Below are 72,089 nucleotides of genomic sequence, written 5' to 3'. Positions count from 1 at the left end.
TGCACAAACAGTGTTCAGTTTAGGGCTATCACGAACATGTTGCAATGTTCGATGTGGATTTTTACTGCGCCAAATCCTACAATTATGTGTGTAAACGCTCCCACTTAAGTCCGCAGCTCGTGGTCGTGCGGCAGCGTTCTCGCTTCCCACGTCCGGGTTCCCGGGTTTGATTCCCGGCGGGGTCAGGGATTTTCTCTGCCTCGTGATGACTGTGTGTTGTGTGATGTCTTTAGGTTGGTTAGGTTTAAGTAGTTTTAAGTTCTAGGGGACTGGTGACCATAGATGTTAAGTCCCATAGTTTTCAGAGGCCTTTGAGCCGTTGCCACTTACGTGAAAAGTCGACTCGTCAGAAAAGATGATTTTGTCCAAGGAATCTTCATCATGATGTAACCGATTTAACACATCCACACAGAAGTTCTTGTGAGCAATTTTATCAGTGTCTTTTTATTGCATGTACGATCTTCAGTCCCTACAGTTTCAAATGCGAACAGTTTCTCAACACACGCCGTATAGTCGTATGTGGGATTTACCGTTCGTGAGATGCACACCAGATCGATTTCGTAGAACTGCTGACAAAACGTTGTCTCGCTGGTTTAACGACTTCGTCAGATGTGCCTTTACGATCTGATGATTTACCGTGTCTTACCGAGCATCCTGTTTCTACAGAACATTTATGCCACTCATAAATTGTAGCCTACTAGGAGGTTCTTTAGCGTACTTGGTACAGAAATTACTCTGAACTGTGACGCCGACTTTGATTCTAGAAACCAAAACACACAGCGAGCACACTCGGGTCCAGTGAAGGCAGTCATCTTCAACGCAACTGCCGCTAGCGCTCCTTATGGTGCGATTCGGCACTAGCGAACTACGCACAACAAAACTCGATGTAGTTGCCTACAAACTGAGACTACAATCACCTCTGTAGGTACTATGTGATGTGTCGACAGAAGTGCCGACACAGTGTGATTTGAGGGGACCGCAATGCACGCTATAAACACACGAAGGATGGCGTGAGGTCTGAAACAGGATACGTAATGAATGCTATAAAGAAAAGTACGTAGCTTTTGGAATACTTAACTTAATCCATCCTTGTTGTATACATCGTTCTTGATGAGACATACTTTATACAATGAGTATCAATTGCTATGTAAGGCTAATGGCGCCTTGCTAGGTCGTAGCCATGGACTTAGCTGAAGGCTATTCTAACTATCTGCTCGGCAAAGGAGCGAGGCTTCGTGAGTGTAGTCGCTAGCAAAGTCGTCCGTACAACTGGGGCGAGTGCTAGTCCGTCTCTCGAGACCTGCCGTGTGGTGGCGCTCGGTCTGCGATCACTAACAGTGGCGACACGCGGGTCCGACATGTACTAAATGGACCGCGGCCGATTTAAGCTACCACCTAGCAAGTGTGGTGTCTGGCGGTGACACCACACTATGAATTAATTTATATGAATTTCCAAAATTGTAAACCCGTTTTTGAAACACCCTGTATATAGTTTACTGGTCTAGCTCGTATATAGTTGGTTCACCATAAGATTAACAGATGTCAGTAGCATGCATCCATGTTACTATCTCAAAATCAACAGCGGTTACGGTTCTCAGCGCTTCTTTTTATTTCACACATGTATGTTTCCTTTTTTTGTTGTTACTTTCTTTTCCCTCATCTCAGTTCCTTTGCAATATAATTTGTGGCTATGTAATTAATTCCGTGAACTGCGGTGGTATTCTATAGCCTGTATATGTATTATCTTTTTCTCTGTGACAGATTAGCTTGTTTGCAAGTAAGTCTCATTTACTTCTGATATCGCCTCTAACAAGGGAAACTCCTCAGCGCACCAACTCGTTTTTTGTGGTTTGATGGTTCAGTGGATAGCCCGACAGAAACAGGAAGGAGGTGTACTGAGATGTGAAAAAGAAAAGCAAAAATGAGAAGTGAATGGTTGAAGCTTAACGAGTGTAATACTGAGCACAGCTAATTTTCTTCACAACATTACGAATTGCCCGTTCGGCCTTTGAAGTGTTTGTTCTCTTTCTGTTGTTTCAACAGTTGTCATACAACACATTGGTTATAGGATATGAGTCATGTGGTAAGAATACGTTACCGTCACAAGTAAACGTGACGAGTAGTGAGAGCAGGCGAGATACCATACAGACACCTAACAGAAATGAAAACAACAAATAAACGCGCGTGGACTATGTCACAACAAAGAAATTCAAGATTCAAAACTTCCAAAACGGAACACAACTTCAAACAACGTTAGAAACATATGTTTCGGCGGAGTACAGAGAAACTGTGTGATTGTGAAACTGTTGCGTTCATTTGTTGCAGCTTATGTGACAAACTATTATGTTTTCGTTTCCTTAAGAGTGATCACATTCATATGAAGACCTAAATCGGGCAAGGAGGCGTATCTCACTCACTCACCAGGCGTACAAATTACATATCACACACGTGCTGTCACAAATGTCGTGTATGACACACCAGACGTGTTTTCCGGGGAGGATTCGGTTGACTTGTCTCCTTGTCATCAAACGCTTGCGGTTCTCATTCGAAAGCCACTTCCTTGCGGCTGCTAATAGAGTAGTTGTGCAGAAACTACTGTCGTTATAGGTCTCGTCCTTACACCTCAGTGTTGCAAAGGGACGTTACACCACGATACGGACACAAATTTGAATAAGGCGAACAGTGGAAAAAAAAAAAGAAGAAAATTTTTGGCACGTGGGAGGATCGAACATGGCTCGCCTGCTTGGTAGTCCAACACCGTGGTCACTTTTTTTTTTATGCAGGTAAAGGAATAGAAGGAATGGTCTCGGGGACACGACGACGTTTCCGTCGTCAAACAGGATCATATGGAAGGGGTAAATGGCCACAGGAGAATATTCACTTATTTATTGACAAAAAGCAACCCACATTTCCCGTTACTTGTCTCTGAAAGAAAGAAAAATAAAGACAAACCTACACTTCCGTAACAGTTCTCAAAAATGGCTCTGAGCACTATGGGACTTAACATCTGTGGTCATCAGTCCCCTAGAACTTAGAACTACTTAAACCTAACTAACCTAAGGACATCACACACATCCATGCCCGAGGCAGGATTCGAACCTGCGACCGTAGCAGTCCCGCGCTTCCGGACCGTGCGCCTAGAACCGCTAGACCACCGCGGCCGGCCGTAACAGTTCTGTTACACTTCTGTAACACGCGGCGTCGATACTCTACGGATGCCGCCGTCTCCCCCATTTTCATGGCATGTTCTATCGTCATCTGTTCGTCTCCTTCTTTGAATGTATCAAATTTATCTCTTGCGATGAATAATCCAGCTACGGGGCGGATCGTGGAAGATGCTCCGCAAAAAGTTCGAAAAGTGTTGACTGTACTTACGGTTCCTCACAATAGCACAATGAGGATCGTTTGAACAGTTTCAAAAATCCATGAGTTCTATAACACCACCTCCAAATAAATAATGAATCGCGTGACCTCCGATCCACATGACAGCGTAGTCTTTCGTCCACGGGTAATAAACAGCGTCCGGTTAGAGGAGAATGCGGGGGATCGACATAAGAGGGCGTCATCCGTAAAAAGACAGACGTCATTAAATGTTTAGTGTCAATCGTCAGCATCGATTACATCATCTTAAAAATTCGTATGATTTTATCGTAATCATAAATAAGATGGACAAAATTAATTGAACTATCGATTTGAAAACAACTAACAGGGGAGGCCGTGACGTTTGCAATGCGGATTTACTGCAAACTTCGTACACTCGTAGTACTCCATGAGGACAACAAAATGTGTAAGCAGTAGCGCGTACTTCTCAAGCGTTACTGAGAAAATCGCAAGATAATTTCGGTAGTCAAATATGTAACCTGTGCGTGGCAGTTATTATCACAAAGCGGCGGTCGTTCTTAACACGAAGCGGCGGCAGCTAAGTGGTTAGGGTCCAAACCCCGTAATTTTTTTTTTTGTGCTTCACAGTCATATATATATATATATATATATATATATATATATATATATATATACTTGTCTGTCTTTATGCGTTTATATGGTGCAGAGACCTGGACATTGAGGAAGGAAGATGAAAGAAGATTGGAGGCACTAGAGATGTAGATATGGAGAAGACTGGAAAAAGTGAAATGAGAAGACCGAGTAACGAATGAAGAACTATTAAGAAGGGTTGGAGAAGAAAGAAACATGCTGAAAGTCATCAGAAAGAGAAAACAGAACTGGATTGGACATTGTTTGAGGAGGGACTGTTTATTGAAGGAAGGAATAGAAGGAATAGTGGAGGGAAAAAGGGGAGGAGGAAGAAGAATATATCAAATGCTGGACAATATCAAAGGAGACAAATATTCAGAAATGAAAAGACTGGCTATGAACAGACAAGCGTGGAAGAGGCTTAACCCATGACAAGACCTGCCATAAGGCAGAATACCATACCACTACTACTTATGCGTTTGGTCGTTTACAAGTCGGTAGTTACGAATATTGTATTATCTGTGATAATAAAACTTTGTAGACTGCCAAATAACATTGTAAATGTAATAAAAGTTCTTCTGATTACACGTATTTTTCCCGTTATATCAACTGTAATATAAATAGTAAAGAATATGACTGTGTTGGAAAGAAAAGAAAAAAGGTCACGAACAGGACTCGATCTAGCGACCAACTACCTACGATTACGGGGCTTGGACGCTAACGACTTAGCTGCCGCCCCTTCGTGTTAATAGGATCTGCCACTTTGTGATAATAACTGCCACGCACAGGTACATATTTGACTACCGAAATTATTTTGCGATTTTCTCAGTAACGCTTGAGAAGTGCGCGCTACTGCTTACACATGTTGTTGTCCTCATGGAGTACTAGGAGTGTACGAACTTCGCAGTAAATCTGCGTTCCAAACGTCCTGGCCTCCCCTTGTAAGTCGATAGTATTAGCTCTCTCCATCCAGTATATTTACACCTCCACCTTTATCCAGTTACTGTCGTTTCACCCATTATGAACAAAAACATTAGATAATCGAACCTGTATTTGGACATACTGTCATTCTCACTACGACAAGATTAAGTACACGTATGTTACCATTTTTTATTAGTTTGCTATGGATAACGTTAATTACATTTACAATAAGTTTCTCACACTGATCGGTCTGTCACCCTACACTCAACGCAAAACATTTTCTACGAGACGTACTTGTTACTGCATTGTACTTTTTTCTCTGCTGTGTGCGTCTCTACGTATTCCGAGTAGACACAACTGAGACAAAGTACCTGATGTTCTCTGCAAGCATAAACAGAGATGCTAACGCAGTTGCACTACGGATGGTACTCTATACCAAATGAGCAACAGTGAAACAGCCAATTACTCTGAAGCGCCAGAGAAACTGGTATAGGCATGCATATTCAAAAACAGAGAGATGTAAACAGGCAGAATACGGAGCTGCGGTCGGCAACGCCTATATAAGACAACAAGTGTCTGGCGCAGTTGTTAGATCGGTTACTGCTGCTACTATGGTAGGTCATCAAGATTTAAGTGAATTTGAACGTGGTGTCATAGTTGGCGCACGAGTGATGGGACACAGCACCTCCGACTTAGTGATGAAGTGGACATTTTCCCGTACGACCATTTCACCACTGTTCTGAATATCATGAATCCGGGAAAACATCAAATCTCCGACATCGCTGCTGCCGGAGAAAGATCCTGCACGAATGGGACCAACGACGACTGGAGAGAATCGTTCATCGTGACAGAAGTGCAATCCTTCCGCAAATTTCTGCAGATTTCAGTGCTAGGCCATCAACAAGTGTCAATGTGCCAACCGTTCAACGAAAAATAATCGATATGGACTTTCGGAGCCAAGGCCCACTCGTGTACCCCTGATGGCAGCACGACACAAAGCTTTAAGCCTCCTTTGGGTCCGTCAACACCGACATTGGACTGTTGATGGGTGGAAACATGTTGCCTGGTCGGACGAGTCTCGTTTCTAATTGTATCCAGCGGATGTTGTGTACAGGTATGGAGACAAGCTCATGAATCCATGGACTCTGCATGTCAGCAGGGGACTGTTCAAGTTGTTGGAGGCCCTGTAATGGAGTGGGCGTGTGCAGTTGGAGTGATATGGGCCCCCTGATATGTCTAGATACGACTCTGACAGGTACATAAGCATCCTGTCTGATCGCCCGCATCCCTTCATGTCCATTGTTCATTCTGACGGACTTGGGCAGTTCCAGCAGGACAATGCGCCACCCCACTCGTCCATAATTGCTACAGAGTGGCTCTAGGAACAATCTTCTGAGTTTATACACTTCAACTGGCCCCAGATTCCCGACACATGAACATTACTGAGCATATCTATGATGCCATGCAAGGTGCTGTTCGGAAGAGATCTGCGCCTTCTCGAACTCTTACGGATTCATGGTGTAAGTTCCCTTCATAACTACTTCAGACATTAGTCGAGTCCATGACACGTCGTGTTACGGCACTTCTGAGTGCTTGCGGGGCCCTACATGATATTAGGCAGGTGTAACAATTTCTTTGGCTCTTCGGTGTATTTTGACGGTAACTGCTTACGGTCGACTTCGATACTCGTCAATCCATAACTGCTAGTGGATTAGACTGTTACATACACGTAAGACGCTTCCTCTTTAAAGTACTTTAAAGAGGACACGAGTTCTTAGCAGCCTTGAAAATTAATAGTAAACGTGGATGGGAAAGAGGTTAAAAAAAGAGATAAGTTGTTGGATGTTGGTGCTAAGCTTAGCAGACCATACTCAGTCCTATCCAACACTAAACTGTAGCCGCGACGTAGGTCTGATCCAGATGCCGACATTAGATCTCCAGTTTCGCATCGAGACGGGGGCATTGGGCTTTGTTACAGGGATCCGGAAGGTAAGGGAAATGGTGGAGGAAGATCAGTTGATCTTGACCATACAAAGTAGAAGGAGACAAGGTTAAAAAAAGGGAAACAGAAATAAATACTGACACACTGTCTAATTCAATAGGGGAGACTGCGACAGAGTGGACACATGTTTTATTTTGGAATATTTTGTGAGCAAATTTGATGATATTTGTGGATTATTTCGGGTCATTTAGGAAGCCTATACCGTCTAGTAGCTATATTAATTTATACGTTTTCTTCTGACAAAAACTTTACAAATTGAATGGCTCTGAGCACTATGGGACTTAACACCCATGTTCATCAGTCCCCTAGAACTTAGAAATACTTAAACCTAACTAACCTAAGGACATCACACACATCCATGCCCGAGGCAGGATTCGAACCTGCCACCGTAGCGGTCACCCAGTTCCAGACTGAAGTGTCTAGAACCGCACGGCCACACCAGCCGGCTGAAGTATGTAAGCGGAGCAGACACGAACGGGGGATCAACATAGCGAAGATGGGCTGCAAATGCGGAAATCCACTGAGACAAGCGACGTGAGAAAGGGGATATTATGATTACACAGACCTGTGAACGAGTATCTTCGAAACGGCGAAGCTGGTCAAATGTTCACGTGCTACTGTCGCGAGCATCTGCGGAGAGATGTAGGAAGTGACTACTGCGATTCTACCCTGTCACTAACTATCGCCAAAATACCCGAAAAGTACCGTGATAACTAATGCAGTCAAAATCAAGTGGTATCTAAATAGACGTTTCTCCAAATTTTACTTCCCACCACAATATGTGACCGAGCATTTATCCCAGTTTAGCATAGAATAACCGTATTAAATAAGATTTAAGGACATTGAAAAAAAAATTTGCTTCTAACATCAATAAACAAAAGAATACCAAAGTTGAGTGATGAACCCACAATTTTACACGTCTCTCATTCAAATTAATCACAACCCGTGTGATTTGACAGCTACCCACCTTTGAATTACCCACTATAGAATGTTAGCACCAATAGCAAGCGAGCTTCACTGTCATTGGTCGATGTTCAAGAAATTAATGGCGGGCGCCCTTGTTCAAGTAGCAAAACATTACAATACTTCTGGTAAATGTTACGGCACACGGATTTAGACACATACCCTCCAAAAGTTATAAAAAATACACATGCAGCGGAAGCGGATTTAAAATGTAAAAAAAAGGAAATAATTAAAAGGGAAATGGCTACTGCTAATGAAAGTCAACAGTGTCTACATAGAACACACCACTTCGTGGAGAACAGTTTTATTCTAAAGAAGACAAATGTTATGTGAATGTCATCCAAAAGGAAAAGAAATTACAAATTAAAATTGTTTGCAATAATTTTGAGTCTATGACAGGAGAGCGCTGCTTTTAAATCTTATCTTGTGTGTTGTGACGATGGTCGCGATATCGACGGCAGCTGGCTGGTCCTGGTGAAACGCTGACATCTGCTCCCACGGTCGTGTGATTGCAGCTGATGATGTTTTCCTCGTAATCGGGCGGGCGGTGGTATTCATTAAGCTGTAAATCTGATTACAATAGCGTTTCACAGGCCACAGGCTGGTCGATGTAATTGTTGTTACGGATGTTCGTATGTGCACAGTTTTAATGTTTCTGGCGCACGCAATTTAAGTTTACTTATGCCACACACAGTTTATAAAACTTGCCGACCGCGAATTCTGTAGAAAGTCAATTCGTTTTAATGGAGCGCCGCGATCGCGAAAACGCGTCTTGGGCGGGAATGTACTCACACACAATAGACAGTTCGCGTAAGTTCAGAAAAACTGTTACTGATTATAGGCGCCCGGTAGTTCATCGAAACGCGAATAAATACGTAAGTTCACAGTACTTGAGTGTACGAAAACACAGTCAAAATACAAGCGCAGTTCAATTCACAGACACAGACCTGCAATACCGTCCATTCTCGGTTGCACTGTCATAGTTACTTCGTCTCACGGCACAGTCTCAGTATTTACTTCTCCCAGTTTCTATACTCACTATTATCAAATCGCGTCCTGGTATAAAACAGTCATTAAAAACATACATCGATTTGCCACTAAACTTAATCTTCACCAGCTCGTAAAAGTCACGACTCCCACAGTGAAACATGTGTCCGCCTCTCTCGCTACCCAACAACACACCCCCGCTTTGTTGGATCGACTATCGATATTTCTCTCTCTCTCAATACTCTCGCCCACAGTTTATTCAACATCAAAGTAAATTACATATATCTTTACACATCTATTTTATACCAAACTTATTACAGTAAACGATAAACAAAAAAAATTAAAGCTTTCCACAATCAATAAACTCTAAACATATTTACCCACTTACAAAAAAGAAATAATTTCCAGTTACATATTACATCTAGAAAACAACTTTTATCTCTATAATACAGCACAAAAGAAAAATGCGCTACAACATCAAAGATGTATGAACAGATGGGAAAAAAAGATAAATATATATATCTATCGCAAAATAACGATGTCTTCACAAGGAGGACAGTAAAACTACCACTAAGCGCTAAATGGTTGGACGCCCACGACTCTTCGCAAAACGTGCGGTTCGGAGGCTTGTCTGCTCTGTAGAGCGGTATAGACGGTGATCTGTGGCATCTCTGCCGAAAGAGCATAATTCTGGTGCCGCACATTTGTTTCGGAGCACACCGTCCATCGTACGTTGGTGAACATGCAGCTCCGTAGCAGACCACACCTGCGTGTTCGCATGTTGACCCAACATCGTCAGCTACGATTGCAAAGGGCGCGGGACCATCGGGATTCGACAGTCGGTCAGTCAATCACATTTTTGCTACACTAGGTCGATGATCGTCTCCACAAACGAAGTCATCGAGGTGAACGGCGGCTCGAAACGTGCAGCGCCCCACGGATGCAGGCTGGTGGCAGCAGCATTACGCTATGGGAGACATTCTCCTGCCCTCCCGTGGGACCTGTGGTGTGAGCGTGTGGGTGCTATTCTGTCATTCTGCGCAACGGATTAATCTGAGATGGACCCTTTACCCTGTGGCTCCTGCAAGATGCAATTTCCACCCCCACAGTACTACAGAAGTCAGACAGATGCTCCTAACGTTCTAAAGAGAAAAATGCCTGAAAAACTTTTCAGCAATAAATATCTTCTGGAGTCATCTGTTGTAAGGAAATGACACAAAAATTCACAAAATTTCTTACATAACTAGTGGGATACTTGGGTACTGGAGTAGTGCTAGTTAGTGTAAGAAAAACATGAAACTAACAAAAATTATTTTTTTGCAAAAATTCCGAGAAATCACACTGGCACTTTTAGTTATGAACTGAACAAGTTATTTCCGGGTTCTTTTCGGAATGTGAAGTTACCTCTCAAGGATAGGATTCGCTAATGAAATTTCTAAACAAAGTTTAAGATGGTTATTGACTTAACAGAATGGCTGAGAGCCCTACCTGCTCAGCTTGAATAATTATCTGTTAGAATGTTGCTAGGTAAGGTCGAGGCTGTCGTGAGTGAAATGCAGTGAAGTGTACTGTTGTGGAGGAAATATGGGGCTCGCAAGAGCTGTAGCGCACAATACCGTAAGCTGTGATGACTGCTGTCTGCGCCACTCGCTGCTGACAAATAAGATCGTTCTGTCTGGATTGACCTTCGCCAATCAAACTCGCCCTACACCTTGATGAAGTCGAGGACTCCTATTCGCCCGTAGTCTAACTGTTGGCATGGTACACCAGTCAGATAACCAGTCCACCGCGATGCCTCTCAAAAATTCGCTCGCAGGCGTTTGACTATAACTATGTCCGTTCACACCATACAATAAATGTGGAGGCCAACACAGTGAACAATTCTTAACTGCAAGGACTCAATACAGAGTCGCACTCCGATTCGCTCTCGACACAGGTGCTGTCCCAGTGAAGTACTGAGGAGAGACTTGTTCCTCGCTCCAAGAGCGACAACGGAACGGCCCCTCTCTACGCCAGACGTGAAGGGGTATATCTTTCGGTCTCTTCATTTACTCCTTCAGCTCAAGGCGTCAGGAATATAGTCTGCCAATCAGCATTGCTCTTCTAAAACGGGAGAATGATGTTTCGTTTAAGGCAACCAATCCGGATATCTGTAGCATCGGCGTTTGCTGTCTCCCTGTGGAAACCTCTGAAACTGCGTGCTATGTTTGTAAAGAATGCGTAGGCTGGGCACTACCACACAATGTAGCGGAATTTGCTTTTAAGCTGAACACGGGGTCGTTCTCCCTTTCACTCGGGCAAACTCTGCTCTACGGGCGGTCGCCGGCCGACGTAGACAGGTTGACTCGTCCCCTGAAGGGACCAGCCTCCTGGCGTGCGGTTGCTTCTCCCGAACTAAAAGCTTTTGTGACCGTCGTGTCTTGAATGTGTGTGCGTACGCCAGCCTCCTAGTATTCCAACCTCGGTGCGCACTCGCGATGTACTTGTTATTTGCATATCGTTTACATGAATTCATACAAAATTGACTTTATCTTATCGAGTTTGGGTTCGAATCAAGCGTCTTGATGTGTGGAATATGATTGTGAGGGCGTAATGTGTAAGCAATGAAGGTCAGGAGACCACGACGTCTTACAGTGGTAGTAATCGTTGACATGCAGACAACTGCGAACCACCTGCATCCTTTCATACTCGATGTCTTCCCCAACGGCTATGTCATGTCTCAGCAGTGTAACTGTCCACGTCTTGGAGCCACAACCGCGCTACTGTGGTTTGAGGAGCATCATAGTGAACTCCCATTTGCTGTCTCGGCGACGAAATCCCCTGATGTAAATCCCATGGAACCCATCTGGGTCGCTGTCTGGTGCATCACTGCGTACGCAATTCAGCGGCCTGTCATTTAGGCGAATTGCGTATACATCTAATGCCACATTCCTCCACAAACCTACCAACAATCTGTCGGATCCCTGACACGCAGAATCAGTGATGTATTTCGTTCCAAACACGGACGAACAAGTTACTACGCAGGTGGTCATAATGTTTTGGCTGATCAGTTTACGCTCACTGTGACCCAGAAAAAATTGCTCACTCTGCACCGTACCCCTTCAACACAACTGAACATATAGAACAACACTCCATACAAGACATTTTATGAGTCTCTTTCTGAGTTCTCTGTCCAGACCAATGCAGAAGATTCTCCTTTTCTTATAAAACGCCTCTTTTGCCATTGCTATCCTTGTTTTAATTTCTGTGGTGCACTTCCAGTTGGTGTGTATCCTGCTTCCAAGATACTTAAAATTTTGCACCTGTTCTAGTATTTCTCCATTCAGCATAATTTTTATTTCCTTATTTCCTCCTAGTGCCAATACTTTTGTTTTATTTGTGTTAATTTTCATTCCATATTTTTTTCCATTAGTTGCAGTGGTGTCCACCAAATCCTGTAATTCTTTTCCCCCTGTGGCTAGAAGGACCATGTCATCAGCAAATTTCAAACACCCTACTCTTCTTCCTCCAATTTCTACTCCTTTGTCATCTAATGAGCATTGGTCAATGATATTTTCCAAGTAGAGGTTGAAAAGAGTAGGTGATAAACAGCATCCTTGTCTTACTCCTTTTCCTAGTCTGATCCAGTCTGTACTTTCTCCTCTCACTTTAACTGAAACTTTTTGATTAAGAAATAATGAGTTTATAAGTCTTCTGGTTTTCCAGTCCACTCTCTTTTCCCTCATTATAGTCACCACCTTACACACTACTTAACGTAAATTATCCTAAGGACCAACACACACCTATGCCCGAGGGAGGACTCGAACCTCCGCCGGGACCAGCCGCACATACAAATAATTACTACAGACGTGTCAAAATTTGCAGAGTAAAGTAGTAAAACACTAGACTCACAATTTCAGTACTCTAGCGTCATTCAGCCATCTAGTTTTCAGTCTCCTAGATGTTAAGAGAGTGTAGGCTACATGTGCAAAAGTATGACGGTATCCTGACAGTCATAGATTTTGTATAATCAATTGCTTACTGCGTCCCAATGCTGTGTGGCCCAGTGTCCCCTAGGCATAAATGTTTTTGGTGATTGGCAGCCGAGTGTTGGGCATTTAAAAGGCATTAAATGATCGTTGCTCGACCTAATCCTGCCGATAGCCCACAGAAATTTACAGGTATCAGGCTGGCATGACCCTCAGAGAAAAGAAGTGCTTACTTTCTCGTAGGGTAAATGTTCGTCACAAATTGTGCTACTGTATTTGGGGTAAAATTATACACTTTGCTTTGAAACTGTAGAGGAACAATGTAATAGTTACTGAAACGAACTGTTGCATGTCCAGTATTTGCTTCCAACCAATGTGAAAACTTTCTCAGCCAAATTATCTCATTCAGTGTGCTTTGTCAGGATTAGTGGGTCTTACAGAATCGCGATCTGATCCTCACGGCTTGTCCCCATCTACACCACACACGCCACATCTGCACCTTCAGGGTGACAGTAATTGAGCTATATGAAATAAAATCTTCCTAACTTGTGAACGTTTTGCGTTAGGACGTTCAAACTGCACAGTTGGTAGCGGGACATGATAAGAATTAGTATGCGCCTTGTTGTTTAGTTTAGCGATGAAGCCCACTTACATTTGGATGGGTTCGTCAGTAACCGAAGCTGGTGCGCGATCGAGAAGTCTCTTCACCCTCAACGTATATCTGTGTGGTGTGCAGTGCCCAGTCACGGAATAATCGATGACATATTCCTCGATGGCACCGTGACTGCCGAATGGTACATGAAGGTTTTTGAAGATGGTTTCATTCCCATTAACCAAAGTGACCCTGGTTTCGACACGATGTGGTTCATGCAAGACGGAGCTCGACCCCATCGAAGCAGTAGAGTGTTTGATGTCCTGGAACGGCACTTTGGGGACCGCATTCTGGCTCTGGAGTATCCAGAGGCCACTAGTATGGTCCTCGATTGGCCGCCATATTCTCCAGATCTGAACACGTGCGACTCCTTTTTGTGGGGCTATATTAAAGACAAAGATACAGCAGGAACCCCCAAACCACTGCCGAGCTGAAACAGCCATTCAGTAGGTCATCGGCAGCATCGATGTTCCGACACTTCAGTGGGTCACGCAGATTTTCACTATCCGTCTGCGCCACATGACCGCCAATGATGGCAGGCGTATCGAACGTGTCATAACGCAAATACGGATATTTGTAGTGACATTTACATGTTGAATAAAGTGTGTGCACGACGTAGTTTATAATTAATTTACCTTTTTTCATATTGTTCAATATTTGTTACCTTGCACACTTGACAGCAAAAAAAGTAGGTCACTGCCGAATACAACAAACATAACGTAGCTGTGATTAAGGTCCTCTAAACACCAAAACCCCGTGGGGTACAGTCGTTTGACTGCACACAATGGGTACCGCAAGAGACTACTAAGAGACCAAAGGTCTTTATGGCAGTCAGTCTAAGCGTCAACTAATATCGTCATACAAAACATATTAGAAAACACGTTCTTAGCGATGAAAAACCCCATAACACTCATTAACTAACCTTAATTAGAAAAAGTGACATTCCAAAAGTTCGGAGAAAACGGATTATTTTACATATATCGTACAGTAATCCTTAGTCAAAATTAAATACTTGAGACAATATATGGAGTTACAAAGCTGTACGGCAATTGGAAAAAAGTTTTTCACTCTCTAAAAGGTTTACCGTCCATGTGCTGAAGGTCACTCAACGGCGAGTGGCTCTGGAAACTGGATATTGGACGAACCAGTAGAAAAACGTGATTAACGGCAAAAAGCACTCTAAGGAAATCTCAACATTAACAGCGAATCACCAGTAACATCATTGTTCTCGTTACACATCAACAGCTACGTGTACACAAATTTGAATTTTAAATGATATGACCAACGTCGTCGTTCTGGACCTGGATTCAAACCCAGCACATATAGCCATTGCCAAGTAAGCTAAGCTTTGTTTGTGCCTTATTGAGACCGGATCACTAGGCATAAAGAGACGTGAAGTACAGACGTTTGCACCAGTATCAGTTATCAATCCAGACTCTGAAAATAAATGACGAAAATGTTTGTACTGAACTGGGAATCCTGTCAAAACAGTTACCGTCCTGGGAACTACCCCCAACGACGTTTAATATGGTGTCATTCACAAGGAACAAGGTATGCTCATGTTTAAGATTGAAATGCCATCATATAAAGCTTGTGACAGGGATGCGAACCCAGCACTTAATCGGATTGTTAACGAAGTACAGTCATGCTCAAAAGTATCCGAACGACCTGGATTGCATTTCGCCTGATTCCCAGGCAACCCACATAATGTACCTGTCAAGCAGGTCCTCTAATCGCTCCTTGGTACAGTCGTTTGACTGTTGAAAATGGTTCCAACAAATCACCACTAGAAAACACTGCTCTGTATCGCAATAACACAAGATGTAAAGTAATACCACGATACTAAAAATATCAGGGAACACCTCATCACAGATAAGACTGTCCTTAAGGCTCGTAAGCTCGCATTTATTGCAATAACTGACATACCTGAAATGTTAGCACCCTCATTATTACGTCAGATAGGTAATGCACGTAGTAAGTTCGTCGTATTCATGATTTCCTCTTCAAAGTAACATACCATGCTTGTTATTTAACACAAAATGTCATTAACAATTTACGTTATTCACGAGCAGCTAGTTGAGAATATGTATGAGCTTCAAATGACACGACGAACCGACTCGTTCTCCATATGGATTCAAACCCACGTCATGCAAACTAAGATTTCGTGACTGAAAGAAATTAACAGTCATTCCTGACTAGGTATAAAGAGAGTGATATACCTCGATTTTAGACAGTATCAGTTAACAAATATCAACTTTAAATTACATAACGTCAATATTTTTAACGGACGCGAATTCCTACCCAGCATCTATTGTCCCTGTTAACGAACTACGAGAGATGTTAAATACTGCTTCTTCACAAGTAACTACTTAGTAGAGAAGGAATATCATGTTTAATGTGAATTTTCAGACCACACTGCCATTATGTCTTCATCACTTGGCGTACCCAGAAGAGAATACAATCTGCCTCTCCCTATCAAAAAACATCGGCAGAAGTTGGAATCGAACCGAGACCATCGTCATATGAAACTATCATCAGTCCAACAGACCACCAAACCCTGTACTCTATGACCCATTTCTCTATCATAACACCGTTGCGGCACTCAAGATGAGAATTCTGACACACAGGCTCCCTGTAGTGGTTTGCGGGATGTTCAGTACATTCATTTACTTTGTTGACCGAATCGTCATGAACTAGCTGCCTTGGCTACCCAGTGCATACATTCGACTCTATTTTGTTATCACCGAAATAAAATAACGTAACTGCCACTTACACAGAACTGCCAACAGTGCAGCATGCAGAAATTTAAATAGGAAGTGTTCATTTCTATTTGAGCTACTCTATTGCGCTATCTGTGTGTTGAAACCATCGTGCAGTGCAAAAGAAATGCTGTATCTGTCTGTCTCTCAGAAGTCTGGATCCGGTCATATGCATTATCTCACAGCACTGTGGAGTGCCGAAGTTCTGGAGGAACTGTTGTTCACTTCCAGAGGTGCTGTAGCTACGTCACAGCTAGTAGCGTAACGGTAAGCGTCGCGCACTGTTGATAACACGTCGCATGTTGTATTACATTTGCAACTACATTTTTTCAAAACACAATTCTGCTGTCTGCTGAAGTTAACAATTTAATGGGACTTTGAACATAATTCTCTTCACTTCTCAACCCAAAATAGTCGCATGTGGAAAAAAGGCTAACTTCTGCGTCATTTTGTTCTTTTCAGGTTTAATAGACGGCCAGGCAGCACATGCGCTCAAAGCTTTTGTATTATGTATGGGGGGAGTGCATCGTGCCAAAATAGTCAGAAAAGTATTTTCTACATTAGCTGTCGTCTGGCAGTGGTATTTTATTCTTCTTCAAACCTTGTTTGACAACTTTAACTCAGAACAAGTTTTCTACGTGCATGTAATCAATAAACTGCATGTGCATTGTCAGACTTTATAGATAACATCAGAGAATTCGCATATATCGTTGATAATTAATTTCTCTCTCATGTTTAGTATTGTTTTAACAACACTAAAAGAAACCTTACGAAAACTGTGCACTGTATTGTAAGAAATGAAATAAAACTACCTACGATAACCTTACGACGAAAGTAAGCCCGTTTTAACAAAACTGAGTATCTGTACACAAGTGTGCCACTATCTGCACGAATTAGTAAAACACTACTCACTTAGATTTCGATTGGGTCGGTGTTTAAATGGTATGCTGTGTCATACTCAACAGGTATGCAAACGTGGCATTTCACAAATAAAGTTTCGTATTTCTAGAAACCCAAAATTTGCTTGTCAGCAGCGGAAAGAGGCGTTACCTGTTGTGCAGCATTGTAAGTTTTTCACCATTGCACTTTGAGCTGAAAGTATTTTCCTGCGATTTGCTAATCAATTTATTTCCTTCGTACTTATCACCCTGGCATGGGAGTCTTAAGTGAAGAACGTTATTGAATTTCGTATTGTTGACGGTCGATTCGAATTTCTTCAGAGACGCTTGTATTGTATATCAGCTTGGCAGTCACAAAGCCGAGATCTACGACCATTATTACAACTTACTGTGTCGAGCTGCCAAGAGGATTTGGTGTGTAAAGGTTTTCTTCTGATTTTGTTACAGAATTTTTTCTCGGAATTCGCAGCTCCATGAAAGAATACACAAAAAAACCTCGCACGCGCTGCCCCTACCACGGTTAGAACTGACGATTTTCTTAACCGTTGGAACACGAGACACGGACGGTACCACGGGGCTACGGACACACTGCTGCCAGCATGCCACTCTCGTCATGGTATTGGTCGCTCAGCCTCATAACCCATCGTGAACGATATTAAAAGTTGTCACTTGTGTGAAGAATAGCATTTCTTTAGCCAAAAAATTGTAATTTCTGTCTCAGTGTCTCAGTTTACGTGAGGATTAATTACCACGAGTCATTCAAATGGAGAGGGAATATCAAGTGAATTTAGCGAGTCAGTTCAGTACCACACGCGGAAGTGATTGTACTGTCACAGTGTTGCCAAATGTTTGTGACGATGTTGCCAATTCTCAGCTGTGCTAGGAACAGCTCTGTAGCGTTATAGGAGGAGAATCCTGTGCTCGTGTCATAGGAGGATACGGAGAGGAGGCGCGGGGTTTGGTTAATAAGCAGCGTTTTATCCTACCAGCTGTGTCAAACATTCAGGTGTGTAATCTTCCATCACGATTACAGTTTCGCACATAATATATACGAATAAAACACTTACCTTGTTACTTTGTTACAAAAGATTATTTCAGTACAACATAAAGTCTTTGGAAATCAACTTTGCCAACCTGTCACGAAAAGTAAGATAACAAACACTTTGCACCTCGAAATCGATTGCAGTCTTGTGATCATACAAGTAGAATTTCATGAATTGCACGAGAATGTAAAAAAATGTTGGTGCAAATGGAAGCTGTAAGAAACACAGTTACCTAATTATTCTGTACCACGTAATAATCAATTCATTTGATAATTCAGAAGAGAAGAAACTAAAAATTATGCTCATTAAGACAGAAACTAAAGTGCAGATGCTGGCACTGTGCAGATCTGCGCTTTTGCATCTTCAGATCTATACAAATAATGTATACTAACCAGCGTATTCATTGCTTTCATAATGTTTCCCTCTTGTTTAGTCTTCTTATGATGAACTGGATCCACACCCATGAGTCTGATTTTTTTCTTTGTATCCTTCCATCTATCTATCTTTGTGTGTTATTGTTCGGTGTTCAAAAAGCAAAATATTATGCCTGCTCCCACGAGGTATTAAAATGAGGTCGCAAAAGGCTAACGAATTATAATCAAAATACAGTGAGACGCCAATTTGTCTGTCGTCATGGCGTTAAGTGGACAGAAATAGTTGGGTGTTATTGTCGTCTTTTCTTATTGAGATTTTCATATTACCCTGACACAAGACGTCGAGATAAATGTGTATATTCTCCGTGTCGAAACATCCCACATTCCATTCATCCTGATCCATTCGTTACGTGCATCGGCGGCAATGAGTGATAGGAGAGCTGTTGTGTGGTGGCGAATAACAATAACAATGGTAGTAATTACAAATCAATAATCAAGAATGTTTACTGCATTACAGACGATTAACAAAATAACCAAGAATGGCTGAGTGTTTAATTGGCGCACTGAGTAGGTGTTCTTACCACTTTGTTACTGAGTTCTGTTCTAGTTGTTTGCAGAGAGAAAACAAAGAACCCCGTAACCATACATATCGCTAGTACAACGAGATATTACCTATCAACTATCCTTGCTTTACAACACGAGACGACCATGGCGTCACTGAGCTGATATTTGAAATACATTTCTGTTTTCTCTCTCTGCCTCTCTCTCTCTTTTTATTTTAATTTTAATTTTTTGAGGAAAGCATCGAGAAGCGCGATAATAAGGAAGTAGGCATATAACCTGTTTACAGTTATTTTCATCGGGATACATAATGCAAAAATACAACTTTTAAGTGTGTTATTGCGTAATTCCAGTTATTGACAGTCTATTCGTGAGCTTGCTCGCATTCAGTGCGGTGAAACCTTCACAGAAGCAAGCAAACCACAAATATTTCTTGCACCATGCGCAACACATAAACGAAATCTCGCTGCACTGACGTGTTGTCCGATATATTGCACGGAAAACATATCTGATTCATGTTGCTAAATACAGCTCTATCAGATATCAATTTGGAAGCGTACCAAGTGTATAAAAGTATATCTTGAAATACGCAGAAAGGCCCATAGAGGTATTCGACTGAAACGTAGCCTTGACCAAAATTGTAACTGGGGTCGACAGCATCGGCAGTGCTCGGCCGGTTACTTACGTTTACTGGCATCAAAGCAACAGCATGAAAACACATAAATGTTAATAACCCGAAGATCATTAGTTTTGGAACCCATAGAAAGTAAAGCAGTCATCAGTCGCAAGAGTGGTTTGAACACCACATTGCTTTAATAGGCACGGTCTTGTTGGAGGTGGTATGCTGTTGCTTTCATCCGACCTTTGAGTTGACTTACCTAGCCAGTTAATAGGGGAACCTACAGTTTTACGTGGCTTTCGGACCACAGTGCAACTCGGCATTTTTCACATCAACAAACACTGCCCCAGGGGAAATATGTGTAAAACGGCACATAAAAATCGTGGGACTGGTGAGGGATCAAACATGAGACCTTCGTATCCATAGTCTTGCTCTTCATCACCTTGCCACCATGCAGCCGACACTGGGGTTTCTGCTTGCTATTAAAATTGAGGATCTCTCGTTTGTGCCTGCGTTGGCACTTGCGTGTCCCTTAATACACCTTACCTCTGGGATTACCCTCGTATACGTGTGTGTAAACGCCTCCCAATGCCCACTCAAGGAAGACAAGGATACGTAGTCTAGCTTCAACATTACAAATACGCCTCTTTTTGTGGATGAACGCAGACTTTGGTTGATAATAATTCATCAGTACTGTACCCATTGGTGTGAAACTCGTTTTCTACCAATGATTCCCACAGCTACAGGAACACTACTTTAGTACCTCTTACACAAAATACTTACGCAGTGCTATCAGACGAAAAGAACAACCTGACACAAACTGTGGGAAGTTTGTTTTACAACCTTCGTACCTGGATAAAGAGCTTTTCCTACTTGAGATATCTGTGAACGTTGCTGCATAAGACGATTTAAGAAGAAACTAAATTCCTTCAGCTACGCCAATGTTTAAAGAAATCGTGTTAGCGGCACTAAATAGTGGTTTGTAAATCGTTTACCAGCCGTACTCTGCCGCATTTCGCTGGTTCGAAGGCAAAAAGCTAACTGACAAATTTCACAGAAGGAAAAGGGGGAGGAAATGTCTCCCACTCGAAGGTCATGTAGTTTTACTTAAATGATTACAAAATCGGGTAAAACGAACAATGAGGTTGTCAGTATAAGCACACTACTGTTGCCAATGTGATGTTGCACCGCCCAGGGCCTGTAATGACAAAGGGCCCGCTTAGGTCAGGCATATTGTACACAGAAGTGGAAGGGAGAGCACCACTAAATTCTACAATCCGTAAGCATTGCATACACACAGAAATTACTGTTACAGTGTACTTATGGAGCCCAATGAGTGAATTGCATGTTTTCCGGTGAGAAAGAGCACTGGCAAACAGTCTTCGCTACATTAGATTACTTAAACTGGCGTCACTTTGGGCTAGAATTGATGGCCAGCGACTAAGTGTAAGGACAGGGAGTCGGATGCGGGTTTTGCAACTGTGAAATACTTTCCTTACATTATGGAAGTGAATATTAAATTTGAACTAATATTGCGAAAATTTTGGACTTGGATGGCTTAGAATGAAAATCTTTCTGTTTATTGCAAAGGAAAACAATTTATTTTCTAAAACGTTCTGTGTCATACACGACTTGAAACAGGTCACGTCGACCAAATCATATGGAAGAACTGACGGCGACGTATATTGGAAGGCAGTAAGATCCCTTGGCTTTTGGTTTGGCAGTATTCGACAGCCATTTCTAGGCGCAAGTAAATGAAGAAAGGCAGCGCGTTTTCGTTATCAAGTAACGTCTTCATCAATTACTTTAGTTTTAATGTGATCTACGAGTAATTGCTGATGTTTGATATTAACATGAAAGGGATTCCGTAGACAAGGAAGGAACTTGTTCTTGTGCAACTACTTCTATAATGACCAAAAGGACTTAAATGATCTTCAAGCACATGTGTTCCAGCAGCGGTACGAAGAAAATGATAGTAATAATGACGGTGATAATCGAATTCTCCGGTAACTTCACAATTCACAGTGGATTTTCTCGAACTAAGAAATTTCCTGAATTAGTGAAAATTTCAAAATGGCTTCAAATCGAGGCTATGACGCCTAGAAGAGTCTTTACATCCTGCAGACATGAGGATAGCATAATCTCCACGTCAGAAGCTTGCTTCTACTTAACCATTTAATAGACTCGCGTTTTTTTTTCCACCGTGACAAGTTTAGTACGCTAAGCACATCATGCATTACAGCACATTCCTGGGGCTGGGAAGTGTGGCCACAATGGTTCGGTGGTTCAGATGGCTCTGAGCACTATGGGACTTAACTGCTGAGGTCATCAGTCCCCTAGAACTTAGAACTACTTAAACCTAACTAACCTAAGGACATCACACACATCCATACCCGAGGCATGATTCGAACCAGCTACCGTAGCGGTCGCACGGTTCCATGGTTCGGTGGAACGAACTATCACAAGTGCAATATGTGAGTTCAGACATTTACTTTTAAGAGGCACAAACAGATTTACTTTACCTATGGTAACCTCAAGAGAAAACTGTTATAATCCAGAATCCGCATTAAACATCACGTTCCTTCATTCCAAACTGGGCAGAGCCGGTTCACGTTGGAAAATGACATAGGTGGAGGTCAGGGTAAGCAGAAATACTGTCACCAGTAAACTTACTTACATTAGAAAATTTTATTTTATTTGATGAACTGTTAGCCGTCTAAAGGAACAGGGCTCTTATTTTACTTGTACTTGATTGAACTAGAGACGTTGAAAAATTTGGTGCTGGACTGTGATTCGAATTCGTATCTCCTCTTTCGAGGATCTGAATCTCTCGGAACAGTATAGTTCAATCATTTCATTCCTTTTCCCAAGACTGTAGTCTTCTCTAGGTCTCCTCCAAAGGTAAATATGTGGGTCCGAATCCTGATCCAGTACAAAAATATTCATAATTTCATTTCAAGCCCTATCACGTGCACACCGGCCTGCTAGTGAAAATTAACGTGCATTTTTTATGTCTGTTCATGTTGCCAACAATTTCTGGACAAACACGCACACATCTTACTGTTGGTGAGTAAGCAATTGATACTTAAGCAATATTCGTGGACAATAGAGAAGAACTATAGGAGTGCGGTTCGATTGTCGCTCAGGCACAAAAATTTGTGTCCTTATTTTAGATTAAACACTTAGTAGCTGGCAAGAAAAACAGATACGTAACATTTGATTTTACTTAGTTAACAATCCGATTACGTCTTGGGTTCGTATCTCCGTCGCAGAACTTCACATCATGCGCTTCATCTTTAAATTCATACACACATCGTTACTTCTGAATTGAGGTGTATCAGACATCTTTCATGGTTAGTTAACAGGGATGAAAGGGTCTTGATAGGAGTCCCGGTTTATTACAAAAACTGTCGTCTTTTATTTTCAAGTTTAGATTTGGTTACTGAAATAGGCGAAAATTTCGGTACTTCATGACTCTACATGGATAGTCAGCAATATGATATGATATGATTAGATTAGATTAGATTAATGCTTGTTTCATAGATCATGAATACGACATTTCGTAATGATTTGGAACGAGTCATTTTAATGAAAGATTTCTCTAAATACCAGTATTCACTTTCTTTACAACAATTTTTTACTCTCTCTCTCTCTCTCTCTCTCTCTCTCTCTCTCTCTCACACACACACACACACACACACACACACACACACACACACACACACATTCTCTTTTTATTTTTATTTGTTTATTGTGCTCGACTATCGGCGAGGCACGAAAACGTCCGTGAATGAGTTTCTTAGTTTTGAGTACAGTTACTTAAGAAATATAAAAACAACTATGAGAGTTACTGATTTATGATGCTTAGTAGCAGTCAGTTCTGAGTATTATTAGTAACTAAGCTCCAGTCCCTAATCCTAGTTACCGAAATGCGAATCAGACGCATTACGTATTCCAGGCCGCAGCAGCCGCGTCTTTGAGACGCCAGCTATGGTCATTTCCCAGCCCGCTGTACGATCACATCGGTTCGTCTTCTTCCTGCTGGTAATGTAACTGAGATTTGGCAACAACGCAAGGTATGTTTGGCAACTCTGTGATCGACGAGTTACTTCCTGGTGTGCACGGAATTAAGCCTCAAAGTTCACTTGATTTCTCGTGTCATTTTTCAGCCCAGCAAAGTCATTGAACGTGGCAATCGCAACTAATCTCGTACTGTAAATAGCGGTTTACGAGTTCTAGCCACTATTGGCCTCGTAAGAGGAAGGCGCAAACCGTAGTTATCCGCTAGCTTTGTGTTGACGTGCTGGCCTGTGGAAACGAGGCTGTTATGGTTCGCGGTTCCAGCCGCGCTGAAGCTAACGTTTTTGTACCTTCTGTGTGAGAGCTGTAAGCAGTCAGATCAAACATCTATAAGCAAATCGTAAGAAAATACTTTCAGCTCATAGTGCAATGGAGAAAAACTCACAATGCTGCACAACAGGAAACGTCTCTTTCCGCTGCTGACAAGCAAATTTTGGGTTTCTAGGAATATGTAACTTTATTTATGAGATGCCACGTTTGCATACCTGTTGAGTATGACACAGCATACCATTTAAACACAGACCCAATCGAAAGCTAAGTGAGTAGTGTTTTACTAATTCGTGTTTTGTTAAAACAGGCTTACTTTCGTCGTAAGGTTATCGTGAGTAGTTTTATTTCATTTCTTACAATACAGTGCACAGTTTTCGTAAGTTTTCTTTTAGTGTTGTTAAAACAATACTAAACATGAGAGAGAAATTAATTATCAACGATATATGCGATTTCTCTGATGTTATCTATAACAGTCTGACAATGCACATGCAGTTTATTGATTACATGCACGTAGAAAACTTGTTCTGAGTTAAAGTTGTCAAACAAGGTTTGAAGAAGAATGAAATGCCACTACCAGACGACAGCTAATGTAGAAAATACTTTTCTGACTATTTTGGCACGATGCACTCCCCCCATACATAATACAAAAGCTTTGAGCGTATCTGCTGCCTGGCCGTCTATTAAACCTGAAAAGAACAAAATGACGCAGAAGTTAGCCTTTTTTCCACATGCGACTATTTTGGGTTGGGAAGTGAAGAGAATTATGTTCAAAGTCCCATTAAATTGTTAACTTCAGCAGACAGCAGAATTGCGTTTTAAAAAAATGTAGTAGCGAATGTGTGGTGTCACCGCCAGACACCACACTTGCTAGGTGGTAGCTTAAATCGGCCGCGGTCCATTTAGTACATGTCGGACCCGTGTGTCGCCACTGTGTGATCGCAGACCGAGCGCCACCACAAGGCAGGTCTCGAGATACGGACTAGCACTCGCCCCAGTTGTACGGACGACTTTGCTAGCGACTATACTGACGAAGCATCGCTCATTAGCCGAGCAGATAGTTAGAATAGCCTTCAGCTAAGTCCATGGCTACGACCTAGCAAGGCGCCATTTGTAACATTGCATGTACCTCAAGATAGAGTCTCACTTGTATCCTCAAGAATGCTGTATACCAAAGGACGATATAAAAGTTAAGTGTTCTAGTAGCTACGTTCTTTTCTTTATCACATTCAATACGAATCCTGTTTCAGACCTCTATCTAGCCTACGTGAGATTACGCGTGCCTTTCGGCTACTTCAGTGTGGCGTAGCTGTCTTGTTACGCCACAACAGAATGTAATACAACATGCGACGTCTTATCAACACTGCGCGACGCTTACCGTTACGCTACTAGCTGTGACGTAGCTACAGCACCTCTGGAAGTGAACAACAGTTCCTCCAGAACTTCGGCACTCCACAGTGCTGTGAGATAATGCATATGGCCGGATCCAGACTTCTGAGAGACAGACAGATACAGCATTTCTTTTGCACTGCACGATGGTTTCAACACACAGATAGCGCAATAGAGTAGCTCAAATGGAAATGAACACTTCCTATTTAAATTTCTGCATGCTGCACTGTTGGCAGTTCTGTGTAATTGGCAGTTACGTTATTTTATTTTGGTGATTACAAAATAGAGTCGAATGTATGCACTGGGTAGCCAAGGCAGCTAGTTCATGGCGATTCGGTCAACAAAGTAAATGAATATACTGAACATCCTGCAAACCACTACAGGGAGCCTGTGTGTCAGAATTCTGATCTTGAGTGCCACAACGGTGTTATGATAGAGAAATGGGTCATAGAGTACAGGGTTTGGTGGTCTGTTGGACTGATGATAGTTTCATATGACGATGGTCTGGGTTCGATTCCAACTTCTGCCGATGTTTTTTGATAGTGAGAGGCAGATTGTATTCTCTTCTGGCTACGCCAAGTGTAGAAGACATAATGGCAGTGTGGTCAGAAAATTCACATTAAACATGATATTCCTTCTCTACCAAGTAGACGTTAGGTGGAACCACAATAAAGTAAGGAGTGTCGACATGTAGAAACTCTATCACCAGTAACCTTTCTTATACTAGTTATTTATTTCAAGTGACGAAACAAACGCTATGTATGGTCACAGGACACTTATCCATCTTTTATCTGAGCTTTTGTATGTCGATAAAATTGGTTCTGAGCTGGGAATGCAACTCAGACCGCCCTTAACGCGGAATTTGATCCCTTCGTGACAATACAGCTCGACTATATCTTGTTGTTTGTTCCAAACTGCAGATTCCTCAACATCTCCACATATTGCGCATGAATGGGTTGGAATTCTGGCCCGGCACTAAAGATTTAATTATGTATTATCAAGCTCTAGCATGAGAACGCCTATCTGCTGGTGGATAATAATTTTTATTTTTAATGCATTTTCATTCATTGTCAACACTAACGAGATCTGACGTTTTTGACTCCCAGTGAGACACAGAACTATTTGCGAGATCACAGTAAGTTGAAGGTGCTGGTGGAGAAAACTTCGGTAAGTGTCGTCTCTTTGTGTGTAGTCAAAACGATATGTGTGGGGTTCGATTCTCAGTCAGCACTGAACACTTCGTCATATTATTTCTCGTTCAAACAAGCTCACATGTCGCTGCTGGTGTAACAAACCCACACTTAACGTTCCTTTTCTCTAGAATATAACAGCGATATGTGCCGGGTTGGAGTCCTGGGAAGGAAAAATTAATGTTTCGTCTCGTCATTTCATTTAATACATCTAGCTACTGCCGAGAAAATCCAATATGTCAAAGTTGATAGTGCTTCGATAACAATCCGATTAGGTTCTGGGTTAGAATCCCTGTCCAACACAAAGCTTTACCTCACTACATTTCAAGTAAGTTACTTGTGAAGAAGCAATATTTAACATCTGTCGTAGTTCGTTAACAGGTACAATAGATGCTGGGTAGGAATTCGCGTCCGTTAAAAATGTTACGTTATGTAATTTAAAGTTGATATTTGCTAACTGATACTGTCCAAAAATGAGGTACATCACTCTCTTTATGCCCAGTCAGGAATGACTGTTAATTTCCGTCTGCCACGGAATCTTAGCCTGCATGATTGGTTCAAATGGCTCTGAGCACTATGGGACTTAACATCTGAGGTCATCAGTCCCCTAGAACTTAGTAAACCTAACTAACCTAAGGACATCACACACATCCATGCCCGAGGCAGGATTCGAACCTGCGACCGTAGCCGTCACGCGGTTCTGGACTGAAGTGCCTAGAACTGCACGGCCACCGCGGCCTAGCCTGCATGACCTGGGTTTGAATCCATATGCAGGACGAGGCGGTTCGTCGTGTCATTTGAAGTTCATACATATTCTGAACGAGCTGCTCGTGAATAACGGAAATTTTTAATGACATTTTGTGTTAAATAACAAGTATGGTATGTTACTTTGAAGAGGAAATCATGAATACGACGAACTTACTACGTGCATTACCTATCTGACGAAATAATGAGAGTGCTAACATTTCATTCAGGTATGTCATTTATTGCAATAAATGTGAGCTTACAAGCCTTAAGGACAGTCTTATCTGTGATGAGGTGTTCCCTGATACTTGTAGTATCGTGGTATTACTTTACATCTTGTGTTATTGCGATACAGAGCAGTGTTTTCTAGTGGTGATTTGTTGGAACCATTTTCAACAGTCAAACGACTGTACCAAGGAGCGATTAGAGGACCTGCTAGACAGCTGCGTTATGTAGGTCGCATGGGAATCAGATAAAATGCAATTCTGGTCGTCTGGATACTTTTGAGTACGACTGTACATAAAATCAGAAGTTAAATATCAAATGTTTTCACCAATAGCGAAATGCTGGGACCTTAATTGACGATAGAATTGTTTTTGCCTGACTGGGATTCGAACCCAGCATCTAGCACCGTCGTTTTCTAGCCAGGAACAGACGATAAATAGCTATTGTTGCTTCACCAGTAGCGAGATGGACACATGTTTAGCTAGACATCACGCGACGAAAAGTTCTGTGCTGAACTGAATTCAAACCCCCGCACACATGGTCATGAAGAAACTTTAACTATCAAATTCTTTTCCAATAATAGCTAGGAATGGCATGTTTGTACTTTCAATGATGTCATGGAAAATACTCTGCTGGCTAGAGGTTGAATCCACAACATGTCGTCGTTGGTGATCACAACGAACACAATGTCAAACCCAAATCCGTTTTCACCAGTAGGATGGAGAGGAATGTTTGAACTTGAAAAGATGTAAGGAAACGTTTCATCTTGTAATGTTGTGATAGAAAGCTCATCATGTGGCTGTGAGTTGAAACGAACGCGTTACAACTGACAACGCACGAAGAGACGTTGAAAATGCAACTATTTTTCACCAGTAGTTCGGAGTGCACATGCTAGGACTTGAAATGAAATAATGAATATTTTGTGCTGATCAGGATTCGAAACCAGATAGGTCCCTTTCGAGGACGCCTAGAAGAGTTTGCAATCTTCGGGAACACAGTGAAATCGAATTCTATTCCCAATCCAGCACCACAATTTTCAACGTCTCAGTTTCAAATAAAGTAAGAGCCTTGTGAACGTACATGGCCATTGGTTCATTAAATGAAATACGTTTTCTAGTTTACGACGGCTTGCTGGTGACAGAGTCTCTGCCTTACGGGGTTTCTCCATCTGTCACAGCTCAAACGAATGCTTAGTCGGCAGCGAAGGGATGTTATCTTTACTGCGGATATTGAACTACGGAGCTTACTGGCGTTCTGCACTTGGCGTTACTAGGGGTGAAGGAGAGCTACTTGTGTGTGTTAAAAATCTACGCCTGACATGAGATGTGTACCTACACGTCTTACACATCAATACCAAATTAATCCACCAGACCACAGAACCCCCTGCCGAGCACATCATTATGAACTGCTGAGTATTCATTTAGATGTAGATGCAGATGTCAAGGGGACGGTAACAGGAAAGAGGGCGGGACCTGGGAATGGACAGAAGTGCAGAAGTGCAAAATATAAGCGTGAAATGCTTCCAAAGTATTGCTTACTTAGATGTGTGCCACAGTTCGTTTTATCTTAGGACCGAGAGATAAGGAAGGACTGTTCTCAGAACGAAGAATGGGGTATAGGGAAGGGGAGATCAAAGAATACTGTTTCATAGGTGGTGAGAGGAATGATAGAGAGTAAACACAGCAGCAATTAAAAGAGAAAATGTAGCGTCATTTTCCAATGACCGCTAGATATGTTTACAAAGTTTTGGGGCAGTGTAATAGAAGGGCACTTGCGGCGATAGTGTCAGAGAGAGACAGAGTGTGTGAGAGAGAATAGAAGAGATATTAACAACGAGTAAACATAAATGTTCAAATGTGTGTGAAATCTAATGGGACTTAACTGCTAAGGTCATCAGTCCCTAATCTTACACACTACTTAACCTAAATTATCCCAAGGACATACATACACACCCATGCCCGAGGGAGGTCTCGAACCTCCGCCGGGACCAGCCTCACAGTCCGTGACTGCAGCGCCTGAGACCGCTCGGCTAATCCCGCGCGGCGAGTAAACATAATATGATATCGTTGGCGTATTGTGTGGAGGACGGAGGGTGTATTCATGGATGGAGGGGAAGAGAGAGACGTATTTGAAATAACAAAACCTACTGTGACAGAATCTATCTACGCTGATTAGTTTGTAAGTATGAAGACAGGGTATAAATGAAATCAAAATAGAATACTTAACAAACTGTATATTCAAAAGAAACCCACTTGAATTAAAAGGGCAACTCATAGGAAAGCTAACCCATATTGTATCTTTCCTGTTGCCACGTGATCTTCCACTAGCTCCCAATGAGGAAAATGACGAAAAAGAAGGTATAACAAAACATTTTAAGAACTCTAATATTTTATCCAGAATCGTTCATTATTTTGTACTTCTATCACGCGTCTTGGCATAGAATGTATAAGCCGTCGGGCGTAAAAGCCTGAAGAAGCAACTTCCTCCCAGGCTTCCAGGACACAGTCCCAAAGAGCGTAGTTGGTTGGTTTCGTGGCCAGTTCTCTGTTAACGTTCTGGCGACCTCAGCCCACATGTTTTCCATGGAGTTCATATCAGCCGCCCGTGGCGGCCGGTCCATGACGTTGACGCCAATCGTGGAGAGCCGCTGCTGAACAAATGCAGACTTGTGAATGGGAGAATGGTGCTCTTCCAATGTGACGTCCCCTTCTGCGTACAGCATTCGCACTGACGGAAGCATCACATTTTCCAATATGTGGGCATACTGCGCGCTGTCCAGAGTCAATCCTGTGAAGAATTCCCGCCCCTCTCGCAGAATTCCAACCCCAACAGATAACAGATAGCCGGCCACTTCTATTCGTCGTGGTTACATATTCGCGTCGATGGCGAGTCCCTTGCGGCCTGTAAACGATTCGTGGACCGTCGTTATTGGTGGAAAACACCTTCTCATCAGTGAAAATGACGTTGTCCCACGACGCCCTCAGATGGAGCTCCGCAAATGCTAGCCGGTATAAAACGTTGTCTTCGCTGAGCTCTTGTTTCACGGCGGATCGTCGTGCATGCAGTCCAGCGTCCCTCAGCCTTCAGCTAATCGTGTCACTGGAGCCGGGGAAGTTGGTCTCTCGCCGCAACTGCTTCGCGTTCAGAAAGGGATTTTCTCTGCTCCTAGACACTAGGTCCCTGTCTTCCTGCTGTGAGATCACTCTCTTCCTGCCTGAGCCAGGAGCCCTGTTGGTGGTGCCTGCTTCAAGGCAGATCCTCCACCATCTCGTTGCAGTGGTATGTGGTACGCCATACCGTCTGCCAGCTCCTCTGGTGGAAAATCCTCCTTCCTCAATGAGAGTGACGACTCTAACTCGGCCGGCCGGAGTAGCCGAGAGGTTCTAGGCGCTTCAGTGTGGAACCGCGCGACCGCTACGGTCGGAGGTTCGAATCCTGCCTCGGGCATGGATGTGTGTGATGTCCTTAGGTTAGTTAGCTTTAAGTAGTTCTAAGTTATAGGGGACTGATGACCTCAGATGTTAAGTCCCATAGTGCTCAGAGCCATTTGAACCATTTTTTGACTCTACCTCGAATAGACCTCTCCCAGTGAGCCATTACGGCAGACAGCCTGATGTGTATTTCTGCTTGCCGCTCTTATACTGATTCCAGGAGAGGAGGTAAACATATTTACGTCAAACGGAGCGGCAGAGGCAGAGGCATGCGGCGGAGCCGTGCTGGCTCGTCCCGGGCTGTTGGCCCACCAACGCCACCGCCAGCTCGCTGACTCGCGGCTCGCCTCGGCCAGCCTGGCTGGCCCGCAGCTCGCGAGCCGCGGCTAGTACAGACCCGGGCCGCATGGCCACGATCACCCCTTGAAGGATCAAAAGTTACACCTAGCCTACCCAAGTCTGTAGTGCAAACTAACGCAGCTACAGCTGTTATGCTGTAACATGTGCAGGCACACCTACAGTTGACGATTTATTCAAATATTTGACGAACAATAATTTCAAAAATACATTCATTTTAAACATAGCTACCACAAAATATTTCACCTAGCTAGCAATAGCATGACGCAGAAAACTATACTTTCTTGTAAGCGCTGTGCATTAGATGTAGCCTTAAGAAAACCTGTATTCAACCACGACAACTAAGCGGAATGTAAAAGTAATCAGGTTTGGCGGCAACTTCTCCAAATAATAGTATATACTTAGTATATAATACACGTTTTGTGCACTTATAACATGTACTCAGTGTCTCTGAAACAATACGTGCTGCACGACGGAAATTACTTTCTGCTGAGGCACTTCATTTACAACTCAATAATACACGACTACTAGAGAACATTGCTCTTTACGGCAGTCAATCCACTTGTAAATTAACACCATGATATCGCAGATATTAGGCAACACATTACTAGGGATGAGTAAGGCCTTAAGGTTTGCAACTAAACATGCTACTCCTAGCTACTACTGAATATGAAGTTGATTATTAACGTGTCTTCATAACCATGTGTGCGGCGTTTGACTCTCAGTCAGCATAGACGTTTTCGTCACCTTATTTCTAGTTAAACGTGTGCACATCTCGCTGATGGTGGACCAACATTGGACATTTCTCGTCTGTTCCTGGTTAGACAACGACGGCGGTAGGCGCCGGGTTCGAATCCTGGTCAGGCAATACAGCTTCAGTCGTCATTTAAGGTTCCAACCCCACTACTGGTGACAAACTGTGATATCTACATTCTGATTTTACGCACTTACTCAACAATTCGATTAGGTGCTGGGTTCGCATCCTTGTCCCCAGCATTACATGATGGCATTTCAATTTTAAACATGTTCATCCTTTATTCCTTGACAATGCAACACTATACAACGTCTTTCGAGGTTAATTACCAAGAAGGTAATTGTCACGTTAGGGTTCCTGCTTTTGCACAAACATTATCGTCATTTACGTTCAAGTTGAGAATTGATAACTGATACTGGTGCAAACATCAATATTTGACGTCTCTTTCTGCCTAGTGATCGAGTCTCGATAAGGCACAAAGCTTTGCTTGTTTAACAATGGCTTTACGTTCTGGGTTTGCATCCGGATCCAGAACGAAGACGTTGGTCATGTCATTTAAAGTACAACTTTGTGTACAAGTAACTGTTGATGAGTAATGTGAACAATGATATGACTTGTGATTCGCTGTTAGTGTTGGGATTTCCGTAGAGTGGTTGCCACTGTTAATCACGTTTTCTTTTAACTGCTTAGTATTACATAAAGTTGATGCGAAACCACTCCCCGTTGAACGTTGAACGACGTTCAGCATGTGTTGGGTAAACCTTTTAGACAGCAAAGAACTTGTTTCCAATTGCCACACAACTTTATAAATCCATATACTGTCTCAAATATTTAATTGTGGTTAAGGAAAACTGAACGATTTATGTGACAAAACTAGTTGTCCCATAACATTTGAAATGTCACTTATTGTAATTAAGTTTAGTTTACAAACGTTAAGGACTGTCTGATCGCTTCTGTACTATCGTGGTGTTACTTTATATCTGGACGGACTGTCATAAAGACCGGTGTTCTCTAGTAGTCTCTAGCGGTACCCATTGTGTATCTTACGACGACTGTACTGTGGAGGGTTGCGACTATGTGCAACACATTTATGCTATGTTGGTTGCATGCATTCAGGCGCAGCCTACACGTTGGAGTTCAGGGGTGACCCAGTTTTCTTGCTGTCGAGTGTACATCTACGCTCTGCAAACCACCGTGAGGTGCATGGGAGAGGGTACATCCCACTGTACCAATTATTAGTGTTTCTTCCCGTTCCATTCACATGCGGAGTGCGGGAAGAATGATTGTTTGAAGCTTCTGTGCATACTGTAATTACTCTAATCTTGTCCTCGCGATCCGTATGTCAGCGGAACGGAGGGGACTGTAGTATATTCTTAGAGTCATCATTTAAAGCTGTCTCTTGAAACTTTGTTAATAGACATTCTTGGAGTAGTTTACGTCTATCTTCGAGAGTCTTCGAGTTCAGTTCCTCCAGTATCTCTGTGACACTCTCCTATACATTAAACAAACCTGTGACCTTTCGTGTTGCCCTTCTCTGTACACATTCAATATCTCCTCTTAGCCATATTTGGTACCAGTCCTACACACTTGAGCAATTTTCGCAGGCTGGTCGCACAAGTGATATAAGCAATCTCCTTTGTAGTCTGACTGCATTTCCCCGGTATTCTACCAGTAAACTGATGTCTACCATCTGCTTCACCCATGACTGAGCCTATGTGATCATACTAGTTCATGTCCGTACAAAGTGTTACACCCAGGTATTTTTATGAGTTGTCCGATACCAACAGTGACTCACTGGTATTATAGTCATAGAATATTACGTTTTTGTTTTGTGAGGTGCACAATTTTACATTTATGAACATTTAAAGCAAGTTGCCAGTCTCTGCACCACATTCAAATCTTATCAATCTGAATATTCATGTAGCTTCTTTCAGATAGTACTTTGTTATACAGTACTGTATCATCTGCAAAAAGCCTCATTTTACTATTAATATTGTCTGCAAAGTCATTAATGTACAACAGGAGCAGCAAGGGTCCCAACACTTTCCCCTGAGGTAAACCTGAGGTTGCTTCTACATCTGACGACGACTCTCCATCCCTTCTGAATAACACAAGCATTGCACTGTCGCATTTAGCAGCTGATATTGGGCAAGTGACTTTCAAGTAAAACGTCTTCTCTTTACGAGTATACACATAACGGATTCACAACTGCGAAGACATTTCATATATTTCGTAACGGCTTAGTCACTGACGTGTATGTCCGAAGGATCATTGAATCGTAATTCGGAATAACACAGGTGTTGCCCATATTGTATTCTCGACTAGTTCCAAAACTGCTGAGGAATTGGCTATTGCATTAAAGGTAAGATGACCACTGGTTTGGTTGAATGCAACTGATACATAGGTATTCTCGTTGCATAATTTCCGACTGGGGACAATTTCGCTAGAGCTCTCGAAGCCTCTGAGAAATGTTGAGAAAATAGTCTCATGGTTTTATATTTTTCGGGCCACCTCATCTCACACATTCGTGATAAATTGGAAGCATATTTTCAGGGTGTAGTCGATTCTCTAAAAGGAGTTTATAGCGTCGTTTACAATGACAACGGCATTCGTAATTTTCGGCACTGCATTTGCATTGTTACCCACAAGGTTGAGTTTGTGACTTGATCAAAGAAACTGTGAGGATTCATAATATTTCTTTCTCAAAATGGCCTGTACACTGCTCTCTGTGCCAGCCATTGTAGAACAACCATCGAAGACAAATCCTACACAATCTCCTGCAATGCGCAGTAACCGTTCCCCAATGAAGTAGACGCCCCGTTCCTTGAAATGACCCGGGCGTCACAGATCTTGTGTCGAATCGCGACCAGAACTGAGCTTGTTGCACCATTCCACAATAGTAGTTCCAGACAGACATGCTTCCTCACAGACATTCTTCATTCTCGGACTGATGTCTACCGTTGTTTGTCCTTCGACAGTGAAGACAAGAATAACAGCATGTAGTTCCTGCTTGGACGCATTTGGTGATAACGTCGTCATAGTTCACGTTTCGGCGTTTACTACACCCACGTCGGATAGACACGAGTATCACACCAGTCTCCCGCCTGCATGTCGGTGCTTATATACCCGCATTGGAGTTGCGGTACTTTGCATATACGCTGCAGCAAAGCCTTCAAACGGAAATTTTGTGATCGGACCTTGTATAATGATAATTTTCCGTAGATGTTGGATATTTCTGGTACTAGTTGATGCTGGCTAACTACAACACAGCACATACTCTGAACATTACAGACAAGAAATCAATGTGAGCCCTTTAATAGGCCGTTCACAGTGTTATCATTTAAACTTGAGGTACCACTGGGTAAACAAATGTCGATTGTGAATGATGTGGACTGCTGAGTGTTCTCTTTTGTCTTTGACACATTTGCTGATGCCTGGTAACACCCCTTGTCGTGAGTCTACTTTTAAAAACCACGTACCAAACAGGAATAAATCAAGAATGGTCCAGAGACACGCGAATCTTGTGTAAATATGGATTTTTATGTGAATAAACAAAGGATTTAGCAGAAGATTACAACTTTAATACGCAGATCTGTAACAAAGAAAGAAAAGGTAATATCCACGGTTCAAATGGTTCAAATGGCTCTGAGCACTATGCGACTTAACTTCTGAGGTCATCAGTCGCCTAGAACTTAGAACTAATTAAACCTAACTAACCTATGGACATCACACACATCCATCTCCGAGGCAGGATTCGAACCTGCGACCGTAGCGGTCGCTCGGCTCCAGACTGTAGCGCCTAGAACCGCACGGCCACTCCGGCCGGCTATCCACTGTTCTTTTGGGTGCACGTTTAGCTATCGGTAACACAAATTCTCTGCTATAAAATTCAGGCTGCAGCTCTAAGTTCCGCAAGTTCGAATGTCGGGTTATTTCTAAGAATGTTGCGTATCGAAGTTGCGGTGTGCAAACGATACATATCCAACGTGCGATCGTAAATCGATCATGCGACTATGGTGGCGAACGTTATGAGTATGTTTACGGCGTTCGCTACAGCAACGACATAAGAAGAGCGTTACAAAAATACTTGTAATTGCAAAGGAGACGACTTACCTTACTCGTCGTCGGTGTTGTCACCATGTGAAAGTCCATTACGGTGGTCTGGATGGATAATTTGGAAGAGTCGAACCGTGTATTCTTCCTGATACTCGTTCGTTTCCCGTACTGTCCGCAATGAAATTGTCACAGTATTTCAACACTGAAACTGTTCTTACGAAGTTTTATACACTTCGCACCACCACAGTCTGTACAGTCCCTTGTTCCCTCGTCTGGTAGTGCTCTATATCGAGACAAAAAGTCAAACAATTTTCTGCGCTGGATAAACATGGAATTGGATTTTTTCATGTGAGAGAATCCGCCGACGAAACGTCAAGAACACCAGACATCCCACTCACTAAAGACATAAATCGTCTGGGATTCCCTAGCAACTCACAAATAATTCGCGGAGGTGTGTAATTTAGAGCAACTAAGGTAACGACGGAAAGCAGATGACAATGACGATCACATATAATTGATCACAACGCCCGCCACCAGAGTCGCATGATCGATTTACGATCGCACGTTCGATGTGTATCGTTCGGACACCGCAACTTCGATAGATAATCATTCTTGGAAACGACCGAATGTCGAATCTTTGATCTTCATAAATATTTTCATATCAATGGCCGGAAGCATTTGGGGGATTATTTCTGTAAACATACAGGTTGACAGAGGGCTAGTGCAATCGACGTTACTATTTACAAAACAATACACTGCTTCAGTTTAAATATTTTCTTTTTAGCTCATGTCAAAATTCTGGACGACTGATGCGCAAATTTCAGTCACGAGATCGTTTTCGCGCCACGTACTGTTTACTCTCTGTTTTACCGCGACGAATAACTGCTCTTTGAACGGCGTACGTATACGAGCAGCCGTGGCTTCGCGACACTTGTCTTGTTTTGTCTGTCTTCGACAGTTACATACGAGGCGGATTCGGAGCTTCCAGTATTCTGTACTAGAGTTCTATAACAGAAGCTTTTATTTTCGGTTTCCAGCGTCCAGCAGAAAGTTCTCTTGGCGATACGGTAAGAGATAATTAACTTTTGTAGCGCAGAATGAGAGTGACGCGTAATCAGTAGCGATTTTTCTCATAGATTGTTACGAAACTGTGTGATGTTTCTGTTCTTCGAGGACGTTGAGGTTGTTGTGTTGTTATTGGACATGTCAATATATAAGAAAAACATTACGTGGTCGAACTGCGTGCAGTTTCTCGTGTTCTGCAGCTTCTGAGACACTCATTTCCATCACGATAACCCCATAGGCAAAATACCTACGGTACTGAAATGCTGTTTCTTTCGGTTGTCAGTGGCCTGGAATAATGACAAACTAGCTGCGGATGTTTTTAATGTCGCTGCTCCATAGATTTACGTACGTAATCTACTGTCTGACAAGCTAATGGTCGTAACTTGCAAACATTCTGTTAATGGTGCTAACTGCCTTGTACGTTTAGTACCGCTCAACTGGTGCAATAGTTATGTGAAGTGTTTTCTCTAGAATGCGTTTAGTCAGTCCTGGCATTATGTGCAATAAATGCAAATTATTCGTTAGCAGGTTGCGAAAAAGTTTCATGTGTTCCTTTTTTGACAGCGTATACGAGCGCGCAAGCTCGCGTATGCGAACATGTACACAAGCTGGCATGTGTGTGTGTGTGTGTGTGTGTGTGTGTGTGTGTGTGTTTGTATTTCTCAATATTAATTTTGCTCCCTCACCCCCGACCCCTTTTCAGGGTGTAAGATTAGTTTCGACTCCAATTAAAAAAAAAAAAAATCGGATTCCTCTGTTGCAAGTTTGAATTCACAAATATAACGCAGGTCTCCATCAGTTACGTAGTTTCGCGCCATAATATAATAAACAGTAGTTTCCTTATGTTTAGTGATCATTTCTGACACTTTATATGTTAAAGTGTGGTTGTAGATTACATGGTGAAAATTATTGGCCTACAAATTCTGTTCTACTTCCATCCAAACTTCCTGCTCTGTCTAGTCACTTTCATTTAGTGACCGCTTTTTCTCAGCAGTTGTTCACTGATCCATACAACCATCCTGAACAGGTATTCAGATACTCCAGATCTCTGCTGCAAGCATGATGGAATCTTTCAATACATATACAGCAGAGTTGATATCTCGGTAATAAGTGCATATCGCGCCTCTAGCTCACAGTTACAACACAATGCAAACCGTCCCTCTGCAATATTTGTTGATCACAATCGTTATCTTTCGTGTGACCTGATGAACGTAGAAGAACTTCTTCTTAATAATTGTAAACTGCAGGTTATCAGAAACCTTAAGTGCTCCCGTACTTACAGCAAATGCGGCAGGGCATGTGAAAAACCGGCAAGGAAATCGAAATCACAGAAAAGAATGAGACGGCGTAAGAAGCAGCGGTCTTTCAGGTACGAATACGTAATCTTGGAAGTATAGTCGAAGAACATTCGCCGTTATCTAACTTTCTGCAATTGTAAAATCTAGTTTACTTTTCAAGGAATAGTTGTTTGAAACAGGGTTGCTGCAACTGTCCCAGATGCTCAGTGGGCCCCAACCACTTTTGAGGAGACGGGTGTGCGACGCCTCGGTGCGTGAACTTCGCCGCCTTCGGTGAGTGAACTTCGTTTGATAATCGAACATTTGTGTCATGTAGGTCAATGTGAAATACCCACACTATTGTGTCTTTGTGCTACAACAGTCACCATGGGGCGGAACGTCTCTACACAATATCTTTGTAAGCATTCCAAATCACAAAATTCCTGTCTTCATACGTAAACATCATATACTCGTTTTCTGCTCAACTAAGACAACCCAGAAGGCAGTACCAGAATCAACGCAGATTTTGAGCAGTCCGTCAGGATCATTTAATACGAGTAACGTCATGATCACTAAACACGATCATCGTCCTGCCGAGAAAGGGAAAATTTGTGACAGGAACTAATTAACCTTAAACGGCAGCATTTCAGAACGAAAGTGAGACGTATTTATCAATTTAATCCACTAATATAATTCAGTAATAATATTGCAACAGGATTTCTGTAGTGATCAAGCGTACCTCAGCCAAAGTCATAAACTATCATTTTCTGTTGTGCAGCCGGCCGATATGGCCGAGCGGTTCTAGCCACTTCAGTCTGGAACCGCGCGACCGCTACGGTCGCAGGTTCGAATCCTGCCTCGGGCATGGATGTGTGTGATGTCCTTAGGTTAGTTAGGTTTAAGTAGTTCTAAGTTCTAGGGAGTGATGTGATGACCTGAGATGTTAAGTCCCGTAGTGCTCAGAGCCATTTGAACCATTTTTTTTTTCTTTTCTTTTTAACGAGAATATAAGGTGCCAAGAAGACCGTGCTCCAGACGGCCACGTGGCACTACCGAGAACGAAGACCGTCGTGTTCAGTGTATGGTTTTGGTGCGTCATACTGCATCTGCATAGCAATCTGAGCAGCAGTTGGCACCTCAGTGACGCAACGAACTGTTACAAATAGGTTACTTTCAGGACAGGTCCGAGCCAGACGCGCTGTATAGTTTATTCCGCTGACCCCAAACCACCGCCACTTTCAACTTCAGTGGTGTCAACCGAGAGCTCATTGGAGGCCAGAGTGGAGGTATATTGTGTTTGTCAAAGAAAGCCGGTTCTGCCTCGGTGCAAGTGACGGCCGTGTGTAGGACAGAAGGGAGCCAGTTGAGGCCTGCAACCGAGCCATTTACGTGCTACACACACTGGACCTTCACCTGGAGTTATGATCTTGGGTGCGATTTCGTACGACAGCAGGAACACTTACGTCGTTATCCCACGCACTCTGACCATGACCAGGAAGGATTCAGAATTCATGCCGTCCGCGGTGGTCTTGCGGTTAAGGCGCTCCGTCCGGAACCGGGCGACTGCTACAGTCGCAGGTTCGAATCCTGCCGCGGGCATCGATGTGTGTGATGTCCTTAGGTTAGTTAGCTTTAAGTAGTTCTAAGTTCTAGGGGACTGATAACCACAGATGTTAAGTCCCATAGTGCTCAGAGCCATTTGAACCAGAATTCACACTCTTAGCAGTGGATGTTCGAAAACATAACGAAATAATTTTTTTACTTGCGAAATTTCATCATTTTTTCACTTACTAATGGCAGTATTTGTTGCTATAGGTACACTTTTCTTCATAAGTAAGAGAGATTCTTCGATGAATTTTGCACAGCATGCAAACCATACTTAAAGGTCTATGAAACTCTAGAATTTTCCAAATTTATTAAAAACTACGGTAAAAATTGAGGTAATTAACTACAATATTTGTTTTTTTTTCTAAACATGATGTTTAAAATACAACGGCTCATTCGTTTTTTCATAAATTTAATAAATGCTAGAGTTTCATACACCTGTAAGTATGGTATGTATGCTGTGGAAAATTCATCGAAGAATCTCTCTAACTTATGAAGAAAAGTGTACCTATAGCAACAAACGCAGCCATTAGTAAGTGTAAAAAATGATGAAATTTCACACATAAAAAAATTATCTTGTTATGTTTTCGAACTTCCACTGCAATGAGTGTGAATCCTGAATCCTTCCTGGTGGTGCTGACAAAGTCTTATGAATTTATTTGTAAACTGGAAATTAAAATGTTCTGTGATGCCTCTCCTGCTCCAAGTCGGCCCGTTTGACGTCCTACCCCCCTTAATTCTATAATGGCATCTCCGGCTTCCTTTTCGTTGAAGATTTTGCCACTTGTTGGATTTCTCCACGGACCTGTCTCATTGAGCGGTGTCTTCAGCGCTGTCTCGATCGTCTTTACTCATGGAGCATCGACAATGGCTTTCGTTTTTCCACATACAAAACCGTTTGTATGAATTTCTGGGGGCGCAATTGGTTTCTTCCACTGTCTTTACATCTTGGGCCTATTGATCTTCCGTTCGTTGAAACTACGAAATGAATGGGACTCATACTCGATAGGACACTTTCTTGGTCCTCCCACATGTCTTACCTGGCAGCCCGCTGTATGCAGTCCCTCAACGTCCTTCGTGTCCTCAGTGGTATTTCTTGGGGAGCCATGGAACCACCCTCCCCCTTTGGACTGGTCCCTTATCCGCTCAAAACTAGACTATGGGTGTTTTGTTTATGCATCTGCAGGTCCGTCCTTCTTATGTCCTCTCAATACTGCCCACAATCGTGGAGTGCGTTTCGCCATGGTCACCTTTTACACATCTACATTTATACTCCGCAAGCCAGCCAACGGTGTGTGGCGGTGGGCGCTTTACGCGCCACTGTCATTACGTCCCTTTTCCGTTCCAGTCGCGTATGGTTCGCGGGAAGAACGACTGCCGGAAAGCCACCGTGCGCGCTCCAATCTCTCTGATTTCACATTCGTGATCTCCTAGGGAGGTGTAAGTAGGGGGAAGCAATATATTCGATACCTAATCCAGAAACGCACCCTCTCGAAACCTGGACAGCAAGCTACACCGCGATGCAGAGCGCCTCTCTTGCAGAGTCTGCCACTTGAGTTTACTAAACATCTCCGTAACGCTATAACGCTTACCAAATAACCCTGTGACGAAACGCGCCGCTCTTCTTTGGTTCTTCTCTACCTCCTCCGTCAACCCGATCTGGTACGGACGCCACACTGATGAGCAATACTCAAGTATAGGTCGAACGAGTGTTTTGTAAGCCACCTCCTTTGTTGATGGACTACATTTCCTAAGGACTCTCCCAATGAATCTCAACCTCGTACCCGCATTAGCAATAATTAATTTTATATGATCATTCCACTTCAAATCTTTCCGTACGCATACTCCCAGATATTTTACAACAGTAACTGCTACCAGTGTTTGTTCAGCTATCGTATAATCATACAATAAAGCATCCTTCTTTCTATGTATTCGCAATACATTACATTTGTCTATGTTAAGGATCAGTTGCCCCTCCCTGCACCGAGTGCCTATCCGCTGCACACCTTCCTGCATTTCGCCACAATTTTTTAATGCTGCAACTTCTCTGTATACTACAGCATCATCCGCGAAAAGCCGCATGGAGCTTCGACACTATCTACTGGGTCATTTATATACATTGTGAAAAGTAATGGTCCCGTAACACTTCCCTGAGGCACGCAGAGGTTACTTTAACGTCTTTAGATGTCTCTCCATTGAGAACAACATGCTGTATTCTGTTTGCTAAAAACTCTTCAATCCAGCCACACAGCTGATCTGATATTCCGTAGGCTCTTACATTGTTCATCAGGCGACAGTGCGGAACTGTATCGAACGCCTTCCGGAAGTCAAGAAAAATAGCATCTACATGGGAGCCTGTATTAATATTTTCTGGGTCTCATGAACACACAAAGCGAGTTGGGTCTCACACGATCGCTGTTTCCGGAATCCATGTTGAGCAGATTCTGGGTTTCCAGAAACCACATGATACGCGAGCAAAAAACATGTTCTAAAATCTACAACAGATCGACGTCAGAGATATAGGTCTATAGTTTTGCGCATCTGCTCGACGACCCTTCTTGAATACTGGGACTATCTGTGCTCTTTTCCAATCATTTGGAACCTTCCGTTCCTCTAGAGACTTGCGGTACACGGCTGTTAGAGGGGGCGGGGGGGGGGGGGGGTGGGGGGGGGGGGGGGGGGTTGGGGGGTCAAGTTCTTTCGCGTACTCTGAGTAGAATCGAACTGGTATCCCGTCAGGTCCAATAAACATACCTCTGTTGAGTGATTCCAGTTGTTTTCTATTCCTTGGACACTTATTTCGATGTCAGCCAATTTTTTCGTTTGTGCGAGGATTTAGGCCCTGCCCTGCCCAGTTGAGAGTCTGTATGCTGAAGCTGCCGAGCTACCACTGCCCTACCACTGTAACTTTCTCCTCAACAGAAACCCGTGTCGTTTGTCTGCCATGCATGGCCGCCCATCCTATGCCTCCTTCTTCGATGACTCCTTTGATCCACCAGTCTGGGGCACGTCCCTCTTCTGGAGTTCGATTTCGGTTCTTGCTCCAGCAGCTTAGTATAGAGCACACCTGTATTGTATCGAGTGGATGGACGTGTATGGGTATGGAGACGACCTCATGAATCCATAGACCCTGCATGTCAACAGGGGACTGTTCAAGCTGGTGGAGGCTTTGTAATGGTATGGGGCGTGTATAGTTGGAGTGCCATGGGAACTCTGATACGTCTATATACAACACTGGCAGGTGACACGTACATACGGATCCTGCCTAATCACCTGCATCCATTCATGTCAAGAGTGCACTCTAACGGACTTCAGCAATTCCAGCAGGACAATGCGACACCCCACACTCAAGAATTGCAACAGAGTGGCTCCAGGAACACTCTTCCGACTTTAAACACTTCCGCTGGCCACCAAAGTCTCCAGACATGAACATTATTAAGCGTTTCTGTGATGTCTTGCAACGTGCTGTTCAGAAGAGATCTCCATCCTCTCGTACTCTTGCGGATTTATGGACAGCCCCGCAGGGTTCATGGTGTTAATTTCCTTCAGCACTACTTCACACATTTGTCGAGTCCATGCCACGTCGTGTTGCGGCACTTCTGCATTCTCGCGGGGGCCTGCACGATATTAGGCATGTGTATCAGCTTCTTTCGCTCTTCGCTGTGTATTAGATGAGGTACCGCCGGAAGTAAGGCTGTGAGGATGTTTTTCTCGACGGAATTTACCCGGACACCACAGCCCATTTACGCTCCTGTTATTATCGGTGTACAGTTCCTTTAATTATACGGCGATAATTGTCCACATACCGTCTTGCAGTAAACAACAGCAATCGCGACGTGACGCAATTTTCAACAATACAGGGGTCTCTTCGGCGTCCCGTGTCGTTTCTTAGCAACAGTTTGATTCGAGTCGAATGCGAGCAACGTGAATGGTCCTGTCCACCTTCAGCAGAACCTTAAGAAATCGTGAAATAGGGGCACGCGCAACGGTGGCGGTCTCTGGTAAGTCATTTACCAGCATGTGATTTCCGCCTATCACTGGCAGCCATAACACAGGCGTTAAACCGACTGCACCTTTTTGCGGATCCATAACATTAATTCTCACATCACGTATGTTGAAAGGGTATGAAGATCTTCAATACAGCTGTTATATTCGAGGTAATTTAATTTTGCAAAACGATCATCCAGTCTGTTTATCACGGTTTGTCTTAAGCATCTTGTGTTGGAGAACCATTAACTTCACAAATTTTGTAATTAGAGTAAGATCGGAATACTACAAATTATACACGGTCCTGCAAGGATGCCCATGCCAATTGCTCACTGAATTGACTCGTGTAGATAACATTCGACAGGTTTAGGACATCGTCGTGCTGCCGTGAAACTCACGTTTTCCTGGCCCTGTCGTATGACATAATGTTTTATAAGACTTTCTAACGCATTTTAGATGAATTTCAGGCATTAAGTTCTATTTTTAGTCAAATCTAGTGTCCGATTCCCGATCGAAGGACGCCATGAGTTTACGATGCGAAGGATGGAAGTGGCTGTTATTAAATTTTATCTGTGGTTGTGTTCGTAACTGACGTAAATGATGCTGTTTATTACAAAAATATATCGCGATTTCTCAGGTTGTGGTTAGGTAGGAACCTAAGTCCAACGCTGAAGTTGCTGGTCGTGAATCAAGTAGCAATCATATTTATAATTTTATTTCTCCTAAATATATATGGCTACTTGTTTCCGAATATGGTGCCATTTCCGAAGGCAGCGGTTGGCCAGGTACTTAAGAGCACAGCTTAAATTTTTGCGTGTGAGACTGTCTGCAATTACCGGTACATATGATCTTGCTTCTCGCATATATTTGGCTGTTTTTTTCCGAATATGCCACGATTGCCGGAAGTGATATTAGGCATCAATTAAGAGGACAGTTATGTAAGTCAATACTAGTTCTTCATACCACGGTTCGTTATTATTCGTGATTTTTCATTTTTTGTTATTTACTCTTTCTCAAAGAATCACAGCACACAGCTACAGCAACAACAGTAGTATAGAAAGTAGCACCAAAACAGGAATCGAATAACGAACCACTGCATGATCCTACAGTGCATTCTTTCAGAATTTTCATGTGTGGTACCGCTCAAAATGTCGACTTCACGTTCCTTTATTACGCCATTTTCATTAGGCGTGGGCCCCTAATATCTTTAGGATTTACCTATATGGTACCGCTTCCTATTCTACTACAAAAAAGCGATAATGGAATCGACAATTAGAATTGACCTATACAGCTCTCTTCTGGTTATCAATCCCAACATTTGTTATTTTTTCGCTACTTGTGTCGTGTTTTCTCTTTTAGAAATTCTTTGTTGCTAACTCCTTTTTTCCCGCTTATGTGCAGCTTGCGTTTCCTATGAGTTAGCATTTCTTTCATTTTGCAGTTGTTGTGTTAGATTTTAGTTTGTGCCCTTTCAGAACCCACACCCCCCTAAGATTCAATACTTGTTATTAAGAACTACTGCTATTCTATAATATTACGAGTTTACTATGTGTGATGCTGCAGTGAACTTCAAAGGCAGTCTCCGGTTCTTTCACTTACTAGCGTAAACTAAACACTGAGAACCAGAAGGGCCCAAAGCACATAAGCAAAGTTTAGGGAAAAACAGATATTTGTGAAAATCAAATTTGTAGGGAAACCACCAGTCTCATAGCTGTGATTTTTTTAACATCCCATATTTCCTATTAATATAGTTTAATAGTTATTATTCTTATTATTACACACCTCACAGGCCTTTATCTGACCACACGAAGCATGTATGACTATTTGTTCCTCCTGTTCTTCCAGTACTTTTCCATTCGTTGGCTAAAGGCCCTCTTCCTGTCTTCGGTCCACTTTGGTCTTTCGGGTTATAGGTGCTGTCTTCTCTGACATTGTCTACAGACGCTTTTGTCTGTGATGTCTGCTAATCTACCTGTGCTTCTTCAAGATAAATTTTGACTTGTGCCATCCAAGGTGTAGTGGTTTTGAGCCTCTGTTTGTATCTGAGTATTCTGTTGGTGCGTCTGGTCTGTTCGAGTCTGCTGACGTGGCCGTGAAATTTTAGTTGCCCTTTTCTGATGTCCGCCGCTAGGTTGGAAAACTTCTCTGTGGTGTCTCTAGAGTGAAGCCTGTATCCATCGTTTTGGTCCAATAATTTTCCTGATAATTTTTCTTTCCTGTGTGAGCATCTTCCCTAGGTCACACTTGGTGTGTAGTGTCAGTGTCTCGCAGGCGTATAACACCTCAGGTTTGATTACAGTATTGTAGAGACGAATTTTGACGGAAGTGGACAGACGTTTTTTGCTGTAGATGCCCGCATTTTGTGTAAGGCTCTCTTAATCTTCAGTAACCTGGTGTTCTGCGTGATTTTCTCCTTCCCTGTTGGTTCGAGCACTTCCCCGAGGTATTTAAAAAGTTATACTCTGTTCATGTTGCCATGTTTTGTGTTTAAATTCAGTATGTTTAATTTCGTCCAGAAGAACTCTGTTTTTTGGAAGGTGATCTCTAGCCCTATTTGTTTTGCATACTCTTTGAGTACTTCTATTATTATTATTATTATTATTATTATTAATCTAATAGAGGTAATGGCGTCTTTTAACTGTAGTGTAGTTTGTAACTAATGTAAAACTAGAATCGGAACATAAGTACAGACACTTAATGCACATAGTTGTGACCTGTCCCAACACTTCAGATCCCTATTATCATCGTTTTCATTAAGCATATTCTTTGGATTGAGGTTCAGATAAAACTGTCTGTTCACTTTAGGCATGAAATCTAGTAGTACTGTTGAGTCTATGTGTTTCAAGTTTGTTATGGTATTTTCTTGAGTGTTCGTGTTTCAAGGTTGGTATTTGCCTTCTACCTACGTATTGGTGCACTATATTTTGCAAGGCATCTACAGACTGGAGAAATAGCGAATTTTCGTCCCCCCTCAATGTGATTTGAAGAAATTGGTGCCCTCCTACGATTCCAACGAACAAAATGAGATTTAAAAAAAAAAGTATACACTGTGTTTGATAATCCAGCAAGCGGGGCGTGTTCAAGCCCCCCGGCCACAAACGATTGTTTCTTTACCTGTTCGCTGTGTCCAAATTTGTGTCTGTATCGTGGTGCAACGTACGTTTGCAACAGTGAGGTGTGAGGAACGGACCTATAATGACAGTTGATTCTGCACAACGACTCTATTAGCAGCCGAAAGAAATTGCCTTTCGAATGGGAACTGCAAGTGTTTGATGACAAGGAGACAAGTCAACCGAACCCTCCACCAGAAAAGAATTCTGGTGTGTCGTACACGGCATTAGAGACAATACATGTGTCATATGACAGGAATCTCTTACCAACACACCTAATATGAACGCCTGTGAGTGAGTGAGATATGCCTCCTTGCCCAATTTAGGTTACGTTACTTTAATCAACAGTTCATGGAAACCTGTTGAGAACTTGTTCATTGCAAAATTTCTTAAAAGTAAATTGTTACGACGAACATCAGTTTGGCAGTGGAGTCGGTAACATTCTCAAAGACTCTAAAAGCCTGAACGCCCATTTTACAAACTAGAATGCTGAAACCAAGGAATGAGATTTTATGGTCGGGCTTCTCTCCACGAGGTTCCAGATTTTATGAAGAAATGGGCGTCATTGTAGCCGGACAGCATTACTGCAGCAATGAAAATTTGTGCCTCGGGCCATCATGGAAGTGAATATCAGAGAAACCTGCGAGACAGTTTTTCGCAAATGTTCATATATACCAGTGTAGTGCAGTTGTACAGCATGGACAAAGGTGGTTCACTATAAGATGAACAGATGTCAGGAGCATGCATACTGTGGTGTGCGTACTGTAAAACTTTCAGTACACACACCATCATATTATTTGACTTGTCGCTCTAACGAAGTAGGCGAGTGTCCGCAATATGTCTCGTGGTCTATTCGTGGCGTGTTTATCTTCTGCCGTTAGGTCAGACGATAGAAATGCCACTTGCACGCTTAGAGTAGCAGATTGACGGTGACCAGCTTTAAATAGAACTTGATTATTTTCACACACATTTATTAAAATAATAACATGCATAAAAATTACTTATCTTGGTTCTGGATGCTATTTACAATTGACAATCTGAAGTTCCTTTGGTATTGGAACGTTAATCTTATTCTCACATATATCTCTGATACTTGACAAAAATGTGTATACATTTGTCTTCATGGCCATGGTAATCTTATTAGGCGCAGACTGAAACTTGACTATAGACTGGTACAGACAAATGTAGAACTAGTACAGACTGGTACAGACTGGTGCAGACAAATCCAGACTGACTAATTGGAGGTCTGTACACTCGTTATAATACCTCGCGCATTCATGTATCACTGCGCGAGTGTGATCCTCAAGGAGTAAAGGTTCTACGTTAGCAGCAATCTCATTGGCTGCATTACATATTAATACGCAGATCGGCGGAAGCAGAATTTGGTCCGTCTCTATGGCAGCGCCATCTCGTAGAGCGGAGACGGACGAGCGCTGCGCCTGCGCTGTTGTGCTTAGCGGGGCGCGCTCTAGTGGGAAAGTTGTGTATGCGCTGACTACGCGGAACTATGTACACAACACATACATGCCACAATCTCAAAATGAACGACGGTTATGGTTCTCAGTGGTTCAATTTGTTTCACACATGTATGTTTCATTTTTCTGTTGTTACCTTCTTTTCCGTCATCTCAAAGAAACTGTGTGAGCAGCGATCTGTTGCATTCATTTGTTGCAGCTTATGTGACAAACTGTTATGTTTTCATCATTTCCTTAGGAGTGGTCACGTTCACATTCATACCAACACCTAAACTGGGCAAGGAGGGATATCACACTCACTTACCAAGCGTACGAATTAGGTGCGTTAGTAAGAGATTCAAATGACGCACGTGCTGTCAGTAATGTGTGTCTGAAACACCAGACATGTTTTCCGGTTGGGATTCGGTTGACTTTTCTCCTTGTCATCAAATGTTTCCGGTTCCCATTTGACAGCCACTTCCAATCTGCTGCTAATAAAGTAGCTACACAGAATCAACTGTCATTCTAGGACCCTTCCGTACACCTCACTGTTGCAAATGGACGTTGCACCATGATACAGACACAATTGTGAACGTGGCGAACAGCTTAAAAAAAAAAAAAAAAGTTTGTGGCCGGGGGGGAGGGGCGGGGGGGGGGGGGGGGGTTGAACACGGTTCACTGCTTGATTGTCTAACATCATGTCCACCTTCTTTTTATCTCATTTTGTTCGTTATTATTTGTTGCAATTGTTTGGGGCATATGTCCCATAACACCCTTGTTGATCCATTTACTCAGTTATTTTTATTACCCAGGGCAGCTAACCCTCTAACCAAACACGCTGAGCTACCATGCCGACTTAACCACGAGACGATTGCTCGTCCACGCTCCTTTGTGTTGCACTTGTTAAGCTTGGACCACTTGTTGTGTCTGGCCACTCGTCTGATGTAGGATGCCCAGGTAGTTGTTTTCTCGGATCGCTAGACAACAATTCAAGCAAATCGTATTAATGGAGTTTAATACAGTAAGCTCAAATGACAAAAGGGTGTCCATAATAAGACTCCAACATTTGAACTCATAAAATCTGACAGGAAACACAATTTATTGACGAACAAATACAGGGAAATCATACAGTAGGTAATCAAGTTATCATACACAGGTGGACGGTTCAGTACACTGGAACGTGGGCGCCACTGGTAGCGCGAAGAATATCAAGTCTATAATCGATTTCGCCGGCCGTAGTGGCCGTGCGGTTCTAGGCGCTTCAGCTTGGAACCGCGTGTCCGCTACGGTCGCAGGTTCGAATCCTGCCACGGGCATGGATGTGTGTGATGTCCTTAGGTTAGTTACGTTTAAGTAGTTCTAAGTTCTAGGCGACTGATGACCTCAGAAGTTAAGCCGCATAGTGCTCAGAGCCATTTGAACCATTTTGATCCCAGGCTTACCACCACCTTGCCCTTTCGCAACACTCCCAGTAGTCAAAATCTGATCACACCACTTCTTTATAGTCTTGAACGACGGGGGCGCTTTGTTGTAAACTCGACGAAAGTTTCTTTGCGCTTGGGTCGCCGATTTTGTCTCTGCATACCACCAGACCACTTGTCCACGCTCCTTCAGATCCTCCATTTGGCTAAAATAATTGATTGCAGCTCCACTACGGCCACTTGGTGCATCAAATTTGCACACCACAAACTTGTTGAGTTGCTCTGTCTGCTCTTTCAGGATTCACAGGTCCACCATCTGAAATGAGAAAGATAAAGGATATTAATATGTTGGAACCTCATTTTGACACCCTGTACTTAACTTTGCGTATTCACAAAGGCGTGTCGAAAGCAAAAGGCGTCATGCGGATGGTATATACAGGGTGTTACAAAAAGGTACGGGCAAACTTTCAGGATACATTCCTCACACATAAAGAAAGAAAATATGTTATGTGGAGACGTTTCCGGAAACGCTTACTTTCCATGTTAGAGCTCATTTTATTACTTCTCTTCAAATCACATTAATCGTGGAATGGAAACACACAGCAACAGAACGTACCAGCGTGACTTAAAAATCTTTGTTACAGGAAATGTTCAAAATGTCCTCCGTTAGCGAGGATACATGCATCTACCCTCCTTCGCATGGAATCCCTGATGGGCTGATGCAGCCCTGGAGAATGGCGTGTTGTATCACAGCCGTCCACAATACGAGCACGAAGAGTCTCTACATTTGGTACCAGGGTTGCGTAGACAAGAGCTTTCAAATGCCCCCATAAATGAAAGTCAAGAGGGTTGAGGTCAGGAGAGCGTGGAGGCCATGGAATTGGTCCGCCTCTACCAATCCATCGGTCAACGAATCTGTTGTTGATAAGCGTACTAACACTTCGAATGAAATGTGCAGGAGCTCCATCGTGCATTAACCACATGTTGTGTCGTACTTGTAAAGGCACATGTTCTAGCAGCACAGGTAGAGTTCCCGCACGAAATCATGTTAACGTACTCCATTGAGTGTAGGTGGAAGAAGAAGGGGCTCAATCGAGACATCACCAACAATGCCTGCCCAAACGTTCATAGAAAATCTGTGTTGATGACGTGATTGCACAATTTCGTGTGGATTCTCGTCAGCCCACACATGTTGATTGTGAAAATTTACAATTTGATCACGTTGGAATGAAGCCTCATCCGTAAAGAGAACATTTGCACTGAAATGGGGATTGACACGTTGTCGGATGAACCATACGTAGAAGTGTACCAGTGGAGGCCAATCAGCTGCTGATAGTGCCTGCACACGCTGTACATGGTACGGAAACAACTGGTTCTCCCGTAGCACTCTCCATACAGTGACGTGGTCAACGTTTCCTTGTACAGCAGCAACTTCTCTGACGCTGACATTAGGGTTATCGTCAACTGCACGCAGAATTGCCTCGTCCATTGCAGATGTAGGCGTTCTAGGTCTTCCCCAGTCGCGAGTCATAGGCTGGAATGTTCCGTGATCCCTAAGACGCCGATCAGTTGCTTCGAACGTCTTCCTGTCGGGGTACCTTCGTTCTGGAAATCTGTCTCGATACAAACGAACCGCGCCACGGCTATTTCCCCGTGCTTATCCATACATCAAATGGGCATCTGCCAACTCCGCATTTGTAAACATTGCACTGACTGCAAAACCACCTTCGTGATGAACACTAATCTGTTGATGCTACGTACTGATGTGCTTGAGGCTGGTACTGTAGAGCAATGAGTCGGATGTCAACACAAGCACCGAAGTCAACATTACCTTCCTTCAATTGGGCCAACTGGCGTCGAAACGAGGAAGTACAGTACATACTGACGAAACTAAAAAGAGCTCTAACATGGAAATTAAGCGTTTCCGGACACATGTCCACATAACATCTTTGCTTTATTTGTGTGTGAGGAATGTTTCCTGAAAGTTTGGCCGTACCTTTTTGTAGCACCTTGTACAATTACAATGCAAGCAAAAACAATACAGGTCATAAGTCACAGCTGTAGCGTTTGTTATCGCGGCTCGTCTTCCACTCCGCCGTGGCTAGGCGGCGCGGCGCTTACATTCTCTCCGTACAGAGGCCGCTGCTGTCTCGGTGTCGTCCCAGAGATGCGTTACAGGCGTCTAAAGCTAGCGAAATGAGGGATGCTCAACTACCGGACCTACCGATAGATGGCTGTAGCGCGTGCCGGCAAGAGACCGTATCATTGAGTGTCCGCCATATCTGAATTTGGCAAAAAACAAAGTGTCAAAACACGGATGAAAATGTTTTTCGTTCTGCGCCCTCATAAGTATTTTATATTGGATGTTCTAGATATCTACACATCAACATAATGAAGTGTTTCTAATCTAGCGAGAAAGAACGGTGACAGTTCTGCTATGAAATTCCTAAATTCGAGTGTGTTTTGAAAGTTTGACAAGCTGATCTATAAATTGTTTACTATTTTATGAGTGCTTTACTTATTTGCCCGTTTTAAAACACTATTTAAGATTCAATGGAGGTCAACAAATTACCTTACTTGCCGAAGCTGGTATAATTCGGAAAATCAAGTGTGGACAACAGTGAAGACGTCTCTTGAAAAAAAGTTGACATCGTTTGCTTAGGGGTATCTTTACTGACAACAGAAATTACAACTGAACTATTAAAGTATTACTTACGTATAAACGGAAAAAATCGTTATTTTTTCTTTATCTGAAGTGATGCATTACCGATCTACATATATGCTGACACTGTAATTGCAACATGCACTTACGAATTTGGCTCCCTGTTTGATCAGTAATTTAAATGCCATGATTTTATTAACGCCTGTACATGACACGGTGTATTTAAACTGAGTGATATGGTAGAAGCACCAGTTTTTAACAGTGCTTCACTCTTTGATACGAGACAAGAAATACATTTAAATGAGACAAACACAAAGCCCAACGTTAAGGATCCTCGTAAATGCATGACTTGTATCATTTGGAAGTTAAGTCTATTAATAATATTATATTGGACTGATCCATGATGATCTAGCAAGTGAAGGGACTTGTTGAAAATAACCTCGATCACAGCTGTTAATTTTAAGGTTGGGGTGTCTTAAAACTCTAATTTTCCAATCTGACACCCAAACAATTTTAAAATTGAATTCAAAACATGTCAGTGAGCAAAATTAATTACACTTTGTTTTACAACCATAGAATTCTATTTCCGTGAATCTTGGTTCCAGTCTTTGACATGGTGTCAATCACTGGAATGACTAGTTGTCAGTATACGGCCCAAGCAAAAAACAAACCTGAAAGTGAAAGCTACAGAAGCTGGCCAGACAGGCACCCCAATGGCTGCTACAATCTGTGTGAGACAAGGGTGACATTATATTGCAAATTCAGTGTAAAAAGTTCCATATTGTCTGAATTTGTCCTATACTGACAGGACATTATAGTCCAGCCGATTTTCGTATCTGCAAGAGTACACTAGCCAATAGCAGTGGCACAAAGGTAGTGCCACATTACAAACTATCTGGTAACAACAGAAGTATTGGTAGACAAAGTACAGTAAATAATATGTAATAACCTGAGAAATTCAAAATTGGTTGGAAGAAATAGAACAGTATACGGATAGAGAGTAACATTTTGAAAATAACAAATGATGCAAGTAGAGTTTTCAGTTTTTATGAAGCTCGCTTACATTTTTTTTTCCCCCTCTCTCTTTTCGATTATGGAGGGAAAAATGTGATAACATAAAAGTGCAAGAAAGTTGTGTACAATGTTGGAAATGATGAAAAAGAAAATCTCACTATGCTTCCTCCTCCATGTGAAGAGTATTCCTGTAATAATAGCTAATATCATACCAAGAACATGAGGGTGTCACAGTAGAGATTTGTTTTCTGGTACAGACATCTGATACAACTATTCCACAGCAAAACGTACTTTCAATAGGTGTGGTACCAGTGTACTCCCATAGGATAACAGAATATTATGTCCTCCAGGAATCACATTGGGTACACCACATACAGCATAAACTGTACAGCAACTACAATGCTTTGTGAGCAAGTAATAACAGTCAGTATCTTTAATTTTAACACAACTCTTGACTCCCATAATTATCTGCTTATACGTGTGCTTGTACTACAGGTTATTGGTAAAGCAAATACTAATTGAATAGGTCTTCACACTTTTAATACTTAGCAGAAATTCTGAAAAAAGTAAATTGTTTTATTACTGTATCCCCTCTATGGTGAATTAAGAGGTACTGACTGGTTTCTTTGAACATTTAATAGAAGCCTTCTTTTTTACCTGCTATTGATAAAGAGCCATTCCAAGTTCTGTACAGAACAATCTCTCGCATTTTTCATGAGGTTTGTTATTCTGTACACTAGTATTTCTTCTTCTAAATGGTAAATAATGCATTCAGACAGTGCTGGTATTAAAGGCAATTCATTAAATAAACTATATTTAAACCAGAAAATTAAAGGTTCCACATGGCACATGAAAAGTACCTTGCTACACACATGTATGTACAGATTCCAAAATGTCTGTGAATTTGAGTTACAAACTTTTTTAAACAGAAATATGAAGATCACAATACTTTGGGTCTGCAATAACTCAAACTTAAAATACTTTAGTTCCCTATGGGAAACTTTGTTCTTTACGTGACTCATGCAACTGCTATCACTCTTAATGGAAACCAAATGGGTTATGTTAAAGTTAACTAGCAAAAAGTGTAACCATTGTTACATAATTTCTGTGAAGTAAGATTCCTTAATGTTATTTCCTTCCTTTGTCATCATAACTTGATAATTTCAATTCCGTATGGGACATATGAACTAACAAAATGAAATGCTTTTATTACTATGACCAAACAAAATCTTTTTAACATGTAGTACACAGTTCAAATCAGCAAAAAATGTAACCGTATAATTAAGGTAAATGTTGATGAAAATTAGGCATGTAACATGAATACTGAAATTTCCTAGATTTCCAGGTGTACCTGTAATCACTGTATTACATACTTTGTAGTGCTAGAAAGATAATTCTATATGATTATTTGCATTCTCCCCCCCCCCCTCAACACAGGAAAATATAATAGAAAGACATCCTAGCAAAATAAAGACAGGTTTTGCCCGACTGAGGCCCCCTTATTCTAGAATGGTTATAAAGTAATAAGAATGCTTATGATCAACTGGAACATTGTGTTCATTATAGGAAGTACTAAAACAAGAATTAACAGAGTAACAATTTTATTGCTCTTATGTTGCAGAGTATCCGCAAACATTACTGTTTGAAACATAGGGCCACTGCATACTCCATTAGATCACACCCATCCTGTGATTAAACTGTTTTCTTGAAGTGAAAAATTCAAGTTAACGTAATTATTGAGGGAAATATTTTCTCACACTGAAAGCCATCTGTCAAATAAGTCTCAGAACATTTTTTTTTCATTAATTTCACACAAATCACCCGTTTTTAATGCAAGTGCATATTTTGTAACACCAAACATCTTAAAATAAGCTTATATAATAAACAATTATAATTTTTTTACAATATCTGCACAGGACGTAAAGACTTAATTTTACTTCAATGTGATACATATTTTGAAGTTCATCATTACACAACAACAACTCTAGGGACAAAATAGTTTTAAAAAATCTGTCAAAATGTCACACCCATCTGCATAGAATGTCCCGTTACATAATTTTTCCAATTTGAGCACTATACATGATTAAACAATACGAGTTTATTTAACGTCTGCCTTATACTTGATTTGTTGTTTAAAATTTTCTCAGCAGGCTTTTACTCCACATGTTTTTAAGCATATTCAGGAGTATAGGGATGCAATCTTACAAACAAGTTGAGTCTGACGTAAGTCCTCAATCCTAATTACATAATGGTAATCGTGACCAAGAGCAAGAAATGGGTAATCTACAAATTTATTTTTAACACAATGCAAAATCTTGGCCTGTATATATTTCTGTCACATATCCCCAGCAATCACAAACATCTGAAACAGTTTCTGAGTATTCTACAACAGAGTACACGCAGTCACTTGTTTTAACCAGTTTTCCCCGGTTAACAAAATTTACAAATGCATTTTTACTGGCCATATTGGGAAAAGCATAGAGAGAATCACATTCTAATGCAGATTTAACTACTGGTGGCTTCAGTATGTGAAGACAGTCTTTGCATGTGATCTGCCTTGAAAGGCGCAATGACACATACCCTGCAATATAATAGAGTATGTTTTACTTGTGAAATGAGAACTTAATCTTATCATCAAGAAGTGCACACCACTCCTCTACTTAATTTTCTGCAGCCCTTTCATCACTTTCTACTACATGCTTTCTTGCATGAAAATCATAAACAGGTGGCAAACAACACACATTAAAATTTGAGCAATTCCCATTCATTGCAGTGACACTGTTACCCAAGAGCAACTTTCTCATGGCACATTTGAACTGGTATGCATTTGGATTGTTGTTCCAACCACATCTGGACCGAATGCAGGGGAAAAAAAGCTCTATGTGGTCTTGTGACAGTTTATATGTTAGCAAATACTTCAAAGGAGATTCAACACAAAGCATACTTGTCAGAGCTATGAAAATTATCCCAAAAGCAAAAGTATTTCTTGCATGGAGCAGCAATGGAACGCCAATGATTTTTAAGCTTTTGATATAATTTTCAGTGTGTCTGAAAATACCAACGTGTTGACTGGGTGTTGTGTGATGTCCTTAGGTTAGTTAGGTTTAAGTAGTTCTAGGGGACTGATGACCATAGATGTTAAGTCCCATAGTGCTCAGAGCCATTTGAATCATTTTTTTAATTCTATTTTAAATACCAAGCCAATAAGATTTGTTGTCAAGTCTCAGGGGGCTCTTATGCCCTTTACCTAATGGATTTCTGGAGTTCAGAATATCAAAAATCCTATCAATATTACACAAAAATTCTACTGTTGCTTCACTTCCTTTAATATTTGGATCACCAGCCCTCCTCAAAAAACACTATACTATCTGCCACACTAGAACTCAAAGTCTGTGGAGCTAATGAAACATTCATTTTTCTATTTACATAACTTATATGTTGTCCTGATAGTTTGTTGGCAAATGTCATACCTTCTTCTTGTTGTACCTTGTTCAATTGCTCAATGAAATGCCATCTAATAATGCCAGTTGGAGACTCAATAGCAGATACTTCTGCTAGAGCATTTCTGGCAAACTTAATCACGTGACATGTCCAAGATACAATAAACATTGTAGCTTTTAAAATCACCCTTGGAAAAATTTAAAGTACAGCCAAGTGTACGTAAAGTGCTTATATTTACCTTGCAGCCATCACATGTAACACACCAAACCCTAATGCCAGAACTATGCAGCCTCTCTAAAGCGGATTTTATCAGTGTGGCCTGATTATTTGCCTGGACACCGTTGATAAAGAAATATGCAATCGGGCATATAAATTTGCCTTTAATAGAGACAAGCATGAAAACCAGAGCCTCAGATGCTTCTATTACTTCTTTTGACTGAGGCACTTCCCCACCAAACTCTAAAAAACCTGTGTATTGCTTAGTTCCTTGGTCCCAAACTACTTGCTTCCTAATTGCCACACTGTCTACAATTAGACATGAATCGCTGAACTGGTCCCTTACAATTGGGTTCGAATCAACGTAATTAAAAATATCTTTTAAGAAGCCAGTTTCACAGTCGACACTTGCCACCCATTTGGAAATCAATGATTTACGGGTCAGAGGCATTAATTTTTGCAGGTATTCATATGCTGCTGGTGAATAAAAGTACACAGTCATCACAAACATTTTCACATTTGTTGTGTATCTATTACCCTTTGACGAGAGAGAGTTGTCCACTAAATTGCACACTAATTCCACTTGTGTTCCTTTCTGATGATTGAGGAAGTTATGTAACTTCTCAGGAAGATGCCCCTTCTCCTTCAATGAACTTATGATGTTATCCATGGAAAACACTTTCTTCTCTCTTCTTCGAAGTTTTTCTCAGACACACTTCAGTTTACTTTTTAATTCGTGAACAATGTCTGAGAAAAAATTGCAAGTTTCGGTCGCCTTGTCTTCCATTTCTACTTTCGACTGTATACCACAATCAATTACTTGAGAACCAACTGCACTCTGAAATAAAGAAATAATTTCGTTATATATGATTGAAATAACTCAAGGCTTGATGAAAAAATATTATAAGAAAACTTTGGGGGTGTGAAAACATCCTTATACTAACGTTTTCGACACAATTCGCAGCTTCTGCATTGGATAAATGGGACTTGCTTTCCACGGAAGAATTCTCATTGACATCATTCTCCACGCAATCACTAGCTTCTGCAGAGGGCAAATCAAGCACGGATTCCAGGACAGAACACTAAAAACAAAAATATGGAAGTGTATTACAACATTGCTTAGACCTATGTAGCCCATTTGTGTCCGTACGAAATAAATTCACAAAAGTCAAAAGCACACACATAGCAAGGAAATTAATAAGCTACCTCAAATGGAGAAGCATCGTTGTCACTCAAAATCCTAACATGTCGTCGTGGCTGTTTATTTGGCGGCATCAAATGTGTCGGAAAGCCAAAAACTGATGGCACTACTTCGGGTCTGAGACGTTTCTTCCACATTCCAGGGCTCACTACGTAATCATCTTGTCGGAAAAGGTTTCCGCAAAGAAAACTGCAAGACGTAGGTTTAAAATCTTTCCGCGTCACGGAAGTAATCCACTTCTTCAGCAGCTCTGGGTGCTTTAGAGGAAACCTGTTCAAAAACATCGAATTAGCAAACGCACTAAGTCTGTATTGTTGTCGTACTGTATCAGTAGTCCTATTACCTGTGAAATGGTAAGTCACTTTCCTTACTCCATCGCTTCGTACAATTGAAAGCAGAACAAGAAATCACCATTTCGATAATCCGTAATTCCTTATACACCGTACAGACCGAGAGAAACTTCTTGGCAAATTCAAATATGGCGGGCAATACAGACGATAGTGATCAGCTGGTAGAGCCATCTATCGGTAGGTCCGGTAGTTGAGCATCCCTCATTTCGCTAGCTTTAGACGCCTGTAGATGCGTTCGTCAGCGTTCTATTGGCTGACATCCTCTCACAGCCCTCTCTGCTCTTTCGTTCATGATAGTCGTGGCGGCACTTGTCGTTACACTGGAAAACCATCCACTGTTTCTATTTCGCTTCTTTTGTTTTCACAGTTCAGTACATTTTCTTCCCGTTTTCAAACTCCGTGTGTGTCCTGTTTTTGACTGGCTGTCCTGTGTGCTCTCTTACCACTAAATCTGTGGGGGATGTGACGGGGAATTTCCCTTGTGAGTAGCGACTTTGACTTAGACATGATGTCATTGCTGGTAGCTGACAGGTGGACTCGGAAGCGAGAGTTTATCATCTGTTTACGACAGAACGCTAATTGGCTTTTTAAATCATAGCTGCGTAATTCGGGGACCGAAATGCCTTCCGAAATTGTTTTTTCTGCTTACGTATCGTAAAATAAGGATGGCGTGCCTTATCGCCTTTTTGCCACTCCAGTTAGTATCCTTAATACCAGTACAGTGCTGCCACATTTCCTTGGTTTCTGGTACCGATCGCTTGAAGACGAGCTGCTGACATGTGATTCATTTTGCATTCAGATCATACTGTGCGCCATAGGTCAGATGCCATAGTCGGCATTGCTTAATGATGTATTTCATTTCGGTTATACGTAATTTATAACAGTGAGCATCACTTATACGTGACCTCTCACGCTGTTAATCTAACACAACAAGATGTTTCCTCAGCGACGAGTCGATTAAGCGTCCCACACACGACAGATACATCACCGGCAATGTTGTGGGCAATACAGCCTGCAATCGGCCACACAACACGCTTTACCCAGCAATTTCAACGAGCATTTCGAACGCCACTATGTCAGGAAATCCTCTTATCTAAATTTATCTGCCATGATTAGCAAAACTCAGTACACCGATTAATTCTGGAAAACAAAGCGCTGAAATCTGTTAAAACTGTTTTGGAATGTTTCAGGTTGTAAAACCGTAAAATATCAACTACGATGGTGTCCAAATTTCAACTGTCTCTTCTTCTTCTTTTTCCTGGCCAGTATCCCGCACCTTCACAGTCTCCGGATCTGAAAACATGCGACTCCTTTTTGTGGGGCTATATTAAAGACAAGGTGTACAGCAATAACTTCAAAACCACATCCATTCAGCAGGTCATCGACAGCATCGATGTTCTGACACTTCAGCGGGTCATGCAGAATTTTCGCTATTCGTCTGCGCCACACCATCGCCAATCATGGCAGGCATATCGAACATGTCATAGCGTAAATCATTTTACACGTTCAATAAAGTTTGTGCACGCCGTAGTTTGCAACTAATTTACGTTTTTTCATACAGTTCAATAATTGTCACCCCATACATCTACATTTATACTCTGTAAACCACGGTGAAGTGCATGGCAGAGTGTATGTCCAATTGTACCAGCTATTAGCGTTTCTCCCTGTTCCATTTACGTGTGGAGTGCGGGAAGAATGATTGTTTAAATGCGTCTGTGTCTGCAGTAATTACTCTAATCTTATGTTCCCGATTCCTTTGTCAGCGAAGCGTAGGGGACTGTAGTTTATTCTTAGAGTCATCATTTAAAGCCGGTTTTTGAAGATTAAAATAGACATTCTCGGGATAGTTTACGTCTGTCTTCTAGAGTCTTCCAGTTCAGTTCCTTCAGTATCTCTGTGACTCTCTCCCATGGTTAAACAAACCTGTGATCTTTCGTGCTGCCCTTCTTCCATATACGTTCCATATCCCCGCTTAGCCCTGTTTGGAACGAGTCCCACACGCATGGGCATTATTTGCAGACCGGTCGCACGAGTGATACGTAAACAATCTCCTTCATAGACTAATTGCGCTTCCCTAGTATTCTGCCAATAAACCGAAGTCTACCATCTGCCTTACCCACGACTGAGTCTATGTGATCATTCCAGTTCGTGTCCCTACAAAGTGTTACACCCAGGTATTTGTATGAGTTGGCCGATTCCAACAGTGACTCACTGATATTACAGTCATAGGATACTACTTTTTGCTTTCTTTTGTGAGGTGCACAATTTTACATTTATGAATATTTAAAGCAGGTTGCCAATCTCTGCTCCACATTCAAATCTTATCAAGATCTGACTGAATATTCATGCAGCTTCTTTCAGATAATACTTTGTTATACAAAACTGCATCATCTGCAAAAAGCTCCGCATTACTATTAATATTGTATGCAAGGTCATTAATACACAACATGAGCAGCAAGGGACCGAACACATTTCCCTAGGGTACACTCGAAGTTACGTCTACATCTGACGATATCTCTCCGCCTATTCTGAATAACACAGGCGCTGCACTGTCGTTGTCCGCTGATTCTGGACAAGCACCTTTCAAGCAAAATGTTTTCCCTGTACGGAACTATACGTAATGGATGTACGAGTACAGGTCGTAGACACATGGTTGGTGACATACAGAAGTTTTGGTCTGGCTGTGAGTCGCGCACAGATAGGCAAATGCTGCAGCCGGCATAGTAGCTCAGCGTAGTTGGTCAGAGAGCTGCCTGGCCTCTGTAACAAAAAAGTGTGTGGAAGGATCACCAAACGAACTTGACCAGATGTCATGTGACGTCCGCAACGACCAAACACAACGGGAAACTAAAAAAAAAGTAAGGCGACCGGTCCGTCACAAATTTTCATGGTCATCATTCCATTATACAGCTGATAGTTACCCATATTCACAAATGTGAATACATTTTACGTATTTCATAACGTCTGTAGTTGCTGCAGTGCATGTCTTAAGGAACATTGCATCGTAATTCAGAATAACACAGGAGCTGCAATATTGACTGAACTACTAGTTTCGAAACTGCTGAGTACTTGGCTGTTGTATGTAATGGTAAGATGAGGACTGGTTTTGTTACGCCTGAATGCTACTGATACCCAGATATTCTCGTTGCTTAATTTCTGTCTGTAGACAATTTCTCTAGAGCTCTCGCAGCATCCGGGAAATGTTGAGAAAATAGTCTGATGGTTTTATATTTTTCAGACCATCTCGTCTCACACATTCGTGATAAATTGGAAGCATATTTTCAGCGTGTAGTCGATTTTCTAAAAAGAGTTTGTAGCGTCGTTTACAATGACAACAATGTTCGTAATTTCTGGCACAGCGTTTGCATCTTTTCCCACAATGTTGAGTCTGTGGCTTGAGCAAAGAAATTGTGAGGATCGATAATATTTCGTTTCTGAAAATGGCCTGTGCACTGCTCTCTCTGCCTGCCACTGTAGAACAGCCATAGAAGATAAATCCTATACACCTCCTGCGATGCGCAGTTACCGTTCCCCAATGAAGGGGACGCCCTGTTCCTTAAAATGAGTCCGGACTCACAGATCGACCGGTATCTTGTGTCGAATCGCGACCAGCACGGAACTTGTCGTACCATTCCACAACATTAGTTTTCCATAGACGTGCTACGCCATTGATATTTGTCATTCACCGATCGATGTCTACCGTTGATTGTCCTTCGGTAACAAAGAAAAGAAAACAGCACATTGTTCCTATTTGGAAGCATTTGGTGATTATGTCGTCCTAGTTCACGTTACAGCATTTACTACACGCGCATCGGAAAGACACAAATATCACACCCTAGGACGTACCCAAGAACTGAACTCTGGAAAGGGGGGGGGGGGGGGGGGGGCAGGTCATACTAGTCTCAGGAAACAAGGACTCGAGACAACATACAGCACTTCTTATTAAATAAAACAGTAAACCAGTGAAAAACTGCTTTTAATAAGCATTTTAAATATAAGAATGCACTTGTTTAAAAATACAATTTTTTAATTCAGTAATAATCTTCTAGGATTTGCCGCAAATTTCTCAGTTACTTTCTTCTATAACATGTCGCAGTTTTCTTTTACATAATTGCGGTGTACACTGATCAGGCACAATCCTGTGAGCCTTTCTCTCTCCTCCCACAGTGCTTCTGAGCCACGTCTTCACTCTTCGAATTGTGCTGAAGGATCGTTCCACAGTCGCTATTGTGCATGAAATAGTGCTCAAAATTTTTAGTGCTTTTTTCATGATAGGGAAAAAAATTTTGGTCTCGTTAAACAGGTCAACGACTTCCATATCCTTTAATTTAGCTTCAGTTATATTCTTTTTCCTCCACAAATTGTACCATAGTTCCAGTTGTCCGGCAATATCAACCAATCCATAAAATGTTTTCAACAATTCTGCACTTTTAAGGAAGTCTGTTACACTAGAATTGCTCATATTCAAGAGATGTAGCTTATTTAGAGCAAAAGCTGGTGTATTCTCTGGTGAAAATCGTATATTTAATGATGACATGAATGATTCGATGTATGGTATTACCAGCGAACGTCGCCAGTATTCGTTGTCATTTTGGGATGGTGGATTGTTTCTGAATTTTTGCTTGCAAGCAAAATGTGGAACAGTAATTTCTATTTCCAGTTCCTCTGCTACAACTTGTGCTTTTGCAAGTAATTCGCTAGTTACCCTGTCTGCTTCCTTTCGATCATTACTGAGCACGTCAAGGATTCCTCTGATGTGTTCCCTCACCGCGATCATATCTACAGACTGAGACTGCAGGACATTAGCTACTAGTTCCTAAACTGCTGAGTATTTGGCTGTTGTTTGTAAAGATAACATGAGCACTGGTTTGGTAACGGCTGAATGCAACTGATACGCAGATTTCCTCGTTGCATAATTCCCCTCAGTAGACAATTTTTCTAGAGCTCTCACAACCTCTGGGAAATTTTGAGAAAATAGTCTGATCGATTTATATTTTTCAGACCACCTCGTCTCACACATTCTTGTTAAATTGGGAGCGTATTTCTGACGTGTACTCGATTCTCTAAAAACGTTTATAGTGTCTTTCACAGTGGCAACAGTATTCCTAATTTCCGGCACTGCGTCTGCATCGTTCACCACAAGGTTGAGTTTGTGGCTTGATCAATGGACGTATGATGCTCGATTACATTTCCATATTAAAATGACTTGTACACCATCACTTGCACTAAATGTCTCGCCATCTATTGCTTGTCATAACCTGCACGTCAACTGCTATTAATCTACAGTTAGCGTCAGCTGTAACTAAAAAATTAATAGCTTAGGAGGAGAAAAGCATTTTACATTTAAATATGGTAGGAGAAACGATGTTGTTCGTTAGAAACTTCACATTGTTATAATCCCTTACTGCCTATTAGTGAATACGCTGTTCCTTGGCGACGTAACATGCCTGCGAATAGCAGAGCGGATTGCTTATCGCTAAATTTATTATTTATATAAACTTCCCTCTCGACAGTAACGTGCCGAAGACGAAACAATTACTCCCGGATCTGCGCGAACGAGTTTGAATATCTTCTAGGGGGGAGCAGCTCCCCCCCCCCCCCCCCACCCCTGCCATTCGCTGGGTACGCCCATGATCACACCAGTCCCTCGCCTACATGTCGGATCTTACATACCTGCATCGGAGTTGCGCTACGTTGCATATGTTCTGCAGTAACGCCTTCAAACGTAACTTTTTTGATCGGACTTTGTATAAACAGATTTCCGTAGAGGTGGGATATTTCTCGTTCTCGTTGATGTTGGCTAACTACAACACAGCACATACTCTGAACATTGTAGACAAGAAATTAATGTGAGCCCTCAGTAAGGCGTTCACTACGTTATCATTTAAACTTATTGAGGTCCCACTGGGCAAACAAATGCCGATTATGAACGATGTGGACTGCTAAGTGTTCTATTTGTTTTTTTACACATTTCCTAGTTCCGGATGAAAACCCCTTGTCGTGAGAACACTTTTAAAAACCATATACCCAATAGGAATAAATCACGAATGTTCCAAATCCACACGAATCACGTGTAAATATTGATTTTTATACGAATAAACAAACAGAAGTTTATTTCTTTAATACGCAGATCTGTAACGAGAAAGAAAAAGTAATATTCACGATTCTTTTGCCAGCTGTCTGTATGACAAACTGTCTGCGAAAAACTTCAGGCTGCAGCGCTGAGTGCCGCAAGTTCGAATGTCGAATCTTTGATCTTTATAAATAGTGTCATATCACTCGCTGGAAAAATTTGCGGGGATTATTTCTGTAAAGATACAGGTGACAGAGAGCTAGGGCAATCGAGGTTGCTATTTACAAAACAATACATTACTTCAGTTAATAAATTTAGTTTTTAGTTTGTCAGAATTCTGTACGACTGATGCGCAACTTTCAGTCGCGTCCGCTACGAGATTGTTTTTCCCGCCACGTATTATTTACTCTCGGAGCGTTTTCCCGCGACGAATAATTGTTCTTTGAACGGCGTATGTATACGAGCAGCTGTGCCTTCGCGACACTTGGGTTGTTTGCTCTGTCTTCGACAGTTACATGCGAGGCGAATTTGAAGCTTCCAGTATTCTATACAAGAGTTCTACAAGAGAAGCTTTTATTTTGGGTTTCCAGCGACCAGCAGAATGTTTTCTCGGCGAAAAGGTAAGAGACACTCAACTTCTGTAACTGAATCATGATCAGCAGCGATGTGCTCATAGGTAGTTGGGAAAATGTGTGATGTTTGTGTTCTTTGAGGATGCTCGCAGTTTCTGCAGCTTATGCGACATTCATATCCTTCACAATCACCCATAGGTAAAATACCTACGGTACTGAAATGCTGTTTCTTTCGGTTTTCAGTGGCTTGGAATGGATGACAAACTAGCTGCGGATGTTTTTAATGTTCTCGTCAGTTTTTCGTAGCTAATTTAGTGTCTGACAAGCTAAAGGTCATAACTTGCAAACATTCTGTTAATGGTGCTAACTGCCTTGTACGTTTAGTACCGCTGAACTGGTGCAATAGTTCCGTGAAGCGTTTTCTCTAGGATGCCTTTAGTCAGTCCTGGCACTATGTGCAATAAATGCAAATTATTCGTTAGCAGGTTGCGTAAGAGTTTCATGTGTTTATTTTTGACAGCGTATACGAGCGCGCAAGCTCGCACGTGCGAACACGTACACACGCTCGCATGTGTGTATATGTGTGTGTGTGTGTGTGTGTGTGTGTGTGTGTCTTTGTATTTCTCAATATTAATTTTGCTCCCTCACCCCCGACCCCTTTTCAGGATGTAGGATTAGTTTCGACTTCAATTAAAAAAAAAAAAAATTCGGATTCCTCTGTTGCAAGTTTGAACTCACAAATATAACGCAAGTTTCCATCAGTTACGTAGTTTCACACCATAATATAATAAATAGTAGTTGCCTTATGTTTGGCGATCCTTTCTGAGACTCTATATGTTAATGTGTGGTTGCAATTGTGTGGTTGTAGATTATATCGTGAAAATTATTGGCCTGCAAATTCTGCCTGCTCTGCCTGCTCTGTTCAGTCATTTTGATTTAGTGACCGCTTTTTCTCAGCAGTTTTTCACTGAATCATACAACCATCCCCAACAGGCATTCAGATACTCCCGATCTCTGCTGAAAGCCCAATGTAATCTTTCAATACATATACAGCAGAGTTGATATCTCGGTAATAAGTGCATATCGCGCCTCATGCTCACAGTTACAACACAATGCAAACCGTCCCTCTGCAATATTTGTTGATCACAATTGTGATCTTTCGTGTGACCTGGTGAACCTAGAATTCTAAACTGCAGGTTATCAGAAAGCTTAGGTGCTCCCGTATTTACAGCAAACGTGGCAGGGCACGTGAAAAACCGGCAAGAAAATCGAAATCGCGGAAAAGAATGAGACGGCGTAAGAAGCAGCGGTCTTTCAGGTACGAATACGTAATCTTGGAAGTATAGTCGAAGAACATTCGCCGTTATCTAACTTTCTGCAATTGTAAAATCTAGTTTACTTTTCAAGGAATAATTGTTTGAAACAGGGTTGCGGCAACTGTCCCAGATGCTCAGTGGGCCCCAACCACTTTTGAGGAGACGGGTGTGCGACGCCTCGGTGCGTGAACTTCGCCGCCTTAGGTGAGTGAACTTCGTTTGAAACTCGAACATGTGTGTCATGTAGGTCAATGTGAAATACCCACACTATTGTGTCTTTGTGCTACAACAGTCACCATCGGGCGAAACGCCTCTACACCATATACGTGTATGCATTCCAAATCACAAAGTTCCTGTCATCATACGTGAACATCATATACTCATTTTCTGCTCAACTAAGACAACCCAGAAGACTGAGTACCAGAATCTACGCAGATTTTGAGCAGTCTGTCAGGATCATTTAATACGAGTAACGCCAGGATCACTAAACACGATCGTCGTCCTGCTGAGAAAGGGAAAATTTGTGACAGGGACTAATTAACCCTAAACGGCAGCATTTCAGAACGGAAGTGAGACATATGTATCAATTTCATCCACTAATACACTACTGGCCATTAAAATTGCTACACCACGAAAGATGACGTGTTACAGACACGAAATTTAACCGACAGGAAGAAAATGCAGTGATATGAAAATGATTAGCTTTACAGAGCATGCACACAAGGTTGGCGCCGGTGGCGGCACCTGCAACGTGCTGACATGAGGAAAGTTTCCAACCGATTTCTCATACACAAACAGCAGTTGACCGGCGTTGCCTGGTGAAACGTTGTTGTGATGCTTCGTGTAAAAAGGAGAAATGCGTACCATCACGTTTCCGACTTTGATAAAGGTCAAATTGTAGCCTATCGCGACTGCGGTTTATCGTATCGTGACATTGCTGCTCGCGTTGGTAGAGATCCAATGACTGTTAGCAGAATATGAAATCGGTGGGTTCAGGAGGGTAATACGGAACGCCGTGCTGCATCCCAGCGGCCTCGTATCACTAGCAGTCGAGATGACAGGCGTCTTATCCGCACGGCTGTAACGGATCGTGCAGCCACGTCTCGATCCCTGAGTCAACAGATGGGGACGTTTGCAAGACAACAACCATCTGCCCGAACAGTTCGACGACGTTTGCAGCAGCACGGACTATAAGCTCGGAGACCGTGGCTGCGGTTACCCTTGACGCTGCATCACAGACAGGAGCGACTGCGATGGTGTATTCGACGACGAACCTGGGTGCACGAATGGCAAAACGTCATTTTTTCGGATGAATCCAGGTTCTGTTTACAGCATCATGATGGTCGCATTCGTGTTTGGCGACATTGCGGTGAACGCACATTGGAAGCGTGTATTCGTCATCGCCGTTCTGGCGTATCACCCGGCGTGATGGTGTGGGGAGCCATTGGTTACACGTCTCGGTCACCTCTTGTTCGCATTGACGGCACTTTCAATAGTGGACGTTACATTTCAGATGTGTTACGACCCGTGGCTCTACCCTTCATTCGATCCCTGCGAAACGCTACATTTCAGCAGGATAATGCACGACCACATGTTGCAGGTCCTGTACGGGCCTTTCTGGATACAAAGAATGTTCGGCTGCTGCCCTGGCCGGCACATTCTCCAGATCTCTCACCAACTGAAAAGTCTGGTGAATGGTGGCCGAGCAACTGGCTCGTCACAATACGCCAGTCACTACTCTTGATGAACTGTGGTATCGTGTTGAAGCTGCATGGGCAGCTGTACCTGTACACGCTATCCAAGCTCTGTTTGACTCCATTCCCAGCCGTATCGAGGCCGTTATTACGGCCAGAGGTGGTTGCTCTGGGTACTGATTTCTCAGAATCTATGTACCCAAATTGCGTGAAGATGTAATCACATGTTAGTTCTAGTATAATATATTTGTCCAATGAATACCCGTTTATCATTTGCATTTCTTCTTGGTGTAGCAATTTTAATGGCCAGTAGTGTATAAATCAGTAATAATATTGCAACAGAATTTTTGTGGTGATCATACCTACATCAGCCAAAGTCATAAACTATCTTTTCTGTTCAGTACAGCTACTCCTCTTTACTCAAGTCTGCGTAATCAATCAGTACATGACCGAAATTACAGAATTTCTCTATCACAAACTTCAAATCGCTAAACACACTGACGGAAAAAAAGTCGCAACCAAGAGGGAGTCGTGTGACATAAACGATTGTTGGTAGGCGAGTTTCTGTATCTGAAAAAAGACACGTATTCCAATTCCTTGCCAGTCGCCTAAGAGTGGCGATAATAACGCCACAGTGAGACAGCAAATTAGCTTTCCTTTAAATACGAGCTGTAACGGTCGTGAGCGTTTGTAACGTTTGAGACTGGACGCGATGAGTTGATGTTAGTCAAGACTGCTTTTAAGTGGGGCAGGACGTCAAACGGGCCGACTTGGAGCAGGAGAGGCATCGCAGGACATTTTAATTTCCAGTGTCTATACTTTTACAAATAAATTCATAAAACTTTGTCAGCATCACCAGGAAGGATTCAGGATTTACACTCATTGCAGTGGAAGTTCGAAAACATAACGAAATAATTTTTTTACGTGTGAAATTTCATCATTTTTTTCACTTACTAATGGCTGCATTTGTTGTTATAGGTACACTTTTCTTCATAAGTTGGAGAGATTCTTCGATGAATTTTTCACAGCATACATACCATACTTACAGGTGTATAAAACTCTAGAATTTATTTAATTTATGAAAAAACGAATGATCTGTTGTATTTTATACTTCATGTTTCGAAAAAACACAAATTTTGTAGTTAATTAACTCAGTTTTTACCATAGTTTTTAATAGATTTGGAAAATTCTAGAGTTTCATACACCTTTAAGCATGTTTTGTATGCTGTGCAAAATTCATCGAACCATCGCTCTTACTTATGAAGAAAAGTGTACCTATAGCATCAAATGCTGCCATTAGTAAGTGAAAAAAATGATGAAATTTCACATGTAAAAAAAATTACTTCGTTATGTTTTCGAACTTCCACTGCTACGAGTGTGAATCCTGAATCCTTCCTGGTCATGCTGACAAAATTTTATGAATTTATTTGTAAAAGTATAGACAGTGGAAATTAAAATGTCCTGTGGTGCCTCTCCTGCTCCAAGTCGGCCCGTTTGGCGCCCTACCCCCCTTAAGGGAACAAAGATGCCATTATCAACACCTCACTGAATTTGAACGAGTTCGTGTGATTGGGCTTTGAGAAGCTGGACGTTCCTTCTACGATACTGCAGAAATACTTGGCAGGAATGTAGGCACTGTACATGACTGCTAATTGCGTTGGTGACGAGAATGTAAGCCGGCCGTTGTGGCCGAGCTGTTCTAGGCGCTTCAGTCTGGAACCGCGCGACAGCTACGGTCGCGGGTTCGAATCCTGCCCCGGGCATGCATGTGTGTGATGTCCTTAGGTTAGTTAGGTTTAAGTAGATGTAAGTTCTAGGGAGTGATGTGATGACCTCAGATGTTAAGACCCATAGTGCTCAGAGCCATTTGAACCATTTTTTTTTCTTTTCTTTTTAACGAGAATGTAAGGTGCCAAGAAGACCGTGCTCCAGTCGGCCACGTGGCACTACCGAGAACGAAGACCATCGTGTTCAGTGTATGGTTTTGGTGCGTCATACTGCATCTGCAGCAGCAATCTGAGCAGCAGTTGGCACCTCAGTGACGCAACGAACTGTTACAAATAGGTTACTTTCAGGACAGGTCCAAGCCAGACGCGCCGTATAGTTTATTCCACTGACCCCAAACGACCGCCATTTTCAGCTTCAGTGGTGTCAACCGAGAGCTCATTGGAGGCCAGAGTGGAGGTATATTGTGTTTGTCAAAGAAAGCCGGTTCTGCCTCAGTGCAAGTGACTTCCGTGTGTTGGACAGAAGGGAGACAGTTGAGGCCTGCAACCAAGCCATTAACGTGCTACACACACTGGACCTTCACCTGGAGTTATGATCTTGGGTGTGATTTCGTACGACAGCAGGAACACTTTCGTGGTTATCTCACGCACTCCGACTACGAATCTGCATGCCAGTCTGGTGATTCGACCTGTTGTACTGCCATTCTTGAACAGCATTGCAGGAGATGTTTTCCAACAGGATAACGTTCGCCAACATACCATTGTTGTAAACGAAGGTGGTCGTCTACATGTTACCTTGGCCTGCTCAATCACCAGATCAGTCTGTAATGACACCTTCGGACAACAACTTCAGCGTTACCTGCAAATAGCATTAACTGTCCCTATACTGACCGACAAAGTGCAACAGGCATGGATAGAACTCTACCTCACAAACTGACATCTGGCACCTGCACAAAATACTGCATGTAAATGTGCATTTTTGCATGCAATATTCTGGCGCATATACTGGTTGTTAATGTACTAGCATTTCACATTTGCAATGGCTCATCTCGCACTTACATTACCCCAGCTTCGGTATACCGCTCACGCTTTGTCGAACTTCGTTCCCAGTTCACTAATACGATCTTCCTTTATACTGATGGCTCTAAGACCAATGACGGTGTCGGGTGTTCTTTTATTGTCGGGGCGCACAGTTTCAAATACCGGCTCCGTCGCCATTGTTCGGTCTTCACAGCTGAGCTATTTGCCCTCTACCAGTCTGTTCTTTACATCTGCCGCCGCCGACACTCTGCTTACGTCATCTGCTCCGATTCCCTGAGCGCCATCCAGAGCTTCAGTGATCCGTATCCGGTTCACCCTTTCGTGCAACGGATCCGACGCTCTCTTCAGCAGCTGGCGGAAGACGGTTCTCCAGTTAGCTTTATGTTTGTTCCTGGCCGTGTCGGTATCGCTGGGAACGAAGCTGCAGATGCCGCGGCGAAGGCTGCGGTCCTCCAGCCTCGGACAGCTTCTTGTTGTGTGCCTTCATCTGATTTTAGCGGGGTCATTTGTCAGCGCATTTTATCGCTGTGGCGTGCCGATTGGTCTACACTTACTGAAAACGAGCTTCGGGCCTCGAAGCCTCTCCCCACGGCTCGGACGACCTCTTCACGCCCTTCTCGGCGGGAGGAGGTCGTTTTGGCCCGGTTACG

The sequence above is a fragment of the Schistocerca americana genome, chromosome 10, assembly GCF_021461395.2.
Source record: "Schistocerca americana isolate TAMUIC-IGC-003095 chromosome 10, iqSchAmer2.1, whole genome shotgun sequence".
Classification (NCBI taxonomy): Eukaryota; Metazoa; Arthropoda; class Insecta; order Orthoptera; family Acrididae; genus Schistocerca; species Schistocerca americana.
Note: the sequence above shows the minus strand (reverse complement) of the source record.